Below are 72,089 nucleotides of genomic sequence, written 5' to 3' on the forward strand. Positions count from 1 at the left end.
AGGGCTGCGGGTCTCAGCTTTGCTAGGAACTCGGCTCAACCTCTGAGATGTCTGGAAATCCTCCTCCTGGACTGCAAATACTTCAGAGTCCGGGGGGAGCTTCGGAGATGCAGACTGGCAAAATGCTTCGTTGGTGCCTGCCAAGCAGGGGAGTCACTGCTTGACCCCAAGGGAGATTTCTTCAGTCCGCAAGTCTTTAGTAGAGCGTCAAAGGTCCAGGATTCAGCTTCAGAGTTTTGTCCAGGGATATCTAAAGTTCTGGTTACAGAAGTTCCTTACTTATACCTAAGGAAGGGGTTGGACTAGCTCTAGGGACCCACCTATGGGAGGGTTTGGAAAGAGGGGTGGCTACACCTATTTCCTTTGTCCAGTTTCACGCCAGAGCAGGGGCTGGAAGCCCCTGAACCAGTTTGAGCTGGACTATGCACAGGGACACCAAATGTGCCCCCAGTGCAAGACTTCAAAGCACTCAGAGAGTGCTCCCACCCAGCCCCAATACACATAAGCCTGTCTGGGAGGTGGGTACACCTCCCTGTGACAGGAAACCTATTGTCCAGGCCTCAACCTGCCGGACGTTCGGTCAGCAGCAGGAGGCCAGACCCATGTCTATGGCTGCAGCATCCATTTTGTGATGCCAGGGCTCTATTCAAACCTGCTTTGAAACCTATATATATATATATATATATATATATATATATTACCTACTGGCGGTCGCCAGTAGGTAGTTATAGTTAGGACCACGTTTCCATAGGAAAACCTCAACATTCTATTTTGAATAACTTTGGCGCCGGTCGACGAATCCTCGCGAATTTCTCAAAATAGGTGGGGCGCTACGCTCCGCTCCTACCCTGAAAGTCTCGGGGGGATTCGTCAAGCGGGGGCTGAGATAAAAGGGGGGTCCCAAAACGCGTTTTTCCCATGCATTTTTCCATAGGACCTTTAGAACGAGCTACAGCCCGAACGGCTGAACAGAATTACTAGAAATTTGGCAGAGAGGTAGTCCCTAGGTCAAGGAAGTGCCTTTTGTAGGTTTGGTGTAAATCTGTTCAGTAGATTCTGAGAAAATAGCCTTTAAATCAATATATATATCTGAGCCCGCTTACGGTACGCTTACCGTACGCTTACCGTAAGCGTACGGTGGCGTGCGCGAGCGCGATTCTGATTGGCTCTTAGATCTTAGTAAACATTCGAATCGGCAGAAACCAGGAAGCGGCGTCCGCCATTTTGTCTCTCGCACTGAGTGTTATGTATCAAACATGATCGCCAAAAACATGTTACGGGGATGTTTTGACAACTCCCTCTCACATAGTCATGTTGAGGGAGTCCCCAAACATCCCCCAAGAGCAAAAACGGCATTATTTTTTTTTCGGCAATTTCGCGGGGTACGCATACCGTACGCTTACCGTAAGCGTACGGTAAAAAATTATAAAAAAAAAAAATCCACACTTTCTCCACCCCGTGTGCAAATGGTGGCCGAAGGCCACCATTTGTGCATGGCTTATCAGAGCTCAGAAATTCCCAAAAAAATTTCAACAGATTACCTATCACAAGGAAGCGCATAATATGTCCTCCATGTGCGCACGGTGCGCGAAGCGCATCGTGCGTACATGGCCCATCTAGCGTAACGTGGGCACGGCACTAACTGCGTAAAGTGGGTGCGCGGTGCGCGAAGCGCACCGCGTGCTCACTGTGCGCGCACGGTGCGCGAAGCGCACCGTGCGCGCACGGAACGAACTGCGTTAAGTGGGCGCGCACGCCACGAATGGCGTAAAGTAACTTAGCATTTAAAAAACCTTGCAAATTCACTGAAAAAACCATAGGTTTCACACATGTTATAGTTAGCGGAAATTTTACTGATAAAAAACCAATGAAATTGCCCCGTTATAGTTAGTGCTGGCAACTATAACTCACGCGACCGCAATCTTCTGCTGATGACATATGTGTCTTTATAAAAAAAAATATTTGTAATATATGTATAGCTAAAAATGTATGGAAGAAGACATGGGCAAATAAGTGTCTAAATACAGTATTAGCATCAGCAGAGGATTGCGGTCGCGTGAGTTATAGTTGCCAGCACTAACTATAACGGGGCAATTTCATTGGTTTTTTATCAGTAAAATTTCCGCTAACTATAACATGTGTGAAACCTATGGTTTTTTCAGTGAATATATATATATATATATATATATATATATATATATATATATATATATATATATATATTTCTTTATTCGATAAAAAGTTTTATCATAAAAGAAGACAATAAGCAATACAATACAATAAAATATACAGAACAGGGAAACATCGGTATAAAATACATCCATCAACTCCCATTACACCATAAATGAATAGAATATAAAGACAATAAGAACAATGTCGGGCAGGGTGGAAGTCCTAACCATTGTCTTTACACTGTTGGATGGAAGTGGGGGAGGCTTTACAATGCCTCATGCGTGACCGCCAAGCACTACCCAAAAATTTTGCGACTCCGCAAACCATAGCAATAGAAGAAGTATCAGTGCTGAGTATCCGCAGAGCCATTCGGTGGCATCTAAGGCCCATCCCCTTACATAGCGGTTTTAACCAGGTCCTCCTGGCTACCCTATATGCTGGGCAGGCAAAAAAGAAATGCGCCACGGACTCTGTAGGTGCTGCGCAACCAGGACATGAGTTCGATCGGCCACTCTGCTTTTTCCATCCCAAAGTGAAATCGTTGACTGGGAGGATCCCAAACCTAACCTTCAGATAAAGAGCTCTGTCCAAGGGTAACTCAATATAGTCCAGGAACGGTTCAAAACTCCTACCCCATTTGAATGACAAGAATCGCTCTGTTAGAGAACCCCCTAAACTACTGGAGAGGGTCTCCTTCTGAACTAGATCCCAGTACAGCTGTTTAATCACTAACTTGGGTGGTGGTGTTTGACTTTCCCAAGAGTCACCTAAACACAAAAGGACAACCATCCGCTTCAGATTACTCAGCCACTTAATCCTATTGTTAGAATTGAGCAAGATTAGTTCGTCTAGGGCGGCGGCATATGTCTGTAGCTCCCTAGTCCTTCGCAAGCGGACCCAAAAGAGTAACGGGCGCAAGCGCACTAGGGCCTTAAGAGGACGCCTGCCCATATCGGCTCTATTAGATTTGTACCGGGTATACCAGTACTGCCTTGTCTCTCCCTCTAGAAGGGTGAGATCATATTCTCACTCAAGAACTGATGTGGGGGTATGATTCCAAGGTGTTTGACACCAAACACGACATGTTTCCGTGCAGTCAGTCCAAAGTTAGCATTAACCGTTTAAGATATATTGCACTTAAGAGTATATGGTCAGGCTGCACCACTGACAACCCCGGAGAAGAGATTCCAAAGGATGCAGAGGGGCTCAGCTCATGCCTGGGCACCCTCTCACATATAACCAAGCACCCTGCCTTCAGGATTGATAAGGCCTGCCATAGGGGTGACTGATAGGTTACTATGTGCAGTGATAGGTGAGGTATAGTGAACCTATACCTCAGTAAGGGGTGCATGTACCACCTTACCCAGGCTGCAGTAGCAGACCTGTGGTGTCATTTTGCATGGCTTTCCAGGGGTTGCAAAATACATGCTTCAGCCCCTGGTAGGCCTCTGGGGTACCTATGCCCTGTGTACATAGTATACCATATACTAGGGACTCACAAGGGTACCCCAGAATCCAATCTGTAGTGTACCTAAAGTACATGCAATCAATTTAGAGAGGAAGCAGCTAGGCTGGGGCCCTGAATAGCGGGGTCCCAGCCAGACTAAAGTCGAAAAACAGTGAAACACCAGCAAAAAGTGGGGGTAAACATGTGAAGCAGATCCTACTCTCCTACACCCCTCCCCACCCCCCCAAACGCAAGGACATTAAACTAACCTTTACCAGTTGAGTCTTCATGTTCTAAGTGGAAATATCTGGAGAGTCCATCTGCATTGCCATAGTTACTCCCAGGTCTATGTTCCACTGTATAGTCCATTCCCTGTAGGGAATGGACCACCTGAGAAGTTTGGGGTTTTCACCCTTCATCTGTTTTAGCCATAAGAGGGGCTTATGGTCTGTCTGGACAATGAAGTGAGTACCAAACAAGTATGGCCTCAACTTCTTCAGGGCCCAAACCACAGCAAAGGCCTCCCTCTCAATGGCTGACCAACGTTTCTCTCTGGGGGTCAACCTTCTGCTTATGAAAGCTACTGGTTGATCCTGACCTTCATCATTCAACTGTTACAGTACAGCCCCTACCCCCAACTCAGATGCATCTGTTTGGACAATGAACTTTTTGGAGTAGTCAGGACTTTGCAGAATGGGAGCAGTGCACATGGCCTGCTTCAGGTCATCAAATGCCTTTTGACAGCTAACTGTCCACTGAACCCTTTTGGGCATTTTCTTAGAGGTTAAGTCATTCAGGGGTGTCACTATTGATCCATAACCCTTGACAAATATTCTATAGTACCCAGTCAGGCCTAAGAAGGCTCTCACCTGAGTCTGGGTAGTGGAAGCAACCCAGTCCATTATGGTCTGGATTTTGCTCTGCAATGGTTGAACCTGGCCTCCACCTACAAGGTGGCCCAGGTACACAACCTGATTCTGCCCTATCTGGCACTTAGTAGCCTTGATAGTTAGGCCTGCTTTTTGCTGCAGGTCCTCCAAAACATTCCTTAGGTGGACCAGGTGATCCTCCCAGGTGGAGCTAAAGACAGCAATATCATCTAGATATGCTGCACTATAGTCTTCTAGGCCTGTAAGGACTTGATTCACCAACCTTTGGAAAGGGGCAGGTGCATTCCTCAACCCACCAAAGGGCATTACCACAAATTGATAGTGCCCACAAGGGGTAGAAAATGCTGTCTTTGGCTTGGCATCATCAGCTAGTCTGACCTGCCAGTAGCCAGCTGTCAGGTCAAATGTGCTTAGAAACTTGGCTGAGGCCAAAGTATCTATTAGCTCATCTGCCCTGGAGATGGGATGGGCATCAATCCTAGAGACTGCATTGAGACCCCGGTAATCCACACAAAACCTCATCGCTCTCTTGCCATCTTTGGTGTGAGGTTTAGGTATCAGGGCTACTGGACTAGCCCAAGGGCTATCTGAGGGTTCAATAACTCCTACATCCAAAATCTTTTGGACTTCTGTCCTTATACAGTCCCTGACATGGTCAGGTTGCCTGTAGATCTTATTCTTCACAGGCAGACTGCCCCAATGTCCACTTCATGAGTGCACAAGGTGCTCTGACTTGGAGTCAGAGAAAACATATGTCTGTACTGACTGAGAAGCTTTCTGCAGTCAGTTTGCTGCTGGACAGTTAGGCTGCCTGCCAAGGCTACACCATCAACTGACCCATCATCAGGGTTCTGAAAAAGCAGGTCAGAGAGTGGGGCACTCTCTTCCTCCTGTCCTTCATCAGAAGCCATGAGCAAGCCCATGTCTGCCCTGTTAACATATGGGTTTAGTCTGTTGACATGAAGTACCCTGTGGGGAATCCTAGGGGTTCCAAGGTCGACCAAGTAGGTCACCTCCCCTGTCTGTTCAACAATTGTATGGGGGCCACTCCATTTGTCCTGGAGGGCTGCTGGGGCCAAAGGCTCCAACACTCACACTTTCTGTCCTGGCTGATAAACAGTCAGTACAGCCTTTTGGTCATGCCAGGCCTTTTGTAATTCCTGGCTAGCCTCAAGGTTTTTAGTAGCCTTTTTCATGTATTCAGCCATCCTGGAGCGGAGACCAAGTACATAGTCCACTATGTCCTGTTTAGGGGGTTTGAGAGGTAACGCCCATCCCTCCTTCACCAGACACAAAGGACCCCTAACAGGATGGCCAAACAAAAGTTCAAAAGGGCTGTAACTAACCCCCTTTTGTGGCACCTCCCTGTAGGCAAAAAAAGGCAGGGCAAAAGGAGTCCCTTCTCTGCCTAAGCTTCTTTGGGAGACCTTTGATCATGCCCTTTAAGGTTTTGTTAAATCTTTCAACTAAACCATTGCATTGTGGGTGATAGGGTGTGGTGAATTTGTAATTCACTCCACACTCCTTCCACATAGCAGTTAAGTAACTTGACATAAAGTGTGCATCTCAGTCAGATACTACCTCCTTAGGAAGGCCTACTCTTGAGAATGCACCCAAGAGAGCTCTTGCCACCACAGGGGCTGTAGTGGTCCTAAGTGGGATTGCCTCTGGGTACCTAGTGGCATGGTCCACCACCACCAGGACAAATCTGTGCCCAGATGCAGTTGGAGGATCCATGGGACCAACAATGTCAATCCCAACCCTCTCAAAGGGAACCCCCACCACAGGTAGGGGTATCAGGGGGGCCTTTGTGGTTCCACCTGCCTTGCCACTGGCTTGGCAGGTCACACAGGAGCGACACAACTCCTTAGTGTCTTCAGACCTGTGGGGCCAGTGAAAGTGAGGGACAATTCTGTCCCAAGTCTTGTTCTGGCCCACGTGTCCTGCTATAGGAATATCATGGGCTAGTGTCAATAGGAAGCCCCTAAACTTCAGAGGTATAACCAACCTCCTCGATGTACCAGGCTTGGGGTCTCTACTCTCTGAGTAAAGGAGTCCATCATCCCAATAAATGTTATGGGTGCCACGAGCATTCCCAGCAGCCTCATCAGCAGCTTGCTTTCTGAGGGGTTCAAGAGAGGGGCAGGTTGTTTGCTCCTTGCTCAGATCAGACCTGGAAGGGTCCCCTGTCCCCAAGAACTCAACCTGGTCAGGTTCAAGCTCCTCTGGGACAGTTCCTTCTTCAGGCTCAAGATCATCTCCCTGAGGAGGCTGATCTGTACTCTGAGTCAGGGGGGAAGTCACTGCCTTAACCCTACTGCTCCTCCTCTTGGGAGGCACCTGGTCCATTCTTCCAGAATCCAGGGCCTGTTCAGTTTTAGACATTTTGGCCTGTGACCTAGTCACAGCAAAGACATGAGCAGGGATCCCTAACATTTCGGCATGTGTCCTGAGCTCCACTTCAGCCCAAGCCGAGGTTTCTAGATCATTGCCAAGCAAGCACTGTACTGGTAGGTCTGCACTTACCACAACCTTCTTAAGGCCAGTTACCCCTCCCCAGAAGAAGTTAACAACTGCCAGAGAATGGTCTGTTCTGACATTGCTAGCATTGGTCACTTGGTACATTTCACCAAGTATAATCTGCCCCGGATCCACAAGATATTTTACACCATTGTGACACTTGATCCTGTGTCCCTGAATGCCAAAGCCTCTTTACCATTTATCAAAGGCTGCTGTCTGTATTTGCCCAAGTTACTGGGACTCACAAAGGAGGACATATCCATGCCTCCATCACAGACTAGGACAGCCAGAGTTGGAACTCTGACTAGGCGAGAGTCCATCTCAGAACCTAGGGTCAACCCTACTACACCCTTATTCTGAACATTACCACCACCAATTGTAGCTGTACTAGGCGGAACAGTTGCCTTAGGGGCAATGGTGGCTGGAGTTGATTCTTTGGACTTGGTGCAGTCACTTGTCCAGTGAGTTTCGTGCTTACAGATTTTGTACCATAGTTTCTTTTGGCCTTTTCCCTTGTTAGACTGTGAATCCCCACTTGAAGAAGATTTTTGGGGCCCTTGTGAAGACTTCTTGTCTTTACCTTTCTCTCCATCCTTGTCAGAGTTTTTAGGATCTTGCTTCTTGGGTTCACAACCTTGGTTCTGTACCTTCTCCCTCACCCTGGTTCTGACTCACTTGTCTGCCTTCTTTCCCAATTCTTGGGGAGAGGTCAGATCTGAGTCCACCAGGTACTGGTGCAACAGTTGATTTTGACAGTTATTAAGGATCTGCTCCCTCATAATCAAATTGTACAATCCTTGGAAGTCATGCACTTTGCTGCCAAGTAACTAACCCTCCAGAGCCTTAGTAGCACAATCTACAAAGTCTACCCAGTCTTGATTCTGTGCCTTTTGGGTATCCCTGAACTTTAACCAGTATTGATCAGCGGTTAGGCCAAACCCTTCAATCAAGGCACTCTTCAGACTGTTGTAATCATCTGCCTCCTCCTCTCTAACAGTGAGGAGCTTATCTCTACCTTTGTCTGCAAAGGGGAGCCATAAGATTGCTGTCCACTGCTCCTGGGGGACCCTTTGAACTTTACAGGCCCTTTCTAGTGCAGTTATCCATTTGTGGATATCATCCCCACTCTGGTAGGGAGGGACAATCTTATTCAGGATTCTATGGTCATGAGACCTCTCCCTATCGCTAGGGATGTTGCTGCCACCACGGGACTCTAGTCCCAACTATTTTCTAGCTCTGTAGAGCTCTAGGGCCTCCTTATCTAGGACTACCTGCTTCTTTCTGATTTCAAGCTGAGCTTCCTCATACGTAAGCAGTCTCTCCCTCCTCTTCTGAGAGGTTTCCCTCCTATGAGAAGAGCTAGAGGTCCCTATAGATGAACCAGAATGGTTAGACTCCACTGATGGAGATCTAGACCTTCTAGGCCCACCACCAACTCTTCCTGGAGGGACAAAGAGGGGGCCAGTGTGCCCCCCCCCACCATCTTCCAGGGGAGCTGGATTTTCCAGGTCAAGATCACGGTCATCTTCCTGGTCAGCATTAGAGGTCAGGTCATGGGGAATTTCACCTCTAGGCCCTTCCTCATGTGCTGTCCCACCCACTCTGCCTGCCCCTTCAGACCTTATAGGTCTTCTGAGATCATCCAGCCTGAGTACCTCTATGAGATGCTGGGTGGTTGGACTTTTGCCTGTCCTCAGTTTCCTAGCTGTGCATAATGCTCTCAGTTCCATGAATGGGAGGTTATCATACTTGGAAACTAGAAGCTCATTGGCTTCTGGCAGGGACCAACTGGTTCCTGGCCTTGAAGACATTACTAGTGAGGTGTGGTGTATTGCACTACCTACTCTAGTGTGGCCTACTAAACTCTCTTGAGTTGTAGAAAGGGTGTGCTAGCCCTTAAAACACAACTCTAAGTTCAGTAGAACTTACTGTATTCTAAAGCTTGTATTATATGTACCTAGGATACCTTTAGTGGTTTTCAGTTAGTCACTCAATTGAGATTATCTGGTAAAACAATAGCAAGCTGGAATCCCACACGCTGCACACCAATGTGAGAAGTTGGCCTGGTATATGCTGTCCACTTATTATAGTGGGCACCCTGTACCAGTCCAAACAACCCCTTATTGGTTATAGGTTAAAGACAACCTTTATTGAAAGCTATCTTAGTGGTGGCTATGGAGAGCAGCCTTCAGGCTAAGTCTTGAAGGAATGTAAAGCAGCTTGTTTTACCAGTCTATAATCTCTTGACAATCACACCAGGTATATATATAAAATATATGTATTTATTTCTAAACACACCCTCCTAGTCTCTTGATGAGACTAGAGGTCAAAACACATAAGTTACACTTCAAATATCACAGTACTAAGCACAAATACACATCAGGCCCTAGGGGCGAGCCAAACCATATACTAAAATAGTGGTATAAGAACCACAACTTAACTAGACACAAGGCCTAGAGCCTGTAGAATCGCTGGGACCCCAAGGAACCACCCAAGGTAGTGACACAGGGGGCCCACGGGAGCCGTGTGCAGTGTGAGAACACAGCCGCGAGCTCCTATTAGCTTCTATGGGGAAAGTCGCAGTTAGATTTTTAAAGATTAGGGACACTTAGAAGTGAGTCAGGACCAAACCCTTTGGAACTTAGGAAGTTCTAGGGCCAACACCCACGGGAGCACTGGAGTACTCGTGTTACCTCACCCAGGGAAGCCGGGTCTATAGGTGTCAATTGGTGTCGGTCGCGTCGTCGATTTCAATGGGAGCTGGCAAAGAAGTGCTGCTGCCGGGAAGATGCAAAGTGTCCGAAGAGATCCAAGCCTGGATCGAAGAAGAGAAGAACCTGAAAGCAGAGGGGACAGAGTCTGGGTCACTTGCTAGTGACCAGGAAGGCGATAGGCGGATGCCCAACAATGTCGGGTGATTTCAGGTGAAGGAGGTGGAGCTTGACTCTTCAGCCGCGAGGACCAGGAGGTATCGAAGACAACCAGGAGCTGGATTCAAGCTGTCTCATGAAGGATGTTGAGTGCTGCAGCATCGGTGCCTGGATTGGACCCAACAAGCCTTGGTAACAGCAACCCACGCAGAAAGGAGAAAGATGCTTCAGTGCCGACCAGCTAGGTCCGAGGGACTCACCACTTGGTTGGGAGTCAGGGCACGTCTGGATCAACTAAGGAAGCCCAAGGAAATTTAAAGTTACCCCCGCAGGGACCCACCAGTCGACAGACCTGGGATCGCGAAGGGACCTCAAGAGGAAACACAAAATGGCGGCCCACGGGTCACTCGTGGTGACTAGGCTGGCGATCTTTGGTGGATCCTCTACTTGTAGTGGGGGCTACAAGTAAGCCCAAGCATGACTTCAAGAGACGTCGAGAAGTCAATGCACTTGCAAAAGTGCACGGTGACCAGGAGTTCCGGTTCCACGCTACTCACGAGGGCTGCGGGTCTCAGCTTTGCTAGGGTTTCGGGTCGGCCTCTGAAATGTCTGGAAATCCTCTTCCTGGGCTGCAAATACTTTGGAGTATGGCAGGAGCTTCGGAGATGCAGACCAGCAAAATGCTTTGTTGGTGCCTGCAAAGCAGGGGAGTCACTCCTTGACCCCAAGGGGATTTCTTCAGTCCTCTAGTCTTTAGTAGAGCATCGAAGGTCCAGGATTCAGCTTCAGAGTTTCATCCAGGGATATCTAAAGTTCTGGTTACAGAGGTTCCTTACTTATACCTAAGGAAGGGGTTGGACTAGCTCTATGGAACCACCTATGGGAGGGTTTGGAAAGAGGGGTGGCTACACCCATTTCCTTTGTCCAGTTTCATGCCAGAGCAGGGGCTGGAAGCCCCTGAACCGGTTTGAGCTGGACTATGCACAGGGACTCCAAATGTGCCCCAGTGCAAGACTTCAAAGCACTCAGAGAGTGCTCCCACCCAGCCCCAATACACATAAGCCTGTCTGGGAGGTGATTACTCCTCCCTGTGACAGGAAACCTATTGTCCAGGCCTCCCCTGCCGGAGTGTCGGTCAGCGGAAGGAGGCCAGACCCGTGTCTGTGGCTGCAGCATTCAATTTGTGATGCCAGGGCTCTATTAGATTTCTACCGGGTATACCAGTACTGCCATGTCTGTCCATATCCTCACATCAAGAACTGATGTGGGGGTATGATTCCAAGGTGTTTGACACCAAACACGACATGTTTCCGTGCAGTCAGTCCAAAGTTATCATGAACCATTTAAGAAAAAATGCACTTAAGAGTATATGGTCAGGTTGCACCATTGACAACCCCGGAGAAGAGATTCTGAAGGATGCAGAGGGGCTCAGCTCATACCTGGGCACCCTCTCACATATAACCAAGCACCCTGCCTTCAGGATTGATAAGGCCTGTCATAGGGGTGACTGATAGGTACTATGTGCAGTGAGAGGTGAGGTATAGTGAACCTACACCTCAGTAAGGGGTGCATGCACCACCTTGCCCAGGTTGCAGTAGCAGAACTGTGGTGTCATTTTGCATGGCTTTCCAGGGGTGGCACAATACATGCTTCAGCCCCTGGCAGGCCTATGGGGAACATATGCCCTGGGTACATAGTATACCATATACTAGGGACTCACAAGGTGTGAGAAGTTGGCCTGGTATATGATGTTCACTAGTTAAAGTGACCACCTTGTACCATGCCAAGCAACCCTTATGGTGTGGTTGTAAGTCAACCTTTTCGGACCAGCTGCCCTAGTGGTAGCGTAGGCTAAGCAGTCTTTGAGGCTAAACTCGGGAAACGTGTTAAGCAGGCTGTTTTACCAAATGTAACCCCCCTTTATACCAATGAAAGGACACCACACACATATATATTGAAAATATATATGTATTTATTTCTCAAAGTATCCCCTAGACTCTTTATGAGCACAGGAGCACAAATCGTTAAACAAGAATACGTTAGAATACACAGAAGTTGCACTTTATATGGATAGGCCCTGGTGGCCACTCGAACCATATACTAAAATAGTGGTATAAGTACCACGAACAGAAAAGGGAAAAGGCCTAGGGCCTCTAGAATCGCTGGGCCTACAAGGAGCTAACTTTAGTTAGTGACCAGGAGGTCCACGGGTTGCGTGTGCAGAGCAAATAGTCACACGCGGGCTCCCATAGGTTTTCAATGGGTGCGTAAAAGTTACAAAGTTACTGCAAAAAGAGTCTTCTGAATGGACTACGATCTTAAGATTTGAAACACAGACACTAGAGATGATTCTCTACACTTGGGCACCGGAGTGCCAGCTTTACCTCACCCACAGGAAGCGGGTGCATAGGTCTCGAAGTGCGTCGGTTTCTTCTATCGATTCAATGGAGCCTGTCGACAAAGATGCTACAGGCGGTCGGTCCAGAAGAGATGCGGTGGATCCAAGGGTGGATCGGAGTTGTAGAAGACCTGTAAGAAGAGGGGACAGTGTTCACAGTCACTAGCCAGTGACCAGCGTGGCACCAGGTGGGTACCAGGCGATGTCGGGTGCAAACAGGAGGAAAGGTGTAGCTTGTCTCTGCAGCCACGTGGTCCCTGAAGGTCGACGACGTCCAGGAGTCGGTTCACGAGCTGTCCCACGCAGGTTCTCGCTGTCGGCGGTGTCGGCGACTTGATCGAAGCAAACAAGCCTTGGCAAAATCAATTGTTGTGGAAAACGAAATAAGCTGATGGTTCTGACCAGCAAGGTCAGAGGGACTGCTCCTTTGGAGGGGAGCAAGGGCCAGTCTGGAGCAACCAGACCAGCGGTGTAGTTCTTGAAGTTCGTCGCCAAGATGGCCACTAGCCAACGGGCCAGCAACCGGTTAGGCGCGTCGAGTGGCAAAATGCAGAGGGGCCCCACGCAGATCGTGGAGATGCTGGAGAGCTCACCTTTGGTGCAGATGCTGCTCGGGTGTTGGGCTTCTCAGATCCCAAAGCACAACTTGGAGGGAGCCTCGGTTGTTGCGCTTGCAGCTTGTCGTGGTCTTTTCAAGATGGCTGGCTCCACGTGTCTCGGTGCCTCCACGGGTTCCTTCTTTTCAGGGACTGTGGATCGGGCGGTGAGAGGTCTGGAGGTCCAAGTCTTGTCAGACTCTGGGCTCGGGCTCGGGCTCCGGCGGGAGGCGGCGGCAAAGCAGATGTTGATTCGCTGGATGGTGCTTGCGTTAGCAAGGTGGTCACTCCCTGACCACAGGGGAGATTGGCTTCAGTCCTCTGTGCGGCAGAGCGTCGAAGTTCCCGTCTTCTTCTTGTAGTTAAGTTGATTCCAGGATGTCTAAAGTCTTAGGACACAGCTCCTACCTTTATTCGGATTCTAGGGGCCGGACTACCTGCTAGGTCCCTCCCTAAGGGTGGAACCAGGAAGGGGGGTGGTTGCACCCCCAATCCTTTGTCCAGCTCGCCCCAGGACTGGTTTGAACTGGCATATGCACCGAGGCTCCTTGTGAGCCTCAGGCATGTCTGGTTCCTTTCAAGCCCTACCTGACCAATACACAAAATCCTGTCTGGGGTGGTGCACGCACCTCCCCTGGCAGGAAACCCTTTGTCCACACCTCCCAAGCTAGAAGGACTCCCAGCAGCAGGAGGGCAGACTTGTGTCTGTGGTGGCAGCATCCATTTTGTGGAGCTGAGGCTATGTCTGATTTTACCCGGGTTTCAGGTACTGTACATGTCGTGTCCCTCTAGAAGGGTGGAATGCTAACCCCGTCGCCAGAATTGGCGAGGGGTTAGTATTCCAATTCGTATGACACCTTACTCGACATGTTTTGATAAAGCCAAACCAAAGATAGCATTTAACCGCGAGGTTCATAATGCACTTAAGAGTATATGGCATGACGATATCTGGAAACAGTAGAAGGAAGTTGTTCCGACCACTGCAGACAGGCTCAGCTCATGCCAGAGCACCATCTCACATGGAACCAAGCACTCTGCCTTCAGGATTGTTAAGGCCTGCCATAGGAGTGACTTATAGGTTAACATGTGTCCCATTTAAGGTTAGGCATAGGTATACTACACCTAAGTAAGAGGTGGTTACACCAACTTACCCCAGCTGAGTGATCAGACAGTTGTGTCAAATTTGTTAGGCCAGGCCAGGGGTGGCACAATACATGCTTCATCCCCTGGTAGGCCTTAGATACACCAATGCCCTGGGTACCTAGTGTACACTGGTACAGGGGCTCACAGGGTGATCCACTTCCAATTGGTTATGCACCTAGGGTGCATAGTGTCAATTTAGTTAGAGAGAACAGCAGGCTGGGGGTCTGATTAGCAGGCCCACAGCCTCAATATGTCAAAAACCAGTGAAGCAAAAAGCAAAAATTTGGGATGACCATAGGATAGCAGACCCTACTCTCCTACACAACCCCCCCCCCCCCAAACGCAGGGACATTAAACTAGCCTTGACCAGTCTCGTCTTCATGTCCTAAGTGGAAGTACCTGGAGAGACCATCTGCATTCCCATGGTCAGTACCTGGCCGGTGCTCCACTGTAAAGTCCATCCTCTGTAGGGAAATGGACCACCTATGCAGTTTGGGGTTTTCACCCTTCATCTGATTTAGCCACAAGAGGGGCTTATGGTCGGTCTGAATCTTGAAGTGAGTGCCAAACAAGTATGGCCTCAGCTTCTTCAGGGCCCACACCACAGCAAAGGCCTCCCTCTCAATAGCTGACCAATTCTTCTCTCTGGGGGTCAACCTTCTGCTAATAAAAGCAATGGGTTGGTCTTGACCATCTACATTAAGTTGTGACAGCACAGCTCCCACACCCAACTCAGAAGCATCTGTTTGGACAATAAACTCTTTGGAGTAGTCAGGACTTTTCAGGATAGGTGCAGAGCACATGGCCTCCTTCAGGTCATCAAATGCCTTTTGACAGCTTACTGTCCACTGAACCTTTTTGGGCATCTTTTTGGATGTCAGATCATTAAGAGGAGTCACAATGGACCCATAGTTCTTAACAAACTTCCTGTAGTACCCAGTCAAGCCCAAGAAAGCTCGAACTTGAGTCTGGGTGGTTGGAGGAGACCAGTCCTTAATGGATTGTATCTTACTCTCCAGTGGTTGAACTTGGCCTCCACCTACAAGGTGGCCCAAATACACAACCTTACTCTGCCCTATCTGGCACTTAGTGGCCTTGATAGTGAGGCCTGCCCTTTGCAGAGCCTCAAGAGCCTTCTTCAGGTGGATCAGGTGATCCTCCCAGGTGGAGCTAAAGACAGCAATGTCATCAAGATATGCTGCGTAAAAGTCATCCAACCCAGAAAGGACTTGATTCACCAACCTTTGGAAGGTGGCAGGTGCATCTTCAGACCAAAGGGCATCACCACAAATTGGTAGTGCCCACCTGGGGTTGAGAATGCTGTTTTGGCCTTAGACTCCTCAGCTAATCTGATTTGCCAATAGCCAGCTGTCAAGTCAAATGTGCTCAAAAACTTAGCAGAAGCTAGTTTGTCTATGAGCTCATCTGCCCTTGGAATAGGATGTGCATCTGTCCTGGTGACAGCATTGAGTTATCTGTAGTTCACACAGAACCTCATCTCTCTCTTGCCATCTTTGGTGTGAGGTTTGGGGACCAGAACCACTGGGCTAGCCCAGGGGCTCTCTGAGGGTTCAATGACACCTAATTCCCGCATTTTGTGTACCTCAGCCTTTATACAGTCCCTGACGTGGTCAGGTTGTCTGTAGAGCTTGTTCTTTACAGGCAGACTATCACCAGTGTCCACCACATGGGTACACCAGTCAGTTTGGCTAGGTATCAAGGAAAACATGTGTTGAAATGATTGAAGAACTTGTCTACATTCAGTCTGTTGATGATCAGTGAGGTTGCCTCCAAGGGTCACTCCTTCAACTGAGCCATCCTCAGGGTTCTGAGACAACAGGTCTGGGAGAGGGTCACTCTCTTCCTCCTGTCCCTCATCTGTAGCCATGAGCAAGCCCATGTCTGCCCTGTCAACATATGCTTTTAACCTGTTAACATGGAGTACCCTGTGGGGACTCCTGGGAGTTCCTAGGTCCACCAAGTAGGTAACCTCTCCCTTCTTTTCCAGGATTGTATGGGGTCCAGACCATTTGTCTTGGAGTGCTGCTGGGGCCACTGGCTCCAACACCCATACCTTCTGTCCTGGCTGAAACTCAACCACGACAGCCTTTTGGTCATGCCAAGCTTTCTGTAAGGCCTGGCTTGCCTCAAGGTTTTTGGATGCCTTCTCCATATACTCAGCCATCCTGGAGCGGAGACCAAGTACATAGTCCACTATGTCTTGCTTAGGCTTTTTGAGAGGTAACTCCCATCCTTCCTTCACCCAACACAGTGGGCCTCTTACAACAATTCAAAGGGGCTGTAGCCAACCCCCTTTTGTGGGACCTCTCTGTAAGCAAACAGAAGGCAGGGTAGAAGGATGTCCCATCTTCGCCTGAGCTTTTCAGGTAATCCTTTGATCATACCCTTTAGGGTCTTGTTGAATCTCTCAACAAGCCCATTGCATTGTGGGTGATAAGGGGTGGTGAACTTGTAGTTGACACCACATTCCTTCCACATAGCTGTCAAGTATCCTGACATGAAGTTGGTACCTCTGTCAGAAACCACCTCCTTAGGAAACCCCACTCTGGAGAATACTCCCAGCAGGGCCCTGGCCACAACAGGTGCTGTAGTGGTCCTAAGGGGAATTGCCTCTGGATACCTGGTGGCATGATCCACTACCACCAGTATAAATCTGTGCCCAGATGCAGTGGGAGGATCCATGGGACCCACTATATCTATTCCCACTCTTTCAAAGGGGACCCCCACCACAGGTAGTGGTACTAGGGGGGCCTTTGTTGTGCCACCTGATTTGCCACTGGCTTGGCAGGTCACACAGGAGCGACAAAACTCCTTGGTATCTTCATTCATGTGAGGCCAGTGAAAGTGAGGGACAAGTCTGTCCCAAGTCTTGTTCTGGCCTAAGTGTCCTGCTAAAGGAATATCATGGGCCAAGGTAAGAAGGAAGCCCCTAAATTGCAGAGGTATAACCAACCTCCTGGTTGCACCAGGCTTGGGGTCTCTAGCCTCTGAATAAAGGAGCCCTTCATCCCAATACACTTTATGGGTACCTTGAGCATTCCCAGCAGCCTCAGCAGCAGCCAGCTGTCTGAGGGGTTCAAGAGAGGGACAGGATAACTGAGCCTGCCTCAAGTCAGCCCTTGAAGGTCCCCCTGTCCCCAGAAACTCAACCTGATCAGGTTCACGCTCTTCAGGGACAGTTCCTTCAGGGTTCTCTAGATCAGCTTCCTGGGAAGGGTGATCATCACTCTGAGGCAGGGGGGAAGGCACAGCCTTGACCCTCCTGTTCTTCTTCTTGGTAGGTGCTTGGTCCATTGTTCCAGGATCCAAGACCTGAGGTTCAGTAAGGCACTTTTTGGCCTGTGACCTGGTCACAGCAAGGACATGTGGTGATATACCTAACATCTCTGCATGTGCCCTGTACTCCACTTCAGACCATAGAGAACTCTCTAGGTCATTGCCCAACAAACATTCTACTGGGAGGTCTGCACTAACCACAACCCTTTTGAGTCCAGTTACCCCTCCCCATGAGAAGTTAACAACTGCCACACTATGTGAAGTAGTGGCATTGCTGGCATTGGTCACCAGGTAATTCTCACCTGGTATGTACTGTCCAGGGTCCACAAAGCCTGGTGTCACCATAGTGACCCTGGCACATGTGTCCCTGTAGGCTTGAGCCACTTTTTCATTAATTAAAGGAGTCTGTCTGTACTTGCCCAGGTTACTGGGCTCACAGTCAGGGACAAATCTATGTCCCCATCACAGATCAGGACTGCCTGTGTCAGGGTTCTGTCTAAGTCAGAATCTCCTTCAGTTCCCATAGTGATTCCCACTACACCCTTTGTCTGGGGACCAACACTGCTAACAGTAGTACTGGGAGCAGGTGCCTTAGGGGCAACAGTGTTGGGGGCTCCACCCTTTTTACAATCACTAGTCCAGTGAGTTGTATTCTTGCAAGAATTGCACCAGGGTTTCTTTTGACCTTCTTTCTTCTTCCCTTTAGGCTGGGACCCACCCTCTTTAGTACTAGTTTGGGGCCCTGTTGAAGACTTCTGGTCTTTAGATTTCTGATCTCCACCCTTTTGGCCTGTTTTCTTCTGATCACCCCCTTGGCCCTGGTTCTGGTTCTTTTGCTTAACCCTGGTTCTGACCCATTTGTCTGCCTTCTTTCCCAATTCTTGGGGAGAGGTCAGATCAGAGTCAACCAAGTGTTGATGCAGTTGCTGGTTTTGACAGTTATTTAAAATCTGTTCTCTCATCATCAAATTGTACAATCCTGTATAATCAGATACCTTACTTCCCAGCAACCAACCCTCCAAAGCCTTAGTGGCACATTCAATGTATTCAGACCAGTCCTGAGTCTGTGTCTTCTGGGTGTCTCTGAACATTAACCTGTACTGTTCAGTGGTTAAGCCTAACCCATCAACTAGGACACTCTTCAGGATTCTGTAGTTTCTGACATCCTCCTCCCTAACAGTGAGGAGTCTGTCTCTGCCTCTTCCTTCAAAGGAGAGCCAGAGGATTGCTGCCCACTGGTCTTCAGGAACCTGCTGTACTTTGCAGGCTCTCTCAAGAGCAGTCATCCATTTGTGGATGTCATCCCCACTTTTGTAGGGGGGCACAACCTTGGACAGGTTCCTATTATCAAAGACCCTATCCTTGTCCTTAGGGACAATGCTGCCACCAGTGGGTATAGACCCACTCTCTTTAGGTCGCCTAGCCTTACTCAGTTTCTCTTCCATCAGAGCTACTTCTAGCTCCTGTTTCCTGATTCTCAGCTGAGCTTCCTGCATTCTGGCCTCATGTTCCCTCCTCTGAGGGGTGGTCATCCTTCTCCTGGAGTGACCTTGAGAGCCTCTAGAGGTATGAGAAGCATTAGATTCACCTGAGTGATTCCTTTGCCTCCCAAGCCCCTGGTTAAGTCCACTAGGGAGATCCAATGGGGTGATCCCATTGTCAGTCCCCAGTAGCCTTAAGTTAGCTGGGCCACGTATAACACTTGGCACTGGGCTAGTTCTCCCTTCATCCCCACTACCTTCTGTATCCCCATCACTTTCCTCCTCTGTTGTATGATTCTCATCTAAGGGATGACTATTGGAAAGGGGTACTTCAGTAGCATCTTCAGAAGGGGGGCCTCCTGTTCCTGTCCCTAAGGGGCCTAACTGGGAGGCTTTCCTGAGAGCTTTCTGATCTTCATCAGCCTGTAAAAGCTCTCTGAGTTCAGCAGAAGTAGGATTCTTGGGCTGTTTAAGGCCCCTGATATTTGCCAACTGCCTGAGCTCATTTTGATTTAGGGTAGCAAAGATGGATGGTGCCCTCTGGGGGTCACTCTCAACAGAGATGGGTACCTTGGACCCCTCTGCCCCAGCCATTGCTCTTAAGTGTGGGTGGATGTGTTGCAATCTACCTACACTTGGGTTTACCTACTAAACCTATCTAGTAGTTGTAGTCAGGGTGTGCTACTCCCTTTGCTCTACAACAACTAAGTTCAGTAGAACTTAAGTATATCTATTCTTGTTTTATATGTACCTAAAGGTACCTGTATGATCTTTCAATTGGTAACAAAGAGATTACAGAGGTAAAACACAGCAAGCTCAAATCCAACCGCTGCTCACCAATGTGAGAAGTTGGCCTGGTATATGATGTTCACTAGTTAAAGTGACCACCTTGTACCATGCCAAGCAACCCTTATGGTGTGGTTGTAAGTCAACCTTTTCGGACCAGCTGCCCTAGTGGTAGCGTAGGCTAAGCAGTCTTTGAGGCTAAACTCGTGAAACGTGTTAAGCAGGCTGTTTTACCAAATGTAACCCCCCTTTATACCAATGAAAGGACACCACACAGATATATATTGAAAATATATATGTATTTATTTCTCAAAGTATCCCCTAGACTCTTTATGAGCACAGGAGCACAAATCGTTAAACAAGAATACGTTAGAATACACAGAAGTTGCACTTTATATGGATGGCCCTGGTGGCCACTCGAACCATATACTAAAATAGTGGTATAAGTACCACGAACAGAAAAGGGAAAAGGCCTAGGGCCTCTAGAATCGCTGGGCCTACAAGGAGCTAACTTTAGTTAGTGACCAGGAGGTCCATGGGTTGCGTGTGCAGAGCAAATAGTCACACGCGGGCTCCCATAGGTTTTCAATAGGTGCGTAAAAGTTACAAAGCTACTGCAAAAAGAGTCTTCTGAATGGACTACGATCTTAAGATTTGAAACACAGACACTAGAGATGATTCTCTACACTTGGGCACCGGAGTGCCAGCTTTACCTCACCCACAAGAAGCGGGTGCATAGGTCTCGAAGTGCGTCGGGTTTCTTCTATCGATTCAATGGAGCCTGTCGACAAAGATGCTGCAGGCGGTCGGTCCAGAAGAGATGCGGTGGATCCAAGGGTGGATCGGAGTTGTAGAAGACCTGTAAGCAGAGGGGACAGTGTTCACAGTCACTAGCCAGTGACCAGCGTGGCACCAGGTGGGTACCAGGCGATGTCGGGTGCAAACAGGAGGAAAGGTGTAGCTTGTCTCTGCAGCCACGTGGTCCCTGAAGGTCGACGACATCCAGGAGTCGGTTCATGAGCTGTCCCACGCAGGTTCTCGCTGTCGGCGGTGTCGGTGACTTGATCGAAGCAAACAAGCCTTGGCAAAAGCAATTGTTGTGGAAAACGAAATAAGCTGATGGTTCTGACCAGCAAGGTCAGAGGGACTGCTCCTTTGGAGGGGAGCAAGGGCCAGTCTGGAGCAGCCAGACCAGTGGTGTAGTTCTTGAAGTTCGTTGCCAAGATGGCCACTAGCCAACGGGCCAGCAACCGGTTAGGCGCGTCGAGTGGCAAAATGCAGAGGGGCCCCACGCAGATCATGGAGATGCTGGAGGGCTCACCTTTGGTGCAGATGCTGCTCGGGTGTTGGGCTTCTCAGATCCCAAAGCACAACTTGGAGGGAGCCTCGGTTGTCGCGCTTGCAGCTTGTCGTGGTCTTTTCAAGATGGCTGGCTCCACGTGTCTCGGTGCCTCCACGGGTTCCTTCTTTTCAGGGACTGTGGATCGGGCGGTGAGAGGTCTGGAGGTCCAGGTCTTGTCAGTCTCTGGGCTCGGGCTCCGGCGGGAGGCGGCGGCAAAGCAGATGTTGATTCGCTGGATGGTGCTTGCGTTAGCAAGGTGGTCACTCCCTGACCACAGGGGAGATTGGCTTCAGTCCTCTGTGCGGCAGAGCGCTGAAGTTCCCGTCTTCTTCTTGTAGTTAAGTTGATTCCAGGATGTCTAAAGTCTTAGGACACAGCTCCTACCTTTATTCGGATTCTAGGGGCCGGACTACCTGCTAGGTCCCTCCCTAAGGGTGGGACCAGGAAGGGGGGTGGTTGCACCCCCAATCCTTTGTCCAGCTCGCCCCAGGTCCAGGGCTGGTATGCCCCAGGACCGGTTTGAACTGGCATATGCACCGAGGCTCCTTGTGAGCCTCAGGCATGTCTGGTTCCTTTCAAGCCCTACCTGACCAATACACAAAATCCTGTCTGGGGTGGTGCACGCACCTCCCCTGGCAGGAAACCCTTTGTCCACACCCCCCAAGCTGGAAGGACTCCCAGCAGCAGGAGGGCAGACTTGTGTCTGTGGTGGCAGCATCCATTTTGTGGAGCTGAGGCTATGTCTGATTTTACCCGGGTTTCAGGTACTGTACATGTCGTGTCCCTCTAGAAGGGTGGAATGCTAACCCCGTCGCCAGAATTGGCGAGGGGTTAGTATTCCAATTCGTATGACACCTTACTCGACATGTTTTGATGAAGCCAAACCAAAGATAGCATTTAACCGCGAGGTTCATAATGCACTTAAGAGTATATGGTATGACGATATCTGGAAACAGTAGAAGGAAGTTGTTCCGACCACTGCAGACAGGCTCAGCTCATGCCAGAGCACCATCTCACATGGAACCAAGCACTCTACCTTCAGGATTGTTAAGGCCTGCCATAGGAGTGACTTATAGGTTAACATGTGTCCCATTTAAGGTTAGGCATAGGTATACTACACCTAAGTAAGAGGTGGTTACACCAACTTACCCCAGCTGAGTGATCAGCCAGTTGTGTCAAATTTGTTAGGCCAGGCCAGGGGTGGCACAATACATGCTTCAGCCCCTGGTAGGCCTTAGATACACCAATGCCCTGGGTACCTAGTGTACACTGGTACAGGGGCTCACAGGGTGATCCACTTCCAATTGGTTATGCACCTAGGGTGCATAGTGTCAATTTAGTTAGAGAGAACAGCAGGCTGGGGGTCTGATTAGCAGGCCCACAGCCTCAATATGTCAAAAACCAGTGAAGCAAAAAGCAAAAATTTGGGGTGACCATAGGATAGCAGACCCTACTCTCCTACACAAGGGTACCCCAGAATCCAATCTGGAGTGTACCTAAAGTAATCAGTTTAGAGAGGAAGCAGCTAGGCTGGGGCCCTGAATAGCGGTGTCCCAGCCACTAAAGTCGAAAAACAGTGAAACACCAGCAAAAAGTGGGGGTAAACATGTGAAGCAGATCCTACTCTCCTACACTAACATAGTGTGTGTGTGAGGCCTCATCCTGCCCCTTGATATGAGCATGTTCCAGGACGTGGAGGGGTACAGCAAGCATGCTGCCCAAAATGGCAGTAGACTACTGTCCTCTCACAGGTTTTAAATGCAGAGCATTTTTAGCAGCATACCGTGTCTTAGTGTGATCGAAACCTATTATCTGTGTTTTGGTAGTGGTGGCCTACAAGTTCACTTTCTAAAGTTCTACATCTACAGGCAAACCTGGATCATTGCGCTAACCTCCCAAGTGCCCGCATGTAAGTATGTGTGAGTATGTGTTCTTTGCGTTACACACATAGTATATGTCTGAGTGAACCAGAGTGAAAGAGGCTGGTAAGTTCAATTTTAGAAGTCCTTACTCTGTTCATGTACACAAAATGGAGGTGAGGTTACTTTGCCGGACTGTGGAAGTGTACAGCTGACATTCCTGAGACTAGAGAGTGGGAACCTAGACACTGAATTGGAGCGAGAAGAGACACACTTCCCCTAAGAAATTCTATTAGGTCTTTCTGCTGTAGGATCTGCTGATAGATTTTCTTGATATTACAACAAACAAATGATGGACGGAATGCTGACAATGCATACATTCTCCCCCAGTCAAGAGATCTGGGTTAAATCCATCGTTCTTTTGCCCACTACACCACCCCAGTTTAGACATGGCCATATGCAAATCAGTCTTGACCCTGTGCCTCATGGGAACAGTCCAGCCCGAACTGCCAAGCCATGTCTTCCCTGGACCGGAATCAAGCATCCTAGGACCGGTTTCTGGCTATCAGCCGTCATCAGCCAGGATAGCTTGACTCCAGTGGCGTAGTGAGCACGGGTCCCACGTCTGGGAATACCCATCCCACTTAGGGCGAAAAGCGTTACAACAAACAAATGATGGACGGAATGCTGACAATGCATACATTCTCCCCCAGTCAAGAGATCTGGGTTAAATCCATCGTTCTTTTGCCCACTACACCACCCCAGTTTAGACATGGCCATATGCAAATCAGTCTTGACCCTGTGCCTCATGGGAACAGTCCAGCCCGAACTGCCAAGCCATGTCTTCCCTGGACCGGAATCAAGCATCCTAGGACCGGTTTCTGGCTATCAGCCGTCATCAGCCAGGATAGCTTGACTCCAGTGGCGTAGTGAGCACGGGTCCCACGTCTGGGAATACCCATCCCACTTAGGGCGAAAAGCGTTACAACAAACAAATGATGGACGGAATGCTGACAATGCATACATTCTCCCCCAGTCAAGAGATCTGGGTTAAATCCATCGTTCTTTTGCCCACTACACCACCCCAGTTTAGACATGGCCATATGCAAATCAGTCTTGACCCTGTGCCTCATGGGAACAGTCCAGCCCGAACTGCCAAGCCATGTCTTCCCTGGACCGGAATCAAGCATCCTAGGACCGGTTTCTGGCTATCAGCCGTCATCAGCCAGGATAGCTTGACTCCAGTGGCGTAGTGAGCACGGGTCCCACGTCTGGGAATACCCATCCCACTTAGGGCGAAAAGCGTTACAACAAACAAATGATGGACGGAATGCTGACAATGCATACATTCTCCCCCAGTCAAGAGATCTGGGTTAAATCCATCGTTCTTTTGCCCACTACACCACCCCAGTTTAGACATGGCCATATGCAAATCAGTCTTGACCCTGTGCCTCATGGGAACAGTCCAGCCCGAACTGCCAAGCCATGTCTTCCCTGGACCGGAATCAAGCATCCTAGGACCGGTTTCTGGCTATCAGCCGTCATCAGCCAGGATAGCTTGACTCCAGTGGCGTAGTGAGCACGGGTCCCACGTCTGGGAATACCCATCCCACTTAGGGCGAAAAGCGTTACAACAAACAAATGATGGACGGAATGCTGACAATGCATACATTCTCCCCCAGTCAAGAGATCTGGGTTAAATCCATCGTTCTTTTGCCCACTACACCACCCCAGTTTAGACATGGCCATATGCAAATCAGTCTTGACCCTGTGCCTCATGGGAACAGTCCAGCCCGAACTGCCAAGCCATGTCTTCCCTGGACCGGAATCAAGCATCCTAGGACCGGTTTCTGGCTATCAGCCGTCATCAGCCAGGATAGCTTGACTCCAGTGGCGTAGTGAGCACGGGTCCCACGTCTGGGAATACCCATCCCACTTAGGGCGAAAAGCGTTACAACAAACAAATGATGGACGGAATGCTGACAATGCATACATTCTCCCCCAGTCAAGAGATCTGGGTTAAATCCATCGTTCTTTTGCCCACTACACCACCCCAGTTTAGACATGGCCATATGCAAATCAGTCTTGACCCTGTGCCTCATGGGAACAGTCCAGCCCGAACTGCCAAGCCATGTCTTCCCTGGACCGGAATCAAGCATCCTAGGACCGGTTTCTGGCTATCAGCCGTCATCAGCCAGGATAGCTTGACTCCAGTGGCGTAGTGAGCACGGGTCCCACGTCTGGGAATACCCATCCCACTTAGGGCGAAAAGCGTTACAACAAACAAATGATGGACGGAATGCTGACAATGCATACATTCTCCCCCAGTCAAGAGATCTGGGTTAAATCCATCGTTCTTTTGCCCACTACACCACCCCAGTTTAGACATGGCCATATGCAAATCAGTCTTGACCCTGTGCCTCATGGGAACAGTCCAGCCCGAACTGCCAAGCCATGTCTTCCCTGGACCGGAATCAAGCATCCTAGGACCGGTTTCTGGCTATCAGCCGTCATCAGCCAGGATAGCTTGACTCCAGTGGCGTAGTGAGCACGGGTCCCACGTCTGGGAATACCCATCCCACTTAGGGCGAAAAGCGTTACAACAAACAAATGATGGACGGAATGCTGACAATGCATACATTCTCCCCCAGTCAAGAGATCTGGGTTAAATCCATCGTTCTTTTGCCCACTACACCACCCCAGTTTAGACATGGCCATATGCAAATCAGTCTTGACCCTGTGCCTCATGGGAACAGTCCAGCCCGAACTGCCAAGCCATGTCTTCCCTGGACCGGAATCAAGCATCCTAGGACCGGTTTCTGGCTATCAGCCGTCATCAGCCAGGATAGCTTGACTCCAGTGGCGTAGTGAGCACGGGTCCCACGTCTGGGAATACCCATCCCACTTAGGGCGAAAAGCGTTACAACAAACAAATGATGGACGGAATGCTGACAATGCATACATTCTCCCCCAGTCAAGAGATCTGGGTTAAATCCATCGTTCTTTTGCCCACTACACCACCCCAGTTTAGACATGGCCATATGCAAATCAGTCTTGACCCTGTGCCTCATGGGAACAGTCCAGCCCGAACTGCCAAGCCATGTCTTCCCTGGACCGGAATCAAGCATCCTAGGACCGGTTTCTGGCTATCAGCCGTCATCAGCCAGGATAGCTTGACTCCAGTGGCGTAGTGAGCACGGGTCCCACGTCTGGGAATACCCATCCCACTTAGGGCGAAAAGCGTTACAACAAACAAATGATGGACGGAATGCTGACAATGCATACATTCTCCCCCAGTCAAGAGATCTGGGTTAAATCCATCGTTCTTTTGCCCACTACACCACCCCAGTTTAGACATGGCCATATGCAAATCAGTCTTGACCCTGTGCCTCATGGGAACAGTCCAGCCCGAACTGCCAAGCCATGTCTTCCCTGGACCGGAATCAAGCATCCTAGGACCGGTTTCTGGCTATCAGCCGTCATCAGCCAGGATAGCTTGACTCCAGTGGCGTAGTGAGCACGGGTCCCACGTCTGGGAATACCCATCCCACTTAGGGCGAAAAGCGTTACAACAAACAAATGATGGACGGAATGCTGACAATGCATACATTCTCCCCCAGTCAAGAGATCTGGGTTAAATCCATCGTTCTTTTGCCCACTACACCACCCCAGTTTAGACATGGCCATATGCAAATCAGTCTTGACCCTGTGCCTCATGGGAACAGTCCAGCCCGAACTGCCAAGCCATGTCTTCCCTGGACCGGAATCAAGCATCCTAGGACCGGTTTCTGGCTATCAGCCGTCATCAGCCAGGATAGCTTGACTCCAGTGGCGTAGTGAGCACGGGTCCCACGTCTGGGAATACCCATCCCACTTAGGGCGAAAAGCGTTACAACAAACAAATGATGGACGGAATGCTGACAATGCATACATTCTCCCCCAGTCAAGAGATCTGGGTTAAATCCATCGTTCTTTTGCCCACTACACCACCCCAGTTTAGACATGGCCATATGCAAATCAGTCTTGACCCTGTGCCTCATGGGAACAGTCCAGCCCGAACTGCCAAGCCATGTCTTCCCTGGACCGGAATCAAGCATCCTAGGACCGGTTTCTGGCTATCAGCCGTCATCAGCCAGGATAGCTTGACTCCAGTGGCGTAGTGAGCACGGGTCCCACGTCTGGGAATACCCATCCCACTTAGGGCGAAAAGCGTTACAACAAACAAATGATGGACGGAATGCTGACAATGCATACATTCTCCCCCAGTCAAGAGATCTGGGTTAAATCCATCGTTCTTTTGCCCACTACACCACCCCAGTTTAGACATGGCCATATGCAAATCAGTCTTGACCCTGTGCCTCATGGGAACAGTCCAGCCCGAACTGCCAAGCCATGTCTTCCCTGGACCGGAATCAAGCATCCTAGGACCGGTTTCTGGCTATCAGCCGTCATCAGCCAGGATAGCTTGACTCCAGTGGCGTAGTGAGCACGGGTCCCACGTCTGGGAATACCCATCCCACTTAGGGCGAAAAGCGTTACAACAATTGTTGTTTTTGCATTTGTCACCCCGAGTGGAAAGGGTATGCTCAGACGTGAGTCCCTTGCTCTCCATGCCACTGGAATCAAGCTATCCTGGCTGACGAGGGCTGAAAGCCCGAAACCGGTCCTAGGATGCTTGTTTCCAGTCCAGGGAGGACCTGGCTTGGCAGTTCGGGCTGGACTTTTCCCATGGGGCACAGGGTCAAGACTGATTTGCATATGGCTGGGTTCAAACTGGAATGGCATGGTGAGCAAAAAAACGATGGATTTAGGCCCAGATCTCTGTACTGGGGTGAATGTATGACATTGTTCTGCATTCTGTCCATCAATTGTTGTTTTTGCATTTGTCACCCCGAGTGGAAAGGGTATGCTCAGACGTGAGTCCCTTGCTCTCCATGCCACTGGAATCAAGCTATCCTGGCTGACGAGGGCTGAAAGCCCGAAACCGGTCCTAGGATGCTTGTTTCCAGTCCAGGGAGGACCTGGCTTGGCAGTTCGGGCTGGACTGTTCCCATGGGGCACAGGGTCAAGACTGATTTGCATATGGCTGGGTTCAAACTGGAATGGCATGGTGAGCAAAAAAACGATGGATTTAGGCCCAGATCTCTGTACTGGGGTGAATGTATGACATTGTTCTGCATTCTGTCCATCAATTGTTGTTTTTGCATTTGTCACCCCGAGTGGAAAGGGTATGCTCAGACGTGAGTCCCTTGCTCTCCATGCCACTGGAATCAAGCTATCCTGGCTGACGAGGGCTGAAAGCCCGAAACCGGTCCTAGGATGCTTGTTTCCAGTCCAGGGAGGACCTGGCTTGGCAGTTCGGGCTGGACTGTTCCCATGGGGCACAGGGTCAAGACTGATTTGCATATGGCTGGGTTCAAACTGGAATGGCATGGTGAGCAAAAAAACGATGGATTTAGGCCCAGATCTCTGTACTGGGGTGAATGTATGACATTGTTCTGCATTCTGTCCATCAATTGTTGTTTTTGCATTTGTCACCCCGAGTGGAAAGGGTATGCTCAGACGTGAGTCCCTTGCTCTCCATGCCACTGGAATCAAGCTATCCTGGCTGACGAGGGCTGAAAGCCCGAAACCGGTCCTAGGATGCTTGTTTCCAGTCCAGGGAGGACCTGGCTTGGCAGTTCGGGCTGGACTGTTCCCATGGGGCACAGGGTCAAGACTGATTTGCATATGGCTGGGTTCAAACTGGAATGGCATGGTGAGCAAAAAAACGATGGATTTAGGCCCAGATCTCTGTACTGGGGTGAATGTATGACATTGTTCTGCATTCTGTCCATCAATTGTTGTTTTTGCATTTGTCACCCCGAGTGGAAAGGGTATGCTCAGACGTGAGTCCCTTGCTCTCCATGCCACTGGAATCAAGCTATCCTGGCTGACGAGGGCTGAAAGCCCGAAACCGGTCCTAGGATGCTTGTTTCCAGTCCAGGGAGGACCTGGCTTGGCAGTTCGGGCTGGACTGTTCCCATGGGGCACAGGGTCAAGACTGATTTGCATATGGCTGGGTTCAAACTGGAATGGCATGGTGAGCAAAAAAACGATGGATTTAGGCCCAGATCTCTGTACTGGGGTGAATGTATGACATTGTTCTGCATTCTGTCCATCAATTGTTGTTTTTGCATTTGTCACCCCGAGTGGAAAGGGTATGCTCAGACGTGAGTCCCTTGCTCTCCATGCCACTGGAATCAAGCTATCCTGGCTGACGAGGGCTGAAAGCCCGAAACCGGTCCTAGGATGCTTGTTTCCAGTCCAGGGAGGACCTGGCTTGGCAGTTCGGGCTGGACTGTTCCCATGGGGCACAGGGTCAAGACTGATTTGCATATGGCTGGGTTCAAACTGGAATGGCATGGTGAGCAAAAAAACGATGGATTTAGGCCCAGATCTCTGTACTGGGGTGAATGTATGACATTGTTCTGCATTCTGTCCATCAATTGTTGTTTTTGCATTTGTCACCCCGAGTGGAAAGGGTATGCTCAGACGTGAGTCCCTTGCTCTCCATGCCACTGGAATCAAGCTATCCTGGCTGACGAGGGCTGAAAGCCCGAAACCGGTCCTAGGATGCTTGTTTCCAGTCCAGGGAGGACCTGGCTTGGCAGTTCGGGCTGGACTGTTCCCATGGGGCACAGGGTCAAGACTGATTTGCATATGGCTGGGTTCAAACTGGAATGGCATGGTGAGCAAAAAAACGATGGATTTAGGCCCAGATCTCTGTACTGGGGTGAATGTATGACATTGTTCTGCATTCTGTCCATCAATTGTTGTTTTTGCATTTGTCACCCCGAGTGGAAAGGGTATGCTCAGACGTGAGTCCCTTGCTCTCCATGCCACTGGAATCAAGCTATCCTGGCTGACGAGGGCTGAAAGCCCGAAACCGGTCCTAGGATGCTTGTTTCCAGTCCAGGGAGGACCTGGCTTGGCAGTTCGGGCTGGACTGTTCCCATGGGGCACAGGGTCAAGACTGATTTGCATATGGCTGGGTTCAAACTGGAATGGCATGGTGAGCAAAAAAACGATGGATTTAGGCCCAGATCTCTGTACTGGGGTGAATGTATGACATTGTTCTGCATTCTGTCCATCAATTGTTGTTTTTGCATTTGTCACCCCGAGTGGAAAGGGTATGCTCAGACGTGAGTCCCTTGCTCTCCATGCCACTGGAATCAAGCTATCCTGGCTGACGAGGGCTGAAAGCCCGAAACCGGTCCTAGGATGCTTGTTTCCAGTCCAGGGAGGACCTGGCTTGGCAGTTCGGGCTGGACTGTTCCCATGGGGCACAGGGTCAAGACTGATTTGCATATGGCTGGGTTCAAACTGGAATGGCATGGTGAGCAAAAAAACGATGGATTTAGGCCCAGATCTCTGTACTGGGGTGAATGTATGACATTGTTCTGCATTCTGTCCATCAATTGTTGTTTTTGATAGATTTTCTTGAGCACTGCAGTGGGATAAATGATGGGGGTTGTGAGGAGCTGGCCTGGTATATGATATACACTTATGTAAGTGGACACCTTGCACTGGTCCAGACAACTCTTATGGTGATTTAAGAGGTCTTAGATAAACTTAGCAAGCACTCTAAGTGGTAGATGTGGGGAGCATCCTTCAGGCTTAGTCCAGAAGGAGTGTAAAGCAGCTTGTTTTACCAGATTGCAATGTTATAGTATACATTAAGTGAAAAAGAACCACACAAAGTATTTATAAAAATATGTATTTATTATATAATACTCTCTAGCACATAGAAATATCTCCTACCTGGAGATATGCACAATGCACACAATACTTTCTCAAAGAAACACAGTAAATAGCTTGAAATACACAGTGGACCCCATGGGGGGACCAAACCATATACTAAGAAAGTGGTATAAGAACCACCACTCGGGTCAAGACAATGTTGAGAGGACATAGAAGTGCTGGGGACCCAAGGAACCACCCAAGGTGAGTAGAAAGGACCCCACGGAGAGCGTGTGCAGTGTGGGAACACGACCGCGTGCTCCGTACAACTCTACTGGTAAGTCGTGGTTGGATTTTTACAGATTAAGGACCCTTGCCAGTGGACCCTGAAGAAACCCAGTGGAAGACAGAAGGTTGGAGAGCCACCCCACCCGTGGATACCCTAATACCCACATTACCTACAACAGGGAAGCCAGGTGCATATGTTTGAAGTGGTGTCGTAAACCGCCGTCAAACCCAATGGAGGTCTTCAGGAAAGTGCCACTGCTGATGAAGGAGAACGTTTCCGGTGGAATCCGAAGCTGGATTCTAGATAAAAGGTACCTACAAGCAGAGGGGAAGGAGTCTATGTCACTCAGGGGTGACCAGGAGTCTTGTAAGACGAATGCCCTCCGATGTCAGGTGTTGCAGGATGGATGACGTTGACCTTGACTCTGCAGCTGCGAATGGCTCCTGGACTGAGCATCTTGCTCACTCTAGGAGCAAGTTCTCAAAGGCCACCAACTCAATCCTTAGTCTTCCCCGTCCAAAGACCACTGGTGCTATACCGGCCATTTTAAACATTTTTAAATTACAGTGCGTCCCTGTGGCCACCTACGGGGCTGAGATTTGGGGAATTGCAAATTGTTCCTGCATCCAGCAGGAAGAAAATAGATTCTGCAGGAAACTTTTGGGCATCCCAATCTCTACCCCACAATACATTTGCCACAGAGAACTCAATCTTAATTTTGTATCGGATTTTATACGCGCCAGTCCTGCCCTTTTTTGGCTATCGGTATGGAAGAACCAGGCTGCCTCCCTCACTAGAGAGATTATTAATGACTGCCTTATGTGTGAGAAATGGATGGAAATTCCTTGGCTGAGGGGAGTACATCAAAGCCTGTGTAGTGTTAATAAAGAAAGTATCTTCCAAAATCCAAATATAGCTGACACCGTGCCAAAAAAGGAGCTTAGAGATGCCCTTTACTTTTTATATAACACAGAAAGGATTGGCCTGGAATCCAAGAAATCTTCCGTTCTTAGTTACATGTCAATAGAACAGCATTATCATTCTCTACTTATATATCTCACCCTGCACATGAGCTACTGGGAAAGGAGTCTATTATTCCGCCTTAGAGCAGGAACTGCCAGATTTGCATTGTGTTTTCCTCTCGGCTATCACCATAATCTTGATCATGTACCATGCCCTTGTGACGGGCTAAGCGGCCAATCAATTTTACATTTTTTATTTTTTTGTAAGTATTACACAAAATATACTAAGTGGTCTTTAAATCCATTTTTCAAAAAGAGAAGACCTATTAGTTTGGATAATGCTTACACATGCTTAGTTTCCCTGGCTGATGAAGAGCTGATCCTTCGCATAAGCACCTTTTTGCGAATTGCCACCAGAGCACGTAAGACTATGGCTGATCCCTGAGTTTTTCCCCGATTGACTATCTCTGTATAATTGCTAGCTGATATAATGTTTTATTAACAGCAAATTATTTATTCATTACCAATGAAGTTCTTTTTGTCATAAAAACTTATCAAATGTTATAGTTATATTATTACAAAAGTTTGATTATTGTGTACTGTCATCCTCCATTTTGCTATTTATTTTTTGTTATGATGTTGTGCTTTTATGGGTATTAAGTTACCCGGATAAAGTTTATGAACTGAACTGACTCTGCAGCTGTGAGGACCAGGTGACACTGTGAAGGATCAGGAGCCATGCATGAGCTGTCCCACAAAGGATGTCGAGTGCTATGGGGTCGGTGTCCGGCAGGAGCACCAACAAGCCATGGCAAGTGTAAGCAATGCAGGAATAGAGGAAGGAGCAACGTCGGGACCAGCAAGATCCAGGGGACTCACCAAAAGCAGGTGAGTCAGGGCAGACCCCGAACAATCATAAGAGCATAAAAGAAACAAGTGTGATCCTCAAGTGGACCCACAGGCTGGAGGAACTGGAGTCGCAAGAGGACCTCAGAAGCACACCAAATGATGCAGGCCACGATGCACACGATGTGGTGTGGCCCAATATTCTGGTCACATGAGATGCTCAAAGTTGGGGCTACTTGGAGCCCAAAGATCTTCTTGGAAAGAGTCAACAAGCCTTTGCAACTGCAAGTGGACGCAGTGTACAGGGGTTCGGTTATTGCAACCCCCACAAGGTATACTGGTCTCAAACTTGGTGAGAGGGCAGGGCAAACCTTGGGAGCTGTGGAAACCCACAACCTGTGTTGCAGAGCCTTTGGAGTCCGGAGGAACTCAGGATCAGCAGACCGGTCAAATTAGTTGCGGTACCTGTGGCTGCAGGGGAGTGACTCCTTCACTCCAAGGGAGATTTCCTTCAAGTGTCTTTGATGCTTCACAGTCCTTGGAAGGTTCTTGTGTGATGCAAAGGCACAGGCGATACAGTAGACTGAAAGGGGAACGAAGTGGAGCCCAAATGAAGTCCAGCAAAGTCCAGAGTGCCCAGACGGTAGAAGTAGAAGTGGTGTCTGATCTGAATCTTATCCCACGATCAACCTAGGGATCTATACCCAGGTAAGCCCTTAAGAACCCTATGGAAAGGTTTGGGAAGATTCGGGGGACCCTCCAAGGGGAGGGTCTGGACAGTGGGGAGGTTACTTCCATGTCCTTTGTCCAGTTTTGCACCAGAGTGGAAGCCAATGGCTCCCAGGACTGGTTTGAACTGGACTATGCACAGGGGCACCAAATGTGCCCCTCATGCAGACTGATTGGCGCTGGCAAGTGCACCCACCCCATCCCAATACCCTAAAACCTGTCTGGGAGGTGGTCACACCTCCCTGTGACAGGGTGCTTATTGCTCTACCGTCTCCTGCTTGAGCTTGGCTCAGCAGCAGGAGGGCAGAATCATGTCTCTGGTCAGCAGCAACCATTTTGTGCTGTCCGAGATTGTACCGGGAACACTGAGAGCCTTACAGCGGGCTCTTCCAGTGCTTAGAATCATACCTCCCACACCGTTTATGGTGTGGGAGTATGATTCCAACATGTTTGATACCAAACATGATAGGATTCGTTGCAGCTGTTTTCAAGATGGTCATCGCGTTATTACACGGCACCCCTCTATATGGTATATGGCTGCTTCTCTGACAACCCGGGAGAATGGACTCCGTAGGCTGCAAGGAGGCCTGCTCAATCAGAGGCACCCGCTCACTTAGAACCAAGCACCCTGCATTCAGGATTACAAAGGCCTGCTATAAGGGTGACTTATAGGTTTTAAGTGCAGTGACCCTAGATATAGGGAACCTATATCTTTAGTAAGTGGTGCTAGCACCAGCGTACACAGGCTGCAATGGCAGGCCTGTAGTTTCATTTTGAATGGTCTCTGACGGATGGCATAATACATGCCTCAGCCCATGGGAGACCTCTGGGGTACCTATGCCCTAGGTACATGAGTACCATATTCTAGGGACTTATTAGGGTACCCCAGTATCAATTCTGGGGTGTACCTACGTACTGAACATAATAATTTAGGGAGAAAGAAGATAGACTGGGGTCCTGATTAGAAGGATCCCAGTCAGACTTGTCAAATACAGGGTAGCACCAGGCACAAAGTGGGGGTAACCATAGAAGCTGTTCCTACTTTCTACAAGGGTGAAGGGTCGGACTGCAGTGTCTGTTGTTCAGAGTGTGAAGAGTACTTTAGAAGAGACCAGCATTTTGTCCTTTTTACTATCAGTGTGGCTATTGAGGGCAATATACAAGAAACTCAGACCTCTTTGTGCATGTTTTGTGGGTGACCAACCTGGAGTCCTTGCTGTGAGGAGCATCACTCTAAGCAAAGGCTGCATCAGAAAGACAGCCTGAGAAGGACACATGAAAAGGGAATTTACACAGACCAGTTTTAAAAGTACAGACAGAAAATACACTACCCGTCTGCGTATCTGTGCAAGAGTAGGAGCTGTTCATCCACTTGTTGTTCCAGTTCCAAGTTCTCTGAGTGTTGCTCACACAGTACCCAGAAAACTGCTGCCTGGATGACGAAGGAAGCAGCAACCAACCCTGCAGGAGGTACTGATTACCATCATGGGCAAGAGCAGTTGACCCTAGTGCTTAGTATCTACCTACCAGTAGGCCTGGGCCAAAATTCCGTTCCGTTCGCGGAAATTGCGATAATTTGGCATTTTCGCGTTCCGCGGAAAGTGCGAAAAATTTCCGCATTCCGCAGCTTAGCGATAATTTGTTTCTTGCTCGCGCTGTAAAAAAATACATTCTTGCGTTCGCACGATCGCCTTACCTGAATCCCCGCGTTCGCTGACAAGTTTTCCCGACCCGGTAGCGTTCTCCACGAGATATTGGATTGTTGGTAGCCATTTTGCGCTGTCTCGCAACAGTTTGCGCTCGCATTGTCGCGCGATGACGTCATTTGTTGCGCGAACACGTCATTCTTCTCGCGATCATGCACCGCGCGAGTATGAGAAGATTGAGATCTCGAACACGTCATTCTACATCGCGAGCGAGAGGGTGAGGACGCGGGCACGTCCAATCGAACGCGAACAGGAGAAAGAGACCCCAAACACGTCATATCCAACGCGACAGGGACGAAGAGAACGCGATCATGTCATTTTCGACACGCCGGCGGAAGTAATGTGAAACTCGAGAACTCGAACATGTAAAATTTTCAATTTGGAGAGGAATATCAGCTCTAGCAGCATGAAACCTTCTGCAAATGCTGATTTTGGATGAAAACAACTCCTTACATTTGGCTGTCCTTTTTTGTGCAAGGAGTCCTTTTTTAAAAAGGTGGAGAGAGGGAGGAAGTGACACAGAATCTACAACTTCCTGTTCCTGTCCAGCAGGCTCCTCCCAGTGCTTTGTCCATCTCCTGCTCATTCTGCCTTTGGATTTGGAGCTGGAAAGATCACTCTTTTTGTCTGCTGCATCATTGCAATTGGATTTGAGGATTTTTGGAATAGGATATTTTACAAGTAAGTGGTTGTTGTGTCTGTTTGATTGTGGGAATTGCAGTTGTTGTACTTGTAACTACAATTTATTTTTGAATATTATCATCATTCCTTTTTTTATTTTTTTATTTTGTGGGTAGTAGTAGTAGGCCCGAGCTAGCCATGGGCATGGCCTCATGGGTGTGTGCATGATGAAGCAACTGTTCCTTTTGGTGTTTTTGGAATGTATTTCATTTTCAAGCACATTTAGGGCATGGATGGCATTGGATTGAGTTGGGGAAGTGTGCTTTTTGGGGGTGGCCTTTCTGATGTTGTTGGGTCTGGCCATGTGGCTGGTGGCCATTTTGAAGCCTAGCCCTGCAAGCTTGCCTGGCCTTGTCTGCCAACAGGCTTGCTTTCATCCACTAGGATCAGAGCAGGTAGCCACAGCTTTATTAATCTAGTGTTTTCTGTGTGTGGTCTGTTGAATTTAGACTTCATTTAGGGCATGGATGGCATTGGATTGAGTTGGGGAAGTGGGCTTTTTGGGGGTGACCTTTCTGATGTTGTTGGGCCTGGCCATGTGGCTGGTGGCCATTTTGAAGCCTAGGCCTGCAAGCTTGCCTGGCCTTGTCTGCCAACAGGCCTGCTTTTTCATCCACTAGGATCAGAGCAGGTAGCCACAGCTTTATTAATCAAGTGTTTTCTGTGTGGTCTGTTGAATTTAGACATCATTTAGGGCATGGATGGCATTGGATTGAGTTGGGGAAGTGTGTTTTTTGGGGTGGCCTTTCTGATGTTGTTGGGCCTGGCCATGTGGCTGGTGGCCATTTTGAAGCCTAGGCCTGCAAGCTTGCCTGGCCTTGTCTGCCAACAGGCCTGCTTTTTCATCCACTAGGATCAGGGCAGGTAGCCACAGCTTTATCAATCTAGTGTTTTCTGTGTGGTCTGTTGAATTTAGACTTCATTTAGGGCATGGATGGCATTGGATTGAGTTGGGGAAGTGTGCTTTTGGGGGGTGGCCTTTCTGATGTTGTTGGGCCTGGCCATGTGGCTGTTGGCCATTTTGAAGCCTAGGCCTGCAAGCTTGCCTGGCCTTGTCCACCAACAGGCCTGCTTTCATCCACTAGGATCAGAGCAGGTAGCCACAGCTTTATTAATTTAGTGTTTTCTGTGTGGTCTGAGAATTTAGACTTCATTTAGGGCATGGATGGCATTGGATTGAGTTGGGGAAGTGTGCTTTTTGGGGGTGGCCTTTCTGATGTTGTTGGGCCTGGCCATGTGGCTGGTGGCCATTTTGAAGCCTAGGCCTGCAAGCTTGCCTGGCCTTGTCCGCCAACAGGCCTGCTTTCATCCACTAGGATCAGAGCATGTAGCCACACCTTTATTAATCTTGTGTTTTCTGTGTGGTCTGTTGAATTTAGACTTTATTTAGGGCATGGATGGCATTGGATTGAGTTGGGGAAGTGTGCTTTTTGGGGGTGGCCTTTCTGATGTTGTTGGGCCTGACCATGTGGCTGGTGGCCATTTTGAAGCCTAGGCCTGCAAGCTTGCCTGGCATTGTCTGCCAACAGGCCTGCTTTTTCATCCACTAGGATCAGAGCAGGTAGCCACAGCTTTATTAATCAAGTGTTTTCTGTGTGGTCTGTTGAATTTAGACATAATTTAGGGCATGGATGTCATTGGATTGAGTTGAGGAAGTGTGTTTTTTGGGGTGGCCTTTCTGATGTTGTTGGGCCTGGCCATGTGGCTGGTGGCCATTTTGAAGCCTAGGCCTGCAAGCTTGCCTGGCCTTGTCTGCCAACAGGCCTGCTTTTTCATCCACTAGGATCAGAGCATGTAGCCACAGCTTTATTAATCTAGTGTTTTCTGTGTGGTCTGTTGAATTTAGACATCATTTAGGGCATGGATGGCATTGGATTGAGTTGGGGAAGTATGTTTTTTGGGGTGGCCTTTCTGATGTTGTTGGGCCTGGCCATGTGGCTGGTGGCCATTTTGAAGCCTAGGCCTGCAAGCTTGCCTGGCCTTGTCTGCCAACAGGCCTGCTTTTTCATCCACTAGGATCAGAGCAGGTAGCCACAGCTTTATTAATCTAGTGTTTTCTGTGTGGGCTGTTGAATTTAGACTTCATTTAGGGCATGGATGGCATTGGATTGAGTTGGGGAAGTGTGCTTTTTGGGGGTGGCCTTTCTGATGTTGTTGGGCCTGGCCATGTGGCTGGTGGCCATTTTGAAGCCTAGGCCTGCAAGCTTGCCTGGCCTTGTCCACCAACAGGCCTGCTTTCATCCACTAGGATCAGAGCATGTAGCCACACCTTTATTAATCTAGTGTTTTCTGTGTGGTCTGTTGAATTTAGACTTCATTTAGGGCATGGATGGCATTGGATTGAGTTGGGGAAGTGTGCTTTTTGGGGGTGGCCTTTCTGATGTTGGTTGTCTTAAAGACATGCTTTTGTTGTATGTGTCTGGTCACTGGTGTGTTGTTGGTGTGCATGCATGCACCCTGCAGACCTTTTTGGGGCCTGTGAATGTTCGTATTTACATTTTGTTGCATTAAAAAGGTAGAGCAGTGTGCTTTAGCATGCATCCTTTACCTGGCTTTTATAGGCCTTTTGTCAGCTCCTGGTGTTCTGTTCTCCAGGCCCCCGGCTTGTTTTTGATTTGTGAGTGTCCATGTGGGTGGTGGCCTTTTTTGGTGTTTGGACTGGGAGTTATTAGTGTCCTGCTTTTGCCATAGGCCTGCATGGTTTTCCTATTGGCTATTTGGCTTACTGCTTCCATCCATCCCCTTTGCCAGCAGCAGCTCCATGGATGCTGAGATGCTCAAATAATTGAATGGCAAATAGGGTCCACCCCACTTCCATTACATTTGTATTTTGGTGGTTATTATTAACTTTCCTATCCTTACTGAGAGTGTAGTGTGTGGCTGTACACAGTAGTATAACATAGCCCTAGTTCAATAAAAAAAAAGTCATAAATGGCTAGACTATCTTTTGTTTGCACTAGTACAGTACTAAGTAACTGAACCACAACAACAAATGCAACATTTCACTGATGTTCTTCTCCTGGCTTATTTGCTTTTAGGTGCACAAAAGACAGAGTAGGAGGTGTCATCAGCATCACCCGGCTACCCGTTGTACTGCCAGCCAGACAGAAGTCCTGCTGCGCATCACGTCCACGTGTGACCAGAACTTGTTGTGCATCTGCCTGACATCTGAAGAAGATGGCCCCAAAGAAAGGTACCAGGTCCAGTACCAAGAAAGTTGCCGGTGAGAAGAAGGAACAGAAAAAGGAAGTGCCATTAACCACGACTGGTGGTGTGCCGGCCAATGTTTTTTTTGGCACCCAAAAAGTTACGCCTGCAGCAGCGTTGCCCGGGAACCAAGCTGGGAGCAGCACAGCGGTCCAACCACACCAACCTAGGCACAAGGGCTTTAGTGTCGCAGAGGTAGCCAGTCTACTAACGAGCAGCGATGTTGAATAAATGTCATTACCGCAAAGTAGTACACAATCAAGTTCAACGCAGGCGCAAACTCAGCAGATCAGTGTGCAGCCGCAACAAGAACAGCAGCAGCCGCCGCAACAAGAACAGCAGCGGCCGCCGCAACAAGAACAGCAGCGGCCGCCGCAACAAGAACAGCAGCGGCCGCCGCAGCCCACCATAGTAGTTGTTGCTCCTGACGTAGGTGCATTTCAGGAAATCGAGCTTCCTGCAGACAAAGTGGAGCAAAGTGAAACCACTGTTTCAGAAGATCTATTGTCTTCCAGACCACCAGCAAGGAAAAGGAGGCTTAGTCCATCATCTTCTTCTTCAAGCCCCGCTTCTGATGATTGTGATGCCACTTGGCTCCCACCAGCTCAGTCTGAGAGTGATATACGCCACAAGACAATGCTTCTGAAAAGGAAGGTCCCAGAAAACTTAGAGTTATGGAGGTAGATGTAGAAGAGGGGGGTGGTGATGATGTTGATGAAGACGAGCCAGTCATCACGCACATTACTCCCGCCACAAAGGGATTGGAGACCAACATTCTCACCCTATCCAGAAAGGCTGCTACTGAGCGGGATGTAGCACGGATATCACCAACGCAGCTTACACCACCACTACCTCCAGCTGCCATATTTTCCAAGGCCCGGCAGGGACCTACATCCAGCTCAACCATCTCAGTAGGTAGTGGTAGTAAAAGTCACAGTCTAGGTGCACAGGGTCACATTTCAAGCACCCCCTCCAGTTCATCTGGTGTTGGAAGTGGCACATCCAGCAGTGCCAGAAAGTTCTCCTCCCCAGTTTGGGACTTCTTTTCTGTTAGCGCCAAGGAGGAGAACATTGCTATATGCTCAATTTGTCGGCAAGGTGTTCGGCGTGGTAAGCTTGGTACAAACTATGGTACCGGAGGAAAAGCAAGTCATCTAAGAATACACCACACTATCGTGTGGGATGATCACCTACTTAAGTTAAAAGAAAGTAGAAAAACTCAACCCATTGAAGTTGGTCAGGATGAATCAGAGAGCGATATTATTGCGGTGGCAGGTGAAGAAGAGGGAGGCATTTCTAGTCCTGTCCCCAGTAGTGCAGTGGTAACGCCCACATCCTCCTCAGTAACATCAGAGTGGCACCGCAGTAAGAGCCATACTCAGAGTCTGGGTGAGACACCAAGGCGACCGGCGAGTACCTCAATGAGACAATCTGTGTCGTTGAGCCTTAGTGGGTTAATGAAAACAGCACCACTAAGGAAAGTAAGCCAGCCTACCATTGAGAGCATGTTTAGGTTGGAGGGGCAGTTCCAACGCAACCACCCAACGGCACGATTGTACAATGCGAAGCTGGCTAAAATGTTAGCGCTGGACCTTCTTCCTTTTTCATTTGTGGAAGGGGTGAGTTTCCTTGAATTTGTGTCTGCCATCTGCCCAAAATGGAAAGTTCCCAGCCGGTCCTATTTCGCAAGAATTGCTGTTCCGGCACTACATCATGATGTGCTGGAATTGGTTGGACAAGCTTTGCAGCAGAGTGCTGTGCACACTATCCACCTGACAAAAGACATGTGGAGCAGTTGCCAAGCCACAGATTGCATGTGCATCACTGCACACTTGATCTCTTTTGTGGGGGTTAGAGATAAACTATCTGCACGAGGTGTTGTTGACACAACTGCGATTTTTGAAGGTACTCGGAAACATGCAACTGTAGCCATGTTCGCCATGGAGAAATCTCATACAGCTGAAAACATTTTACACGAGTTTCGCAGCAAGGTTTTGGAATGGCTGCGGCCCAGAAGGCTTGCTATTGGTTTGTTGCCACAGACAATGGCAGTAATGTACTTAAGGCCATGGAACTTGGTTCCTATTTCAGGGTTCCGTGTTTGGCGCACTGCATAAACATTATAGTTCAAGACTTTCTGAAAAAAGAACCCATAGTCAGCAATTTACTGGCCATCTGCCGAAGAATATGCACTCATTTCAGCCATTCTTTTAAAGCTCGGAAGCAGCTGAGGATCATCCAATATGAACATAGGATGCCAGTCAAGGCACTCATCCAGGAGGTAGCAACACGTTGGAACTCAACGTATTACATGCTTGATCGTCTGTATGAGCAGTACAAGTCACTTCATGAATATGTCTGGAACAGAAGAGGGGATGCTACTGTTAAAGACATGAACCTTGACATGGAGCAATGGAGCCTAATTAAATGCCTGACTGAGATGCTGTCTCCTTTTGAGGTCTTCACACGTGAAGTCAGCAAGGAGGACTGTACAATGGGCCAAGCTATCCCATTATTGCAAGAGCTGAATAATGTGTCTGAATGAATCATACAAAGGTGTAGAGGACAGAAGGCAAGCCCATGACTTGGTGGAGAGCTTATCCCGGCGCTTAGCTGAAAATGTAAGGATACAAAATAAAATTTTGTCACAAGAACATTACATTTGTGCCACAATTCTGGATCCACGTGCAAAATTAGGACTACTGAAAACATTCCTTGCTTTTTCCGACATTGATGTTGCCCGCTACAAAACTTGTATAGCTGAAGCAGCCAGTAAGTTGGAAAACGAAGGGCTGCTAATTAAAGGCCCGAAAGATCAACCCACAACAAGTACTGAAGCAGGCCATGCAGAATCAAGTGCAACTTCGTCGGCTGAGGGCAGTGCATTTGGCTCACAATCACAACACTCACCATCACTATCGACTACAGAAACAATAACTGGATCATTAGGCCGAGTACAATCATTATCATTACAGGATTGGTATTTAAAGATGGACCTTTGTAAGCACAGTGCTGATGCACAGAAAAAACAGCACAAAAGCTTACCAGCAGCAACCCTGAACATTGAGCGGATGGTCCAGGCCTATCTGGATGACCCAACAGAGGTGTACGTTGATCAAAACCCATTGCAGTATTGGTATAGGAAAAGGTCTGAATGGCCACAGCTCAGCAGGCTGGCGATAAGCTATCTGGCTTGCCCTGTCGCAAGTGTCTCTTCCGAACGTGTTTTCAGTGCTGCTGGTTCCATTGTAACATTGTGAAGGACCAGTCTATCTCCAAAAAACGTGGAGAGGTTAACAATGATCAAAATGAATCAGCACTTCATACCACCGAATTACACAATACATGAATCAAAGGAGGAAGATGAGGACAGCGGCTCAGGTGACGGAAGTATTGTGTCAGATGATTACCTACTACTGGCTGAACCCCCATAGTTTGAGGACGAGCTACACTTCCCTGACAATTAGGCTCGCACTTACTGTCTTCCTCCCTTTTTTCCCCCTTTGTTTATGTGTCTGTCGTTCCGGTTATAAACTTGTGAATCACAAAAAATCCATTACCACCGTCTTCTACTCTTCTAATTTAACATACAAGTTTCAGGTGTCTGCTATTTGACAGTACAGTCCTCCGAATCCAGCTCCTCCGCTCCATCATACTGAATCTCCTGCTCAATTCCATTTCCCTCATGAATGATGATTGGATGATGGTAACAACAAATTCAAACTTTCCTAGTCCTTCCAAAAGAAGTGGAGCATGAATCAGATGACTACTATAGCTATCCTCCTTTCAGAGCGAGAGAGACTGGCCATTAACTGAAAATAAAATGGAACAGGCAATGATTGATGCCATGCATTGGACGCAGAGTCGCAGACTGAATGATTTAGATTTTGTTGTGTTTGTTGTGCATGAATTTATGTAATTGTGCACTGCCACTAATCAACTTTCTACAGAACACACTAAACTTAACTCAAGGTGAATTCAATTTTCCCCTTCTTGCAAATAAGAAATTTGTACTTCTCCTGCAGCTTGGTGATACATTGCTTTTAATTCAATACAGGAAGGGGACTCACTCAATCTGCGCAATGAGTATGATTGCCACAACAGCACCGTCCATCGTGATGATGGCGAAATAGACGGCCCGTTAGCTTAAGATGAGAAGGAACAGGTAATGATTGATGCCATGCATTGGACGAAGAGTCGCAGACTGAATGATTTAGATTTTGTTGTGTTTGTTGTGCATGAATTTATGTAATTGTGCACTGCCACTAATCAACTTTCTACAGAACACACTAAACTTAACTCAAGGTGAATTCAATTTTCCCCTTCTTGCAAATAAGAAATTTGTACTTCTCCTGCAGCTTGGTGATACATTGCTTTTAATTCAATACAGGAAGGGGACTCACTCAATCTGCGCAATGAGTATGATTGACTCAACAGCACCGTCCATCGTGATGATGGCGAAATAGACGGCCCGTTAACTTAAGATGAGAAGGAACAGGTAATGACAATTAATAGCATGCATTGGACACCTGACTCTGAGCGATTGGTCTTTGTGTTTCCGTTGTTTGTTTGTTGTGCACAAAGTGATGTCAAAGTGTACTAGTAATCTATCTTTCTGTACACAATAAAGAATGACTCAAGTCAGTAATATTTATATTTCTACTCTTCTTGTGTTTTGTCATAAAAATTTTACTTATACTGCAGGCCGATCTTCACAGTCAGTCAGTAAAAGTATCAGAGATGATGATGAAGTCAGGAGGACGTTTCATGAGTGGCATAAAACGGAAAAGCCTAAAGGTAAACACGTCCACAACAACCACAGCAGACCCAAATGTCTGTGTAGAAGTTGAATAGAGTGTAGCGGTGGGATGACTGCAGTGCATTGATTTTACTAACTTAAACTGTAAAATGCTATGTTTGGAAAGGATAATGTGCTTTGCGTTTGTCCAACTCTTTAAGCACTGTGGGCCTGCTTTCTCCTGTTACTGTTGAAGGTCAATGCTGGAAACAGACTAGAGTAGAGATGATGCATACATGCCACCTCGGAAAGTGTTCTTGTTGCACTACACCATAACTTGTGCATTTGTTTCAACTTTGTTTCTCAATATCCCCTTTGGTTTTCCCATCTACAATTACAGGCCGGGCCTTGCCCTATACTTTGGAAAACATTACAATGCATTCTTACCTTACCAATAAATCAACATTTTTTTTCCAGCCGAGCAGTGGTGAGTGGCGAGGCGACACACCCAAGATTGATGGACGAGAGGAGCAAGAGGAATGCCGAGATGCAAATCCAGTCCACATTTTTTACCAGGATAACACAGTAACAGTATCCACTTTAATCTTCTTTTAAATAATTTGATTAATATTTTGTATACAATCTTTACAACAGTGTGTTCTTGGAGTTGTTATTATCATCATTAGGTTTACGATTCTTCCCTAACAATATTTAAAATTTCTATTTGCTATCTGTAAAAGTATTAAGGGCGGAACAACAGAACAAGAACTAGAAGTGTATGTAATCCGGGTCTCATCATCATGCATGCATTGCCTTTTTCTCCCTTAACATATGGATATGGTAGTCTTCAATGATTGTCGTTTGTTTGTCTATGTATGCATACTGTTTTTCTATGTCAAACCTTTCCCAAAAACCCCCTTCCCATCCATTCAACAAACCCTAACCCTCTTCCCCCGGGCTGTGTGACTTATTGTCGAGGTGTAACTAAATTAAATGTACACCAATACTTAATCACACACTTGCTGGGGCGGATGTGGTGAAAGCAACACTACTTCAATTTCAAGGCAGAGCGATGATCTTCTTCTGCTTGGCCACCCATGAGTAGGATATTTCAGAGGTTATTTTTTTTAACAAAGGAACATATACCTCAGCATGAATTGCCGGCATTGATTGGATTTGTTTGTTGTCATTCCTCATATACAGCACTAACTGTTAGGCTGTAGGCCTAGTCATGTGAATTGACACAACTATAGTTTGTAACTCTGTCTAGTAGGCTATCCTAACCATCATTCTGTTTTTTTGTCAAATATTTGAGCATATTATTGTTGCTCGGTAAGTTCTGTACTGTACTTCATTCAACTACTCCTCTAACAGTCTCTCAAAGGCGATTGACTGTCTCCTTTTCTTTTCTTGCAAATGCTGCCGCCCTGCCAGTGTCTACTACTACTACTACGCTACCACCACTACCACCCCAATCATGGCATGTATGAAAAAGGAAACCATCTTCACCATGCAGCCAGTGCTGTGCCACAGTTGGACATAAACATCAAGCACCGGTAAGAGAGAAGTTTGGGGGAGGCAGAATTAATAATGGACATGTTGTCAATGATTTCATTTTCACACACCAGTACAAAGAATGCATAGACTAGAGGACAGACTGAAAGTACTAGAAGGACCAGTCAATGAGTGAGGTGTTTCGCATCTATCTGTTTGTGTCTTATACAGTCAGCCAATTATTGAAATCAAACACAGGGTATGGGCGGCCATGCACCAGCAAGGAAACAGTGTGATGTAAAACAGTTACCCCACCTACAAAACATTAACAACATTGCATGTAACATAGAAAAATTAATTTAATTTACCCTAACAAAAATAAACTAAACCCACAAAAGCTGACCCACCCCCCTCCCTAACCCCAACCAATGTCCATAGAAGTCCGTAAAGCCCAAACAAGTTCCCACCCACCCACCCAAACAAGAATTAAAAAAGGGGCAGAACAGGATGACAGGGACTAAGTGGTGGGCGGGACTCAAGGAGGACACGCATCTGGCGCCTCTCGCCCTCTAAACGGGCGACGCGGCGTCTAAGGGTGCGACAGTTGCAGCCACAGTGGGGGGGGCACCGGAGATGGCACGGTGGCGGCGGGCAGCCGCCAGACGGTGGCGCCGTACCGCTGGAGGGCGGTGGCTGGGGCCCGGGCCACTGGAAGAGGCTTCAACAATTGCAGCCGCAGTCTCCTCCTCCTCCTCGGCTAAGACCACCAGCCGCCGGTATTCTCGCTGGATTGCCTCCAGCTTCCGGCATCATGCCTTGGCGGCCAACTCCTTCCGATTTTGTTTCGGAGTAGCTGTGTATCAAAAAGGAAAAAACAAGACAATTGTAAAATATACTCTTAGAAAAACAGTAGGACAAGGTAATTATTTATACACATAGTGGCATGGTAGAGTAGCACTATAAAATAAAGCACAGTAGTACATAGCATTTTAAATGACGCCCGTCCTTCTTCCTTCCACCCGTCTTTCACTTTTTAGTTGAACAGTGCACCAGGTGCTCTTCTGCATAAAACTTTCAAAGCGGAGTTGAAATCAGATAGATGAGGCCATTGGTTACTCAATACTCCCGCTCCTATGCCAATTAAAGGGAATTCTAGTCTTCTAGTTCACTCTTCAAACGTCCCCAACAACTCATACTTACTTACGACATCCTCATGCTAAAAAGGGTGGGGGTCCCGTGGGGACAATTAATTAGGATGATGCACCCGGCACAGTGGCGGGCGCATCCTGTTTTTTTTTACATTCTGGTTGGCTTTGCTGAAAGCAATGCTAAAATGTTGTGCTGCTTTTACAAGCACAACATGACGGGCCCCGCACGGAGCCTATCATGTTTTGCTTTGAAAGGCGGGGGGGGTACCATAGCATAGGTAGGTACCCTCCATGGGGGCACCCAAGCATACTCTGCAATGTCTGCATGCCTTTCCGTGGCGGACGGCAATGCCGCCACGCAAAGGCATTCCAAAATGCTGATTATATGGCTGGCGGTGTGTTCAGAGAGACACCACCGGCATATTGAACCCTTTTCCGCCAGGTCGACATGTGGGGGGTCTGAATATTTTCTACAGGGATGGCGGGAGGTTTGCCCCTGCGGTGTCGGCAGTGAATTCCAGCCGGCCCGGCGGGGGCAATATGCCCACCATCCTAATGGGCCCTAAGTCACAACTGTACAGTATACATATACATACAGTACACCCTTGCAGTGAGTGTACTGTCAAGTTCAACAATACAGTTCCGCGTCGCCTTGTTCGCTGGCCCCGGCAATGGTGGTCGGTAGTGCACCTAGAAAACATTACACATTTATTAGGCGTCATATACACCTCCCCCCTATTGATCAGTAGCAAGGTTGAAAAATGAGTTAATACTAACATACATCACTAGTACAAATCAGGTAGTAGTAGAGTAGACACTAATAGTTATATATGATCATTGTAGCCTTTGCTTAATTAGCCCTAGCCATGCTACCATTTTACCTTTGTGTCTTTTATTTTTGCACATGTGACGTTACCTTGCAGCTTCTTAAGACACCTTTGAGCCCACATGACCTGCCTCACACTGCTACTGTCTAGTCTACGCGCTGCGTACAAGCGGTCAACAAACATTAACAAGCCACTTTTTTAAGGAAGTACTGGTGTACTACTGTTACTGTTAGTCCATATTGCTTATCCATAAATGCTACACTTTTTGGCACGGCTGAGAAATGCTTGCAAGTTGCAATATACTAACGCACACCATTTCATTTTTCGCATTAGACGCACGATTCCCTTCTACGAACCAGAGCTTCTGAATGATGCAACAACTACCAGTACTAGGTTCTTCTAAGGTGAGGGGTCCCTTCACTCACATCTTCATTTATAAATTTATATAAACTAAATTCCTAGGGGATGTGGTGCTGCCTTCCACCACTGTTCAGTTATCATGATTTAATTCCCAACTGTATAAGTGTAACAATGTATATTGTTTTAATGTTATTGATTTTCCGGTTGGTGCTGCATTTATAAGAAAACAGTGTACAGACCTTCTCAAATTGAAATAAACATTTTGAACTTACATAGACTTGGTGGTATTTGGTGTGGACTAACTTACACGAGTGAGCAAATTAAAGTAAGGGTGTGCATGTGAATTGCTTCCACGACTGAGAGGTTGGGTGTATTATGTTCTGGGTTGTCTACTTGTTGGGTATCTTGGGGGGAGGGTTCCGAGACCTAATAGTTATGACAAGACAGTACTATAGTCAAGCAGTGGAATTGTGGTGGGTGCGGAATTTCTGATTGAGGTGTGCAAGGAGGGTCCAACCTACCATCACCAACATCCTATTTTCTGGTGCAAATGTCTGTGTATGTGCAAGATCCCTACACCAGTAGTATGTCCTATAGGGTATCATATCAAAATAGTAATAAATCTGTGTGAGAAGTTGGCCTGGTATATGATGTTCACTAGTTAAAGTGACCACCTTGTACCATGCCAAGCAACCCTTATGGTGTGGTTGTAAGTCAACCTTTTCGGACCAGCTGCCCTAGTGGTAGCGTAGGCTAAGCAGTCTTTGAGGCTAAACTCGTGAAACGTGTTAAGCAGGCTGTTTTACCAAATGTAACCCCCCTTTATACCAATGAAAGGACACCACACAGATATATATTGAAAATATATATGTATTTATTTCTCAAAGTATCCCCTAGACTCTTTATGAGCACAGGAGCACAAATCGTTAAACAAGAATACGTTAGAATACACAGAAGTTGCACTTTATATGGATAGGCCCTGGTGGCCACTCGAACCATTTACTAAAATAGTGGTATAAGTACCACGAACAGAAAAGGGAAAAGGCCTAGGGCCTCTAGAATCGCTGGGCCTACAAGGAGCTAACTTTAGTTAGTGACCAGGAGGTCCACGGGTTGCGTGTGCAGAGCAAATAGTCACACGCGGGCTCCCATAGGTTTTCAATGGATGCGTAAAAGTTACAAAGTTACTGCAAAAAGGATCTTCCGGATGGACTATGAACTCAAGATTGGAAACACAGACACTAGAGATGATACTCTACACTTGGGCACCGGAGTGCCAGCTTTACCTCACCCACAGGAAGCGGGTGCATAGGTCTCGAAGTGCGTCGGGTTTCTTCTATATGTTCAATGGAGCCTGAAGACAAAGATGCTGCAGGCGGTCGGTCCGGAAGGGATGCGGTGGATCCAAGGGTGGATCGGAGTTGTAGAAGACCTGTAAGCAGAGGGGACAGTGTTCACAGTCACTAGCCAGTGACCAGCGTGGCACCAGGTGGGTACCAGGCGATGTCGGGTGCAAACAGGAGGAAAGGTGCAGCTTGTCTCTGCAGCCACGTGGTCCCTGAAGGTCGACGACGTCCAGGAGTCGGTTCACGAGCTGTCCCACGTAGGTTCTCGCTGTCGGCGGTGTCGGCGACTTGGTCGAAGCAAACAAGCCTTGGCAAAAGCAATTGTTGTGGAGAACAAAATAGGCTGATGGTTCTGACCAGCAAGGTCAGAGGGACTGCTCCTTTGGAGGGGAGCAAGGGCCAGTCTGGAGCAACCAGACCAGCAGTGTAGTTCTTGAAGTTCGCCGCCAAGATGGCCACTAGCCAACGGGCCAGCAACCGGTTAGGCGCGTCGAGTGGCAAAATGCAGAGGGGCTCCACGCAGATCGTGGAGATGCTGGAGGGCTCACCTTTGGTGCAGATGCTGCTCGGATGTTGGGCTTCTCAGATTCCAAAGCACAACTTGGAGGGAGCCTCGGTTGTCGCGCTTGCAGCTTGTCGTGGTCTTTTCAAGATGGCTGGCTCCACGTGTCTCGGTACCTCCACGGGTTCCTTCTTTTCAGGGACTGTGGATCGGGCGGTGAGAGGTCTGGAGGTCCAGGTCTTGTCAGTCTCTGGGCTCGGGCTCCGGCGGGAGGCGGCGGCAAAGCAGATGTTGATTCGCTGGATGGTGCTTGCGTTAGCAAGGTGGTCACTCCCTGACCACAGGGGAGATTGGCTTCAGTCCTCTGTGCGGCAGAGCGTCGAAGTTCCCGTCTTCTTCTTGTAGTTAAGTTGATTCCAGGATGTCTAAAGTCTTAGGACACAGCTCCTACATTTATTCGGATTCTAGGGGCCGGACTACCTGCTAGGTACCTCCCTAAGGGTGGGACCAGGAAGGGGGGTGGTTACACCCCCAATCCTTTGTCCAGCTCGCCCCAGGTCCAGGGCTGGTGTGCCCCAGGACCGGTTTGAACTGGCATATGCACCGAGGCTCCTTGTGAGCCTCAGGCATGTCTGGTTTCTTTCAAGCCCTACCTGACCAATACACAAAATCCTGTCTGGGGTGGTGCACGCACCTCCCCTGGCAGGAAACCCTTTGTCCACACCTCCCAAGCTGGAAGGATTCCCAGCAGCAGGAGGGCAGACTTGTGTCTGTGGTGGCAGCATCCATTTTGTGGAGCTGAGGCTATGTCTGATTTTACCCGGGTTTCAGGTACTGTACATGTCGTGTCCCTCTAGAAGGGTGGAATGCTAACCCCGTCGCCAGAATTGGCGAGGGGTTAGTATTCCAATTCGTATGACACCTTACTCGACATGTTTTGATAAAGCCAAACCAAAGATAGCATTTAACCGCGAGGTTCATAATACACTTAAGAGTATATGGTATGACGATATCTGGAAACAGTAGAAGGAAGTGGTTCCGACCACTGCAGACAGGCTCAGCTCATGCCAGAGCACCATCTCACATGGAACCAAGCACTCTGCCTTCAGGATTGTTAAGGCCTGCCATAGGAGTGACTTATAGGTTAACATGTGTCCCATTTAAGGTTAGGTATAGGTATACTACACCTAAGTAAGAGGTGGTTACACCAACTTACCCCAGCTGAGTGATCAGCCAGTTGTGTCAAATTTGTTAGGCCAGGCCAGGGGTGGCACAATACATGCTTCAGCCCCTGGTAGGCCTTAGATACACCAATGCCCTGGGTACCTAGTGTACACTGGTACAGGGGCTCACAGGGTGATCCACTTCCAATTGGTTGTGCACCTAGGGTACATAGTGTAAATTTAGTAGAGAGAACAGCAGGCTGGGGGTCTGATTGGCAGGCCCACAGCCTCAATATGTCAAAAACCAGTGAAGCAAAAGGCCAAAATTTGGGGTGACCATAGGATAGCAGACCCTACTCTCCTACACAACCCCCCCCCCCAAACGCAGGGACATTAAACTAGCCTTGACCAGTCTCGTCTTCATGTCCTAAGTGGAAGTACCTGGAGAGACCATCTGCATTCCCATGGTCAGTACCTGGCCGGTGCTCCACTGTAAAGTCCATCCCCTGTAGGGAAATGGACCACCTAAGCAGTTTGGGGTTTTCACCCTTCATCTGATTTAGCCACAAGAGGGGCTTATGGTCGGTCTGAATCTTGAAGTGAGTGCCAAACAAGTATGGCCTCAGCTTCTTCAGGGCCCACACCACAGCAAAGGCCTCCCTCTCAATAGCTGACCAATTCTTCTCTCTGGGGGTCAACCTTCTGCTAATAAAAGCAATGGGTTGGTCTTGACCATCTACATTAAGTTGTGACAGCATAGCTCCCACACCCAACTCAGAAGCATCTGTTTGGACAATAAACTCTTTGGAGTAGTCAGGACTTTTCAGGATAGGTGCAGAGCACATGGCCTCCTTCAGGTCATCAAATGCCTTTTGACAGCTTACTGTCCACTGAACCTTTTTGGGCATCTTCTTGGATGTCAGATCATTAAGAGGAGTCACAATGGACCCATAGTTCTTTAAAAACTTCCTGTAGTACCCAGTCAAGCCCAAGAAATCTCGAACTTGAGTCTGGGTGGTTGGAGGAGACCAGTCCTTGATGGATTGTATCTTACTCTCCAGTGGTTGAACTTGGCCTCCACCTACAAGGTGGCCCAAATACACAACCTTACTCTGCCCTATCTGGCACTTAGTGGCCTTGATAGTGAGGCCTGCCCTTTGCAGAGCCTCAAGAGCCTTCTTCAGGTGGATCAGGTGATCCTCCCAGGTGGAGCTAAAGACAGCAATGTCATCAAGATATGCTGCACAAAAGTCATCCAACCCAGTAAGGACTTGATTCACCAACCTTTGGAAGGTGGCAGGTGCATTCTTCAGACCAAAGGGCATCACCACAAATTGGTAGTGCCCACCTGGGGTTGAGAATGCTGTTTTGGCCTTAGACTCCTCAGCTAATCTGATTTGCCAATAGCCAGCTGTCAAGTCAAATGTGCTCAAAAACTTAGCAGAAGCCAGTTTATCTATGAGCTCATCTGCCCTTGGAATAGGATGTGCATCTGTCCTAGAGACAGCATTGAGTCCTCTGTAATCCACACAGAACCTCATCTCTCTCTTGCCATCTTTGGTGTGAGGTTTCGGGACCAGAACCACTGGGCTAGCCCAGGGGCTCTCTGAGGGTTCAATGACACCCAATTCCAGCATTTTGTGTACCTCAGCCTTTATACAGTCCCTGACGTGGTCAGGTTGTCTGTAAAGCTTGTTCTTTACAGGCAGACTGTCACCAGTGTCCACCACATGGGTACACCAGTCAGTTTGGCTAGGTATCAAGGAAAACATGTGTTGAAATGATTGTAGAACTCGTCTACATTCAGTCTGCTGATGATCAGTGAGGTTGCCTCCAAGGGTCACTCCTTCAACTGAACCATCCTCAGGGTTCTGAGACAACAGGTCTGGGAGAGGGTCACTCTCTTCCTCCTGTCCCTCATCTGTAGCCATGAGCAAGCCCATGTCTGCCCTGTCAACATATGCTTTTAACCTGTTAACATGGAGTACCCTGTGGGGACTCCTGGGAGTTCCTAGGTCCACCAAGTAGGTAACCTCTCCCTTCTTTTCCAGGATTGTATGGGGTCCAGACCATTTGTCTTGGAGTGCTGCTGGGGCCACTGGCTCCAACACCCATACCTTCTGTCCTGGCTGAAACTCAACCAAGACAGACTTTTGGTCATGCCAAGCTTTCTGTAAGGCCTGGCTTGCCTCAAGGTTTTTGGATGCCTTCTCCATATACTCAGCCATCCTGGAGCGGAGACCAAGTACATAGTCCACTATGTCTTGCTTAGGCTTTTTGAGAGGTAACTCCCATCCTTCCTTCACCAAACACAGTGGGCCTCTTACAGGGTGCCCAAACAACAATTCAAAGGGGCTGTAGCCAACTCCTTTTTGTGGGACCTCGCTGTAAGCAAACAGAAGGCAGGGTAGAAGGATGTCCCATCTTCGCCTGAGCTTTTCAGGTAATCCTTTGATCATACCCTTTAGGGTCTTTTTGAATCTCTCAACAAGCCCATTGCATTGTGGGTGATAAGGGGTGGTGAACTTGTAGTTGACACCACATTCCTTCCACATAGGTGTCAAGTATCCTGACATGAAGTGGGTACCTCTGTCAGAAACCACCTCCTTAGGAAACCCCACTCTGGAGAATACTCCCAGCAGGGCCCTGGCCACAACAGGTGCTGTAGTGGTCCTAAGGGGAATTGCCTCTGGATACCTGGTGGCATGATCCACTACCACCAGTATAAATCTGTGCCCAGATGCAGTGGGAGGATCCATGGGACCCACTATATCTATTCCCACTCTTTCAAAGGGGACCCCCACCACAGGTAGTGGTATTAGGGGGGCCTTTGTTGTGCCACCTGATTTGCCACTGGCTTGGCAGGTCACACAGGAGCGACAAAACTCCTTGGTATCTTCATTCATGTGAGGCCAGTGAAAGTGAGGGACAAGCCTGTCCCAAGTCTTGTTCTGGCCTAAGTGTCCTGCTAAATGAATATCATGGGCCAAGGTAAGAAGGAAGCCCCTAAATTGCAGAGGTATAACCAACCTCCTGGTTGCACCAGGCTTGGGGTCTCTAGCCTCTGAATAAATGAGCCCTTCATCCCAACACACTTTATGGGTACCTTGAGCATTCCCAGCAGCCTCAGCAGCAGCCAGCTGTCTGAGGGGTTCAAGAGAGGGACAGGATAACTGAGCCTGCCTCAAGTCAGCCCTTGAAGGTCCCCCTGTCCCCAGAAACTCAACCTGATCAGGTTCAAGCTCTTCAGGGACAGTTCCTTCAGGGTCCTCTAGATCAGCTTCATGGGAAGGTTGATCATCACTCTGAGGCAGGGGGAAGGCACAGCCTTGACCCTCCTGTTCTTCTTCTTGGTAGGTGCTTGGTCCATTGTTCCAGGATCCAAGACCTGAGGTTCAGTAAGGCACTTTTTGGCCTGTGACCTGGTCACAGCAAGGACATGTGGTGATATACCTAACATCTCTGCATGTGTCCTGTACTCCACTTCAGACCATAGAGAACTCTCTAGGTCATTGCCCAACAAACATTCTACTGGGAGGTCTGCACTAACCACAACCCTTTTGAGGCCAGTTACCCCTCCCCATGAGAAGTTAACAACTGCCACACTATGTGAAGTAGTGGCATTGCTGGCATTGGTCACCAGGTAATTATCACCTGGTATGTACTGTCCAGGGTCCACAAAGCCTGGTGTCACCATAGTGACACTGGCACATGTGTCCCTGTAGGCTTGAGCCACTTTTTCATTAATTAAAGGTGTCTGTCTGTACTTGCCCAGGTTACTGGGGCTCACAGTCAGGGACAAATCTATGTCCCCATCACAGATCAGGACTGCCTGTGTCAGGGTTCTGTCTAAGTCAGAATCTCCTTCAGTTCCCATAGTGATTCCCACTACACCCTTTGTCTGGGGACCAACACTGCTAACAGTAGTACTGGGAGCAGGTGCCTTAGGGGCAACAGTGTTGGGGGCTCCACCCTTTTTACAATCACTAGTCCAGTGAGTTGTATTCTTGCAAGAATTGCACCAGGGTTTCTTTTGACCTTCTTTCTTCTTCCCTTTAGGCTGGGACCCACCCTCTTTAGTACTAGTTTGGGGCCCTGTTGAAGACTTTTGGTCTTTAGATTTCTGATCTCCACCCTTTTGGTCTGTTTTCTTCTGATCAGCCCCTTGGCCCTGGTTCAGGTTCTTTTGCTTAACCCTGGTTCTGACCCATTTGTCTGCCTTCTTTCCCAATTCTTGGGGAGAGGTCAGATCAGAGTCAACCAAGTGTTGATGCAGTTGCTGGTTTTGACAGTTATTTAAAATCTGTTCTCTCATCATCAAATTGTACAATCCTGTATAATCAGATACCTTACTTCCCAGCAACCAACCCTCCAAAGCCTTAGTGGCACATTCAATGTATTCAGACCAGTCCTGAGTCTGTGTCTTCTGGGTGTCTCTGAACATTAACCTGTACTGTTCAGTGGTTAAGCCTAACCCATCAACTAGGACACTCTTCAGGACTCTGTAGTTTCTGACATCCTCCTCCCTAACAGTGAGGAGTCTGTCTCTGCCTCTTCCATCAAAGGAGAGCCAGAGGATTGCTGCCCACTGGTCTTCAGGAACCTGCTGCACTTTGCAGGCTCTCTCAAGAGCAGTCATCCATTTGTGGATGTCATCCCCACTTTTGTAGGGGGGCACAACCTTAGACAGGTTCCTATTATCAAAGACCCTATCTTTGTCCTTAGGGACAATGCTGCCATCAGTGGGTATAGACCCACTCTCTTTAGGTCGCCTAGCCTTACTCAGTTTCTCTTCCATCAGAGCCACTTCTAGCTCCTGTTTCCTGATTCTCAGCTGAGCTTCCTGCATTCTGGCCTCATGTTCCCTCCTCTGAGGGGTGGTCATCCTTCTCCTGGAGTGACCTTGAGAGCCTCTAGAGGCATGAGAAGCATTAGATTCACCTGAGTGATTCCTTTGCCTCCCAAGCCCCTGGTTAAGTCCACTAGGGAGATCCAATGGTGTGATCCCACTGTCAGTCCCCAGTAGCCTTAAGTTAGCTGGGCCACGTATAACACTTGGCACTGGGCTAGTTCTCCCTTCATCCTCACTACCTTCTGTATCAGTACCCTTCTCACTTTCATCCTCTGTAGTATGAATCTCATCTAAGGGGTGACTATTGGAAAGGGGTACCTCAGTAGCATTTTCAGAATGGGGGCCTCCTGTTCCAGTCCCTAAGGGGCCTAACTGGGAGGCTTTCCTGAGAGCTTTCTGATCTTCATCAGCCTTTAAAAGCTCTCTGAGTTCAGCAGAAGTAGGATTCTTGGGCTGTTTAAGGCCCCTGATATTTGCCAACTGCCTGAGCTCATTTTGATTTAGGGTAGCAAAGATGGATGGTGCCCTCTGGGGGTCACTCTCAACAGAGATGGGTACATTGGACCCCTCTGCCCCAGCCATTGCTCTTAAGTGTGGGTGGATGTGTTGCAATCTACCTACACTTGGGTTTTCCTACTAAACCTATCTAGTAGTTGTAGTCAGGGTGTGCTACTCCCTTTGCTCTACAACAACTAAGTTCAGTAGAACTTAAGTATATCTATTCTTGTTTTATATGTACCTAAAGGTACCTGTATGATCTTTCAATTGGTAACAAAGAGATTACAGAGGTAAAACACAGCAAGCTCAAATCCAACCGCTGCTCACCAATGTGAGAAGTTGGCCTGGTATATGATGTTCACTAGTTAAAGTGACCACCTTGTACCATGCCAAGCAACCCTTATGGTGTGGTTGTAAGTCAACCTTTTCGGACCAGCTGCCCTAGTGGTAGCGTAGGCTAAGCAGTCTTTGAGGCTAAACTCGTGAAACGTGTTAAGCAGGCTGTTTTACCAAATGTAACCCCCCTTTATACCAATGAAAGGACACCACACAGATATATATTGAAAATATATATGTATTTATTTCTCAAAGTATCCCCTAGACTCTTTATGAGCACAGGAGCACAAATCGATAAACAAGAATACGTTAGAATACACAGAAGTTGCACTTTATATGGATAGGCCCTGGTGGCCACTCGAACCATATCCTAAAATAGTGGTATAAGTACCACGAACAGAAAAGGGAAAAGGCCTAGGGCCTCTAGAATCGCTGGGCCTACAAGGAGCTAACTTTAGTTAGTGACCAGGAGGTCCACGGGTTGCGTGTGCAGAGCAAATAGTCACAAGCGGGCTCCCATAGGTTTTCAATGGGTGCGTAAAAGTTACAAAGTTACTGCAAAAAGGATCTTCCGGATGGACTATGAACTCAAGATTGGAAACACAGACACTAGAGATGATACTCTACACTTGGGCACCAGAGTGCCAGCTTTACCTCACCCACAGGAAGCGGGTGCATAGGTCTCGAAGTGCGTCGGGTTTCTTCTATATGTTCAATGGAGCCTGAAGACAAAGATGCTGCAGGCGGTCGGTCCGGAAGGGATGCGGTGGATCCAAGGGTGGATCGGAGTTGTAGAAGACCTGTAAGCAGAGGGGACAGTGTTCACAGTCACTAGCCAGTGACCAGCGTGGCACCAGGTGGGTACCAGGCGATGTCGGGTGCAAACAGGAGGAAAGGTGCAGCTTGTCTCTGCAGCCACGTGGTCCCTGAAGGTCGACGACGTCCCGGAGTCAGTTCACGAGCTGTCCCACGTAGGCTCTCGCTGTCGGCAGTGTCGGCGACTTGGTCGAAGCAAACAAGCCTTGGCAAAAGCAATTGTTGTGGAGAACGAAATAAGCTGATGGTTCTGACCAGCAAGGTCAGAGGGTCTGCTCCTTTGGAGGGGAGCAAGGGCCAGTCTGGAGCAACCAGACCAGCGGTGTAGTTCTTGAAGTTCGTCACCAAGATGGCCACTAGCCAACGGGCCAGCAACCGGTTAGGCGCGTCGAGTGGCAAAATGCAGAGGGGCCCCACGCAGATCGTGGAGATGCTGGAGGGCTCACCTTTGGTGCAGATGCTGCTCGGATGTTGGGCTTCTCAGATCCCAAAGCACAACTTGGAGGGAGCCTCGGTTGTCGCGCTTGCAGCTTGTCGTGGTCTTTTCAAGATGGCTGGCTCCACGTGTCTCGGTGCCTCCACGGGTTCCTTCTTTTCAGGGACTGTGGATCGGGCGGTGAGAGGTCTGGAGGTCCAGGTCTTGTCAGTCTCTGGGCTCGGGCTCCGGCGGGAGGCGGCGGCAAAGCAGACATTGATTCGCTGGATGGTGCTTGCGTTAGCAAGGTGGTCACTCCCTGACCACAGGGGAGATTGGCTTCAGTCCTCTGTGCGGCAGAGCGTCGAAGTTCCCATCTTCTTCTTGTAGTTAAGTTGATTCCAGGATGTCTAAAGTCTTAGGACACAGCTCCTACCTTTATTCGGATTCTAGGGGCCGGACTACCTGCTAGGTCCCTCCCTAAGGGTGGGACCAGGAAGGGGGGTGGTTACACCCCCAATCCTTTGTCCAGCTCGCCCCAGGTCCAGGGCTGGTGTGCCCCAGGACCGGTTTGAACTGGCATATGCACCGAGGCTCCTTGGAAGCCTCAGGCATGTCTGGTTTCTTTCAAGCCCTACCTGACCAATACACAAAATCCTGTCTGGGGTGGTGCACGCACCTCCCCTGGCAGGAAACCCTTTGTCCACACCTCCCAAGCTGGAAGGATTCCCAGCAGCAGGAGGGCAGACTTGTGTCTGTGGTGGCAGCATCCATTTTGTGGAGCTGAGGCTATGTCTGATTTTACCCGGGTTTCAGGTACTGTAAATGTCGTGTCCCTCTAGAAGGGTGGAATGCTAACCCCGTCGCCAGAATTGGCGAGGGGTTAGTATTCCAATTCGTATGACACCTTACTCGACATGTTTTGATAAAGCCAAACCAAAGATAGCATTTAACCGCGAGGTTCATAATGCACTTAAGAGTATATGGTATGACGATATCTGGAAACAGTAGAAGGAAGTGGTTCCGACCACTGCAGACAGGCTCAGCTCATGCCAGAGCACCATCTCACACGGAACCAAGCACTCTGCCTTCAGGATTGTTAAGGCCTGCCATAGGAGTGACTTATAGGTTAACATGTGTCCCATTTAAGATTAGGTATAGGTATACTACACCTAAGTAAGAGGTGGTTACACCAACTTACCCCAGCTGAGTGATCAGCCAGTTGTGTCAAATTTGTTAGGCCAGGCCAGGGGTGGCACAATACATGCTTCAGCCCCTGGTAGGCCTTAGATACACCAATGCCCTGGGTACCTAGTGTACACTGGTACAGGGGCTCACAGGGTGATCCACTTCCAATTGGTTGTGCACCTAGGGTGCATAGTGTAAATTTAGTAGAGAGAACAGCAGGCTGGGGGTCTGATTGCCAGGCCCACAGCCTCAATATGTCAAAAACCAGTGAAGCAAAAAGCAAAAATTTGGGGTGACCATAGGATAGCAGACCCTACTCTCCTACAATCTGGTAGGGCTGTTGTTGCTGTGAATTTTCAAAGCCTCAAGATCAATAAGAGTAAAAGTAGTAGAAGACGACGACCCAACGGATTGGACTCATCATAGCGGAGGCAGGGATAAGATTTTTGAAACCGTACAAATCGAAGGATAATTGGTGGTAAAAAAATAGCATTTGGAAACAAACAATAGTTCGGGAAAAATATGGGGCAGTAAAAGTTATGGAATAGGAAATATTATTAAAAACAAGAAGACTTACTGGGGCCAGCAGAGGAGCCCTCAGCGGTGTCCTCCTGGTGGTGTTCTTCTGAGTGTCCCGCCGACTGCCCAGTCCCTGTCGGTCTGCCCCTGGGTGCTGATGAACAGGAAAGATATAAGAAAGAGACAAACATTGATGGATGGTGTCAAACAAATACAATATTTTTCAACAACAGTCAAAAAACACTTATGTAAACAACAATTGCAATAACTAAATTGACCGATCTCATCTGGTCAACAAGTAATATCGGGGGATTCGCAGTTCGACTACTTAAGTTACTATTTATCAACAGTAATCCAGTCTTCCATTCTGATTCCAGAATACTAAGTTACAACTAAGCCTAAGTACAACGTACCACCCAACCTAGCCCACCTATTCCAGGCATGCCAATTGTACATTAAGTATGCATTTCCACTGTATTCCTCAACAATGCATATGGTCAAATCATGGAGGACACATGAACATGACTACATTTTTTGTATACACCAAATTTGGGTTTGATTGATTGATGCTGATCTGCTAGTGCTAAGTAACTGCTAAGCCTACCACCACTCATTGAACAAACTAGAAAAGGTTCTAATAAAGACTGCCGTACTAGCAGCACGTTACGTAACTGAGTGAGGGGGCATCACGCATACCACTAACAAATTAGAAGCTCATACAAAGTACCTAAACCTAAGTATCAATCCGCCCCTATCTATTAGTGACAGAACAAAGTAAGGAGTGGACTAGAGTCACTGTAGCATTACGTAACTTAATTTCTCTAAAATAAACTCGTAAAGAATCACGCTAAGCAAACGCAAACGCAAAGCTGCAAACAAGTAAGATTAGTAGTAGCGCAGAAGAGCACCTGTGTCAAAAAAAATCACAGACTTTTAAACGTAATTAACCTGGAATGTAAGCAGCAACATTCTAGCTGGTTGGAAGAAAAAAAAGATATTCGCAATGTATAACACAGAGCAGAAGAACAGACACAAAGTAGTAATAATTAAATAGGTACTCACCAAGCCCCGGGACCTCCACTCCCAGCAGGTCCAGCAGGTCCTGCTCACGGTCCAAGATGTCGGACCACTGGTGCGTCAGCTGCGCCTGGGTGCGCCGGACACCAGAGAAGCGTGACACTGCCCGGCGCACCTTCCCCCACCGCTGCCGACGCTCCCGGAGGCCGTACCCGGACCCAGGCCTGCCACCTGCTGCCAGGGTTGAGGGGAGGTGGCGCTGCACAAAGAAAATTAGTGCAGCCAACTCCACCTCCCCAAATAAGGCCCGTGCCTGCACCCCTTGTAGGCGCCGCCTTCCGCAAGGAAGGCGGTCGCGGCTCTGGCTGCGCCGGCGAACAGCCCTACCGTTGGACATGGTTCTGGGGGCGGGGCAGGAAAGAAAAGGTAAAATAAATAAAGGAGTAAAGGAAATAAATAGCAGGCAATAGAAAGAGAAAAAGTAGCTAAAAAACAAAAAAAAAGTAGACAAAAACCAAAAATATAGAAGCAGGAAAATAGTTAGAGAAATAATAAGTAATAAAGATCAAAAAAAAGTGGCTATAAACAAAGGATTGAAAAGATTTTGGGAGGATTCAAAATCAGGCCCCAGAACCATGCAATAGAGTGAAAAACAAGATGGCCGCACCCATTGCGACCACGTGCGCAAGTTCGCGCAATATTTTCTCCCCGAGCAAGCAAAAAGCAACGCGATCAAGTAAAAGCGGTCGCGAACAGGAAATATCGACCGCGAACGGGCGCGAACATGCATTGCGCGACCCGGAACAGGAAGTGAGCATCGCAAGAGGGCGGGACAAGTGAAAACAAGATGGCCGCGCCCGTGAGCAACCGCATGGGTAAGTTGGCGACCCGCGATCACGCAAAAAATACCGCGAACAGGCGGGAAAAAACGTCTGCGTCTTCGCGATATTTCCGGCGTGTTTGCGGAGATTTTCAGCATTTTCGCGATAATCTGCGAAAGTTAATTTCGAAAATTCCGCCCACCCCTACCTACCAGAGACCTGTAAGAGAGTGACTGACATTCCCCTGAGTCCAAGCAAAGGATCTGCAGCATGGCCGAAGTGTGTCTGAGTGGATCTACCCATCAAGACCTGCTATCACCAAGTCCCTGGTCCAAGTGAGCCTGAATGGACTCCACTGTTGAAGCTGGTGGAACTTGCCTTAAAGTGCGCGCAAGTGTTCTACCCCCTGAAGAAGAGTCTATCGCCAAGCCCTGGTGTGCCCAAATGGACTTAGTAGTGAATAGTTCTTCAACACTTGCCCGACGTGGGCCTAAGGAGACGATGCCACTGTAAGTGAAGATGCCACTGAACTTTAAACCAACTTGAAGCAGCTCAATTGTCACCCTCCGTACCTGAGACTGAAAGTGGACTGCATCGACACCTCAACCTTGGGAGAGCCTGCAAGCTCAACTGCAGACTCACCGAGGCATATCCATGGATGAGACCCTGTTGAGACCTGTGGGGCCCAGCCTGCCATCGATGCTGTGCTCCTCAGAACAGAGCTGCTTACTGAAGATAGCCACACTCCTGCTGCTGCCCCCAGCCTTTCCTGTGCAGCCCTACAACTGCTTCCCGGACTGCAGCAGCTGGCTGACGCTCCTATGACAGGCACATCTTCCATCCAAGAGGGAATACGAAAACTGAAGTGTGGTGGGCCGATTGCAGCCTATCACAGGCTCCAGTATGTTTGAGCTACCAAGACTGCAATACTAAATGCATGATACTGCCTAAAAGTAGGGGAGAGCGCTGCACCCGTGCTCGAGTCCCATACCCTGGTACCCTAACACTAAGGGAGGTGGAGGAAAGCAGAAGGGGCATTATTGGTAGTTTTGTGTATTATGTTTTGTAGTGTATTAAAGTCATTCTCTTTTATAAGCACTGGGTTGGGCAATCAAGTTGTTATGCTATTGGGTGTTGACTGCTCAGCTTGTTGTATCCCTACCCACCCTACCTGAGAAGCCTGTGTCGGCTCGTCATTGCTACCACTGAGAGTTAATTGCTGAGGGGTTGTAATTGACACAGTTTGAACAGCCATAGTAGCCTATACCCGGGGACATCAGAGGAAAATTACTCCAGCGTCCACAACTAAGACTCATTAGCCTCTCCTTACCCCTCCCCCACATATGAGTCTGCCACTATCTCGTTGACCCATCACATCAGAGAGGTGCAAAGTCTATGTGTCCATCTGCCCTTTACCTGTTTTCACTCAAATAATCTGATTCTCAGGACTAAAGTGACTTTCCTACTGAATATGGTAACCCTGTTTTATATGGGCAGTCCAATACACTTCCTATATTTCTTCCCTCGCCCTATCCCTCCAATGAGGACAGGTTACATCAGATGGTCCCTCATCTTCTGATTACCTGCTTGTCAAATATGTGGGCAATAAAAAGAGTAAGAAGACACTGCCTCAGTTGATCATCCCCTGAATTAAGATGTGTTATACTAAAAAGAAACCTCAAGAAGGAATTAGGGCTCATTCCACCAGAATGAATTAATCAAACTCAGCTTTGACCAGAAGAGTCCTTGTGGTGGAGATTTGTTGTGTAGTGACATGAACTTCTCTTCGCCTATTTGTGAAGCTTTATTATGTGGATTTGGAGGTGAAAAGGGATGAGCATTTTGCTTGTTTCATGCTGCAGGATTTTCTGGCCTGACTTCTTCTTCAGACTCACCACCTGGGAGGTGGTACTGCTGTGGTACCTATTCAAAAGGTGGAACATATGTAGGTAAAAGTATTCAGGAAAAAGTTTTGATTTTTCTGGTGAATACTCTACCTGCAGACTTTTCACAGAGCCTCCACATCTCCTCTGTTTTGATGGATGACCACAGGCTTCTGACAATTAATAAGGTTCCAATTTATTAATGTTACACAACATATTCATGTTGATCTAAGTTGGCCCCTTCTCTGCCATAAAGGACTTGGAAAAAATGGCTGAGGAGCTGACATACTTGCACCGGGTTGGTGCAACCTGACTCCAGTAACGTCACATCTGTGTTGCACTTGAGTTTGAAATCGAGCCAACGTCCCTGTTAGACTTGGAATCTTTTGGCGTGTCTCCCCTGAGTTTTTGCTTTCTGACCTCACGGTTTTGACTGTTTTTGCTGGTGTAATGATTCTGCGCACTTTTCTCACTTCTGATCACTGGTAAAGTGCAAGTGCTCCTGTGGTAAAATGTGTTATGGATTGGTGTTTCCATGATTGGCCTATTTGATTTATGTGTCAGTCCCTAGTAAAGTGCACTGCGAGTGCCAGGGCCCATAAATCAAATGCTGTTGGTGGGCTGTAGCACTGGATTGTGCCATCCACGCAACCAGCCCATAAAGTGTAACTCTGGTCTGCCAATGCAGAGCCTGTGTGCAACCTGGGGCTGCCATGTCGACTTGGCAAGTGCATACACTTGCCAGTCCCTAAACCTTCCCTTTTCTACATGTTAGTCAACCCTAAGGTAGGCCCAAGGTACCCCATGGGCAGAGTGCATTGTATGTGAAAGGAAGGACATGCCCTGGCGTGTGTGGCATGTCCTGATAGTGAATGGCTGCCTTTTTCGTTTTTCACTATTGCAAGGCTACCTGTCCCCGTAGGCCAGAATGGACAGTTTGATTAGAACATCTTTAATCCTAACTGACCTAGGGAACATGGTAGAAAATCGAGGTCAGTATGCCTGAACTCAGAATGATAAAATACATCTTTTAGTGAAGTTGGTTTTAACATTCTGTGTTTGAAAATGCCACTTTTAGAAAGTAGGTATTCTCTTACCTAATCAACCAGCCTGCCTCTGCTAGCTTATTTATTTTCTGTCTGGTTTGCGAGTGACAGGGACTGGGGAGACTCTAGGAGACAGGGTGAGTCAGCACAGGGCTGAATAGACCTAGCTACATGTAGAGTGGTGGGAGGAGTAGCACCTGGGCCTGAATAGGGCTGTGCCTGCCTTCCACAATGCTGGCTCCACCTCCTGTTGTGCGTCTGATGACCCTGGCCCACTCTGACAAAGGAAGAAGGCGCACACTGGCAGAATGCACCCAGAACTGGTTTGAGCTAGGTACAGGACCCTCTGCCTTCAGGACAAAGGATTTGCTAGTATAAATATTGGGACTCAGACCCCAAGATTTCAGAACTCTTTTGGATCAAGAAGACTGCCAAGAAGAAGAGCTGGAGAAGCTGTGAGGAGGAACTACCACTTTGCTGTGTGCTTTGCTGTGTTGGCCTGCAGTGGCTGCTTCTGTCTTGGGCAGTGAAAGGACTGGACTGAACTTTCTGCAATATACTTTTGTGAGTTTCTCCAAGGGCTTGAGGTAGAGCTTGCCCCCTGTTCAAGAAGTGTCAGGAACAGCAAAGACTTCAAGCTCGACGCCGTCTACGACGCCGCCGCCGGCTCCGTGTCCTGAAGGCACCGCAGAGGGCACCGCTGCACCGCCGCACCGCGAGCCTGGTCTCACCAATGCCGTCTGCTGACACCGCCACCGAGCCGCTGCTCGCACCGCGACCTGTGGGCACCACACTCCACACCGCCTTGCTTCACGACGACGCCTTGGTATCCCCGACGATGCCGCTCCACACCGGAATCGATGCCGCTGTTTGCACCGTGGTTAAAGGGCACCACTCGTAAAGTTACACAACGCACCGCCCTCATCCCGGACCGCAGCCTTGGCCTACCAACGTAGGTGCCATCAACCCCGGTTCGTCAGCCGACGACAGCGCTCCAGCAATGACGACACCGCTGCTTGCACCGTGACCTGCCAGCACCGTGAAGAGCACCGTCTTCATCTCACAGCGCGACCCTGGTCTCACCGACAATGCCATCTGATGCCGCCACCGAGCCGCTGCTTGCACCGCGACCTAAGCGCACCGCACGCCACACCGCTGCACTTCGCACCGCAGCACGCGACGCCTGCCGACGCCAGAGCTTCTGACTTCAACAAAGAGGATTTCGATCTGCAACGCGTATGACTTCGAGGGCCTCGACGACTCCTGCACCGACCTCCGGAACCGACGCCTGCGGACGCCGTGTGTTCGGAAGCTCAATGAGAGGTCATCAACGCCCTGCATTTCTGAAAGGCACTGTTTGCGGGTTTTCCCGACACCGCAGCTGGCCCGCGACGCCGCAGTCAGCCAGAACTGTTTGGATTTGTTTGCTCAAGACGCCGTGATAGCCCCGGACGGAGCTATCGACATCAAGGAACTGTTTTACAAGGTTATTTTGATAACTGAAGATTTTTAAGTACTGTAATGTGGATTTTTATCGTTTTGGTCTTGTCTTAAGTATATAAAAATATTGGATATTTTTCTAAACTGGTGTATTGTCCGTTTGTAGTGCTTACACTGTATTACTGTTGGTTATGTGCAAATGCTTTACACACTGCTTCTAGGATAAGCCTGACTGCTCGTGCCAAGCTACCAAGGTGGTGAGCAGTGGCTATTTTAGGAGTGTAACTCCCTTATCTTGACTAGGAAGAAGGGTCCCTATTTGGACAAAGGTGCAAGCCCTTGCCAACTAGAGACCCCCATTTCTAACATTGGTTGTCAGCGGTGAGGATAGGACTTGTGGTGGCACTTGACTTACAGTGATTGGTGTGCACTACTACCATATCGCAGACTACTACGTACCATATACTGGTTCTTTTTGGCCTATTTTTGATCTTCCCAGTTTAAACTTGCTACTTCATCATGCCTGAATCAAGAGCATCATCTGTTGCATCCCTGGAAATTGCCTTTGAGGAGGATACGTTGGAATCCTACAATGTGAAAGAATGGAAAGCGATTTGCAAGAACCTGAAAGTCCAAGTCAGAGGCCTCACGAGGAAGGACGAGCTACAAAAGGCGCTGAGGGCCTGGGTAGCAGCCAGACAGGCCAGTGAGCAGTCTGGTATCCTCAATGGAGAGGCGGAGGAGCCTGTTCCAAGGGTGGATGTGCTTTTGGGAGAGGGGAACCATCCAGGCCAGGCAGCAGTAGCTTGTCCCTAGAGGAGCTGGACGACAGACGGGATGCAAGGAAGGTAGCAACTGAGTTAGAGAAGCTCAAACTAGCCATGGAAGAGAAAAGGATGATGTTAGATTATGAGATCAGAATGAAGGAGCTGCATCACAGGGGTAGACCCAGCTCAGATGGTGGCAGCAACTCATCAGGACAGGCAGACAGAATCGTACACATCCCTAAGAATGTGGGCAGAGAGTTAAAAAAGGGGGATGACGTACAGAGGTGGTTTCAGGGTTACGAGGCAGCGATACACATGAATGGGGTCCCTGAGAAGAATTGGGGAGCAGGATTGTGGCCTCTGTTTCCAGAGGGAGCCAGAGATACTTTGACAGCTTTGGGTAAGGGGCCTAACCTCACCTATGCTGATATGAAGGAAGCCCTTCTCGCTAGGTATGGTCTCACTCCTGAGAAGTACAGGGATCAGTTTAGGTCCAGTAAAAAGTCTGAGGACAACACTTGGTTGGAATGTGTGGATATGTTTTGCAGGCCGCTGGATGGCTGGGTGTAGGGCAGTAATGTGACAGATTTTCAGGGGATCTACAATTTGATTGCGTGGGAGCACTTGTCTAGTCTATGTTTTGCAGATCTGCGCCAGCACCTAGTTGATAGTAAGCTGACTGACCCCAGGAAGCTTGCTATGGAGGCGGACCACTGGGTGAGTACCAGGGTCCACAAGAATGCATTTGGGGGAGACTCAGCCAAAGGTGGGCAGGGTCCCCAGCAGAAAAGTGGGGGGGACAAGAGTAAAGCACAGGAGTTCTCTAAAGGGCCCCAAACTAAACCCCAGGGTAATGTCATGAGCCTATGACTGGACTGTAGTGAAGTCCTTAGACAAAGCACATCCCTGCACAGACGTATGTCTGCTCAGGTGCAAACTACTCTGTACCCATAAAAAACCCACCCCTATCCCATGCATCCAGCACTACCTAGTGTAGTGTTTAACAGTGACTTAGTAAAACTATCATTGCGTGACATTCGTGTTGTGATTATTTTATGTATCATCTGAATTGTTGTCGCATTCAATGTATCACTGGATTTATAATGACATGTATTGCTACTGAAAACACTGTAGAATCCTTGTTATGCTTTCAGCTCTTTGTTATGCTTGTCAACTAATAGTGGAAGCTTCGCGTTTCAGACTCGCACGCTGAAATGCACTGAGAGCGGTGAAACGGACTCACGCAATGAAACGTGGATGAAAGAAAAAGACTTGTTCTGACTGCACGTTGCCTCGCGTTTGAACGCCTGCAACGCGGCAGTCGTTAGGGCGTGGTTCGGGTGTGGCAGGCTATAAAAGCCACACCCGAGCTTCCAGAAGGCGCTTAGCCTTCAGTCTGCAGTTGCGTCAACAGCAACTCTACTTACCCGAGTTCCAGATTCCTTATTTCCGACTTCAGCATTCGTCTTCATGCATCTTAACGGATACCTGAGAAGGAAAGAGAAAGCTAAGTGACTTTTCAACTCTTCTATGCATAAGGCGCCCACCGCAAGACAGCAGCAGCAAAAGCGCACACAAGAAGGACACATTTTTGGACACTCTTTTTGTATTACAAAAAGACAACTTTAAGCACAGTTGTGTTAATTAGAAGGAAACAATTAATGCTAGTTTTTTTGTACCATTTACAAACGAAAGTTTTTTGTGTGTTGGTGCATTTTATATTTCAAAGGAACAGAACATTTGAGTGATGGAGTAGAAGAACAAAGAAGTATAACAATAAGGAGTAAGTGTGTAAAAACAAGTTAGGGTGTGTAATGTAAATAATAATGGAGTTGGCATCTTGTGAATATAAGAGTTGAAGAATTACAAGAGAAGAAGAAGTCATCAAAAAACAGCATTTAACAGACACATCCGAAGAGACTCCACTGACAGGACAGCAACCTTGGTGACAACACCTACGAAGACTTCCTCCATCTCACTACATCACCCAGGACGCTAGGAACATTCCTGTAGAATGGCAGGTAAGGCAGTTATACTTTTCAATTCATCTGAATGCTACACTAGGGATTGTAGAGTTAATAGAAATCCCGTAGGACTCGCAGGTCGACAACAGGAATTCATCAGCGTCCGAATCCGGCCCTCCTCCCTAGTTTCTATTTTGTAGCCAAAGTGTTTGCACAAATCTCTGGTTATACTTTAGGGGTCCTGGGAGGTTGGCTCATAGAGTCTCTGCGAAACCTCACCAAGCACCTTACAGGTAAGAAGCAACATCTTGCAGTTAAGAGTGATTGGCAACCTGACAGAAGGCTACGCCCACGTATACGTTTCGCCCAGACGCTATGGACCAACCAGCACAGATCTCGCTACAACAAATTGCTGATCTGCTAGCAGATATTAAAGCAGAAAATGTAAAATTACGCAAAGACCTATCAGTCTTGCAGGCCAATATGTCCACATCAGATGCAGCTAGAGCACAGCCCTGGAGCTTCCCTTCCGCGAATAAACCTATATTAAAACCACTAATTTTTCAAACTCACATGCAAAAATTGCAGAGCACTGGCACTGATGCCCTACCCACACAGATTCAAGTAGTAACCCTGGTTTCTGTTCCTTTAGCGCCCCCTGAGAGATTTTATGGGGATAGCAGTAAGTTTACGATATTTTTTAACCAATGCCATTTTCATTTTGTTGCAAAGCCTACCGCTTTTCCAGATGATTCTGCCAAAGTAGCTTTCATTTTATCTTACTTAAGTGGGGACGCAGCTTTATGGTCCATGCCTTTTGTTGAACAGAACGACCCAATTCTCTATGACCTTAGACGATTTAAAGACACAATGAAAAAACTATTTGCTAAGCATGTATTCGTGCAATCAGCAGATCACGAGTTATTAAATCTGAAGCAGGGATCTTCTGATCTTTTGCATTATATTTCAGTATTCAACAGATTAGTGATCGAGGGTGCATGGCCAGAGGAAAAACGTGTATCCTTATTTTACAGAGGACTTAAGGATGAATTAAAGGACATGGTCATTCAAATTATGGACCCTCCAACTGATTGTGGAGAGTTCATAGACCTAGTAGTGAAACTAAATCATCGTTTGTCAGAACGAAGGGGTGAGAGAGGGCGAACAGATCATAAGATATTTCAATTTAAAGAAAAAATCGCTAATAAACCTGAGTCAGTCAACAAAAGAGATTTAGGGCAACCCATGTAGATTGTAACCCTGAGGGGTCCCCTTACCAAAGAAGAGAAAGAGAAATGCAGAAAGTTAAATCAATGTTTATATTGCGGAAAGGCTGGACATTTGGTAAAGGAATGTCCCACTAAACCTACAAAACCCAGAGTTAAAGTTAATGATGTGGCTGTTCTCAACCGTCGGAAAACTAACATGCTCGACAAACAGTGAGGTCGGTTTTTCGAGTAAGCAATCTAGCTTGGCCTCCACTACCCCAACTGCACCACAGTGTCATATCAGCATTAGAGTTTTGTTACAATCACAAGAAGATAAAACTAGAGCATGGTCAGTGGGTGCCTTAATAGATTCTGGAGCCATTGGCAATTTTATTGATGCACAATTAATGCTTGAATTAGGTTTGAGTAGAGTACTTAAAAAAAATCCAGAAATTGTGCGAGCAGTAGATGGAAATGAGTTAACCTCCGGTCCTATAAAATACCACACTGAAACTCTTACTATGACATGTTCCACAAAACATAGGGAAAGTATATTTTTTGATATAATTGACGCCCCTCAGTTTCGCTTGATACTAGGAATCCCTTGGCTGGTGTTGCATATCCCTCATATTGACTGGGCACACAAGACTGTCCTATTTAAATCAGAACATTGTATTTCTAATTGTCTACAACACCAAGTACTTGAGCATTTAGTCCAAGGTTATGACTTTCCTATGAAATCAAAGAACGTATTACTATTAGAAGGAGTTCCTCAAGAATATGAAGATCTCATAGACGTTTTTGACAAAAAAAAAGGCAAACACTCTACCACCACATAGGGACTACGACTGTCGCATTGATTTGACTCCCGGTGCCACATTACCATGTAGTCATATTTATGCCCTAACTGAGTCTGAGAATGAGCATTTGCGTAGTTACTTAGGTGAATATCTTGCCAATGGTTTTATTAGGCACTTTAAATCACCAGTCTCTTCGCCTCTTTTTTTTATTCCGAAGAAAGGCGGTGACTTGCGTACGTGCATCGACTACCGCTCAATCAACAATGTGACTGTAAAGAACCCTTACCATTAATTCCAACATTATTGGACCAAATCAAAGACGCTACCATTTATACAAAACTGGAGTTACGTGGAGCTTACCACCTAGTGCGAGTCCAAGAGGGAGACGAATGGAAAACGGCCTTCCGTACCAAATTTGGCCTCTATGAATGTCAAGTAATGCCTTTCGGACTCTGCAACGCTCCAGCCGCGTTTCAGTTTTTTATAAATGAAGTCTTACGGGATTTTCTGGATATTTGTTGTGTGGTATACATGGATGACATATTGATATATTCAAAAACCACAGAAGAACATGTAAAACAAGTAAGAGTCATTATCCAACAGCTTTCACAAAATTTGTTATACGTAAAACAGAGAAAAGCATGTTTCATGTTACCAAAGTTGATTTTTTGGGCTATATTATTAGCCCATCTGGACTCGAAATGGACCCCAAGAAAATTCAAGCTATTTGTACTTGGCCTAGTCCTTTGTCTCTGAAGCAAATCAAAGTGTTTTGGGATTTGCTCATTTTTATAGACGATTTATTCCTAATTTTTCTCAGCTAATCACTCCCATTACACGATTGTTAAAGAAATCTGTGAAATTTGATTGGAACACAGAAGCCGAACAAGCTTTTCAGGCTGTGAAAACAAAATTCACTTCCTCCTCCATTTTGATGCGTTCAGATCCTTCTCAGCCATTCATTGTTGAGGCAGATACCTCACAATATGCCATTGGAGGCATTTTGTCTCAAAGAAATAAGAATACTGGCCAAATGCATCCCATTGCCTATTATTCGAGAAAATTGTCCCCTGCAGAACAAAATTATACAATCTCTGATAGAGAACTGTTAGCTATAAAAGCTGTTTTTGAAGAATGGCGACATTATTTGTTAGGTGCTCGTCACCCTATCACTATTTATACTGATCATCGAAATTTACAAACTTTACGTTCAGCAAAAACTCATTCAGCTCGTCATTTGAGATGGACAATGTTTTTTAATGATTACAACTTCATTATCACTTACAGACCAGGGAAAGAAAACAATAAGGCAGATGCTCTCTCTCGTATTGGAATAACTGATGATTCCAGTATGATACCAGAAATCTCACAGCCAAGTTTACCACCGCAATGTTTTCAGGTGGGGGTTATTGACTCTGATGTAATCATGGACATTAAAGAAGAAATTAGGACAAAACAGAGACAAGAATGGCAAAAGCTACACCCTTTATTACAATGGAGAGACAATATTTTGTATATGAATGAACAAATCTTTGTACCAACTTCTCAATTACAACATCAAACAATGCAAGCTCATCATGATACACTCCTGTCTGTACATCCAGGAGTTATTAAAATGTATTCCTTAATAAAGAGAAAGTTTTGGTGGCCCTCCATGTTTAATGATATTAAACACTATGTAGATACCTATGCCACTTGTATACAAAACAAAAACATTCATCATGCCCCTAGTGGTTTATTACAACCTTTACCCTTACCACCACAACCATGGCACACTGTCTCTCTTGACTTTATTGTTGAATTACCACGTACTAAAACTGGATTTAACACTATATTGACTGTTGTAGACCATTTCACAAGGATGGCTCATTTCATTCCGTTAAGAAAATTACCCACAGCTTTTGAAATGACTCAAATCTTTACTAAAGAAATAATTAGACTACATGGAATTCCCTCTGTTGTACTTTCCGATAGAGGGGCTCAATTCATTTCTCATTT

This window comes from Triturus cristatus, chromosome 1_1 (genome assembly GCF_964204655.1).
Source record: "Triturus cristatus chromosome 1_1, aTriCri1.1, whole genome shotgun sequence".
Classification (NCBI taxonomy): Eukaryota; Metazoa; Chordata; class Amphibia; order Caudata; family Salamandridae; genus Triturus; species Triturus cristatus.